General features: G+C 36.4%; 1 protein-coding gene across 1 annotated transcript; it reads right to left on the reverse strand.

Annotated features, from left to right (window-relative positions):
• Positions 1-10,521: 10,521 nt before the first annotated feature.
• Positions 10,522-54,853, reverse strand: LOC121398249 (probable G-protein coupled receptor 139). The gene is made up of 2 exons (XM_041577165.1): positions 54,376-54,853; positions 10,522-12,347 (listed from the first exon to the last, which is right to left on the reverse strand). Exons 1-2 carry the CDS (start codon positions 54,626-54,628, stop codon positions 11,413-11,415), a joined length of 1,188 nt encoding a protein of 395 aa, XP_041433099.1. The 5' UTR covers positions 54,629-54,853; the 3' UTR covers positions 10,522-11,412.
• Positions 54,854-72,089: the final 17,236 nt, after the last annotated feature.

Consider the following 72,089-nt stretch of genomic DNA (forward strand, 5'->3'; position numbering starts at 1 on the left):
CAACTCTGGGACCTTGCATTAAACCTCTGACCTCTAACCTCTGACCCTAGACTTATTCATCTGCCCTTCTATATAATACAAGCACCCGTGTACTACTGCAAACACAAACTAGTAGCTGTTAAAAGTGAAAGATCTTTGAAATGTAGAAAATAAATGTAGTTGGGGGGGGTAAAAAGTTACAAAGAGGCAACATGTTAAAACCCAGAAAAATATAGCAAAAATTTATTTAATTACTTTCATTCTACAACAATGTCCATTAGTCTGTATGTAATTTGTATGCTGCAGAAGAATATTTTTAACCTCCACTTAAATACACAATACATAAAAGCACTGCATCAAATTAAACAGCCACTAGTGGCACTGCCATCCTTCCATTTTCTGGTTTGTAGCCTTTACTTTTGCATAAATATTTTCTTGTTTAGTTCACTCAGTTTTGTGAATAAATATGAAGGTTGGGTAATTCTAGTGCAAAATTATTCTTTATGTATAAAAGCAATAGATAACTAATAAATTAAGTTGTTTATTGTGTAAACAGTATGGTGTCTATTTACTAACGTTTGAATTTCTATTTTTTTCACAAATCAGATTTTTTAAATTCGTTTTTTTTTTAATTTTTAAAAAAATGTGAGATTTATTATGTGCAAAAACATTGCCATGTAAAAGCTGTCAAGGTCCTATACAAGTTATTGGGAGCTGCACTTATCCTATCCGCCCATTTTTAATCAATTTGGACTTTTAGGGGCAGATTTATCAAGGGTCGAAGTGAATTCGAGGGAAAAAATTCAAAATTCGAAGTAATTTTTTGGATACTTCGACCATCGAATAGGATACTACGACTTTGACTTCGTTTCGAAGTGAAATCGTTCCAATATTCGACCATTCGATAATCAAAGTACTGTCTCTTTAAAAAAAACTTAGACTTTAATACTTTGCCAAATTAAAGCTGCCGAAGTGCTATGTTAGCCTATGGGGACCTTCTAGAGCAGTTTTCTATGTTTTTTGAAGTCGAAGAAAAATCGTTCAATCGATGGATGAAATCGTTCGAATCGTTTGATTAGAAGGATTTCATTGTTCGATCGAACGATTTTTCTTTGACCGCAAAACAGTCAAATTCGGTGAAAAAGACTTCGACTTCGATATTCGAAGTTGAAGTAAAGCCATTCTATGGTCGATTTTCGAAGTATTTATCACTTCGAAATTCGACCCTTGATAAATCTGCCCCTTAGAGGTTTTAAGATTTTTTTCTCTAGTGAATTGCCCGAAAAACTTGAATAATTAGAGGTTTTCGAGGTTTTCGTGTCATTGTTTGGATTGTTAAGCATTTTTTGTTCATGCTTTTTATATTCAGAACTTTTCATAAATTACATGGCATTCAGAGGAAATTAGGTTATTCATGGTTTCAAAAAACCTCTAAAAAAGCTAAAAAGTGAGTGCTGAGAAAAATGCCTTCCCATATTTAAATATTAAATGAAATCGATCATTATATATCATTATATCTATCATTATATCTATGGAGCTACAAAAATGATGGGATTGCTTGCAGAAGCAGCACCTAAATAGCTTTATAGAGAGCAAGACAGTTGTATCTGTGCTGGTCAAAAAGTAACTTCTGATAAAATGCTTTCAGTAAATATTCTGCAGTTGGTAAATAACTGGTAATAAGTTGACCATACAGTACATGGTCCTTTTGGACCAAGATGGCAGTTTATTGGCTCGTGTTTTGTGCTTGAATGGCCAATACATGGCTGTTTTTTGCCCAGATGTCGATTGTTTAGGCTCGTCCTCCTCGAATTAAGGACTGAATCTGCAGTCCTTGAACCTACATAGCTGAATCTATGATCGGATCGTTGGCCTGAGGGCTGGCAATATCGGTGAAAGATGCTCTCATTTGGCAACCTAGCCAAACAAGCAGATCTTCAGAAGTATGGCCAGCTTAAGCTTAGTTTCTCACTCAGGTTTAACATGCATGTTGAATAACGGTGAAAAGATTTATTCCCATAAAATGGCGGTACAATGGTGGGTGATTTGTTTTGTTCTGTGTGCTCATATATTAAGCCTCACAAAATCAGGTCACTTTTACTCAAGAGACAGTTGCTAGTCATCCATATGTTTTAGCTTACCTATGGTCTCATCCTTGTAATGAAGATATCCTTTGTTGTACCAAGCAATTCACAAGCCCTAACATGCAACAATTCAAATACACAGTAAAAAAATGTGAAATTTAGACTGTAAGCTCTACAGGACAGGGGCAGGGACCTCATTCCTACTGTCTCTCTTACCACATGGCACTTAAGCTCTGTGTATTTATATACAGTATATATATATATATATATATATATATATATATATATATATATATATATATATTATTGTTACTTGCCCTCCCTATGTGTATTTATACAACTTTACACTTTATAAATAAGGTTACACATACATACATATATTAAGGTGAATAATGATTTTTATCTCCAGTTGCTACTTTTATGTTTCTGGGTTATCCGTTGAGATAAATGGATTGAGAAAGAAGGCTATCAGTGTCTTGATTTTTCTAAATGTTTAAGTTATAATCCCTGTGACGGCTACAGAGTGCCTCTTTCCTCTGTGTATCCTCCGTTTACATTATGCAATTCATAACAGCAACTGGCATATGAAAATGTGTATTTTATAATAAAACAGCATGTAAATGTTAAAACTAGGCTGTGTTTGCTTTCCTGTAGTTTCCACAGGCTTTTAAATAACTTGTTTCCTCAAGCTATTAGTTCTTTCATGTGCTAAAAATCTGTGACCAAGGCTCATTTTCCAGCCCCCAGCATGGACCTATTGATGTTTGTCTTTAGAGACATGGTAAGCTTATCAGATTTGGAAAACATTTGATATTCATTTCCTGGGAGAAGTGTTTTTGTCTTGACAGCCTATTGCATGTTGCATTTTGATCAATGTAGTAAATCTTCAAGATGTACTTACTAAATAAAATACATAAAAAATCTATTTTCTGTTGGATGTCTTATTTGTTTGTAATTTTTTTGGGAAATGATTATAATGCTATTTGTAATTGCAATGCATTTTTTTTTACTGGTTTTGATGCTCTAATAGCCGTTACCTTGCCAGTCAATGTATTCCCTCACAATCCATGCAGTTCACTTGTACAGAAAACCTTCACAGCCAGCGGCTGTCTCTTCTGCCTAACCCGCCCACCCACCAATAAAAAAACAGTAGGCGTTCTCCAGCCTGATCTCCTTGCGCTCATTCGCTGGATTGCTAGGACGCACATACATAGGGCTGTTAGTGAGGCACACGCACACATTGACCTGGCATCTTTAAAAATAACCGCCTACTGTTTTTTTTTATTGGTGAGTGAGTCAGGTAGAAGAGAGCAGAAGCAACTGGCCGTGAAGGTTTTCTGTACAAGTGAACTGAGCAGAATGTGGGAGAATACATTGACAGGCAAGGTAACAGCTATTAGAGCATCAAAACTGGGAAAAAATAAATGCATTGCAATTACAAACATCATTATAATTATTCCCCAAAGCCTAGGAAAGATTATAGATTATGACCATAGATCCCCTTTAAAACTTTAAAAACGGTGAAAGAGATCTTTGTATGATATCCTATATAATAAAGTTGAAGTGTCTCTGCGTCTGGTCCCTGTGTCCGTGGGATTGCGCTACTGCGCATGTGCCCCACGGACCGTCTCTGGCGAATGTTTGACTACATATGTTCTAGCGCCCGTTAATTTAACGGGCTTAATGTCTAGTTCATATATAATTTGCTGAGCAAATTATGATGTTTAGGGGATGCGAGTCTGTGCTCAACATCTACCTAAAACATTTTTGCTTTGTAACAGTAAGCATCAAGTTGACAGCCTTGACACATCCCACAGGACCTGGCAAAGAGGGAGTTTCGGCTGTGAAATACTAAAAGTAGAGCAGCAGCAGTCAGGATATTTTTACAATGACTGATCCCCATCCATTTGTTAAGATTAGGGTCAGAGAGGTCCATATGAATTTAACTTGATTTAACATTGGTGATTATTATGAAACTAAGGTACTTTTACATATTTGGATTGATCCAAATATTTTTATTGTAGACAAATAGCTACTGTCTTGATTGTAGATCAATTGTTGAAAGTGAAGAATACTTGATGCATCTGGTTTGAAATAAAAATGAATTTGAAGTGTATAGAATTTCTTCATAAACCCTCTAATTTTATACACCTTAAAACTGCCATGGTCATTAGGGTCCATGTACCTCTTTGGTTAAGGTTTTCTAAGCTATAGGTATCATATTAGTTCTTAAATGGTCCTTGCAAGCAGTCAATCTATTATTGGTTTGGACTGGTTACTGGCTTCCAGCTCTCCACTTATGTGGGTTAGACCTTCTATACAGAGACATTTCTTATCACTGTGTCATCATGGAGATAATGACCAAAGGGTTACATTTTATTCCACGGTATTATCTGGTTATAAACATGCCAGAATTGGATTTCTATCCCCTGATAACACTGAATTAGTTGCCATCGCTGTCTACATGAGTTTTTCTTAGAAATGCCTATGCCCATCAGTGCTTTAGAGTAAATGCTCAATCCTTGGTATTAGAATTTGTAATTTCCAAATAAATAGAAACACACACATTGTACACAGTTTTTCTTGAAAAAAAAGTATATTCGTCATATCTTTCATAATACAATTGCTTAAGCATTTCATTTTCACAATTACAGATCGGAAAAAATGATAATAAACATCATTGTCCAACAATTTTACATTTGATTTTGTTCTATTGGTCATACAAAGTAAACTAAGATGGAAAAAAAAATCATGGTTTCAGTTGTCACAGGAAATGGCAAATTTCCTTGAATAATATGATGTCACAGAAAAGGTTTAAATAGAAATGAACAGAACATCTCTCTGTATAGCAACCCATTGAGGGATGCTTAACATGATTATGCGGGTACAGTGGTTTTATTAAATAGCAGCTTTCAAAACACACAAATACAGAGAATGACAAGCCTCTAAAACTTCTGGAAAAGAACAAAGGGGAGTCTGACCAAAGCAGACCAGATGGCCAACACTTGACCTTCAAGCATAATTAAGGAAGGATATGCCTATACACCATCTTTTATAATAGATAATAGACACTTTTTGGTATGCACCGAATATTAATTTCATGTAACTTTCTTGTTGCTTGGAAAATTCATTGGGAATTGGCTTGCTTTAGAAGTAGTCTAGTTCTATGTAAACATAGTAGCTAGGTTTCTCTCGTATCAGCTTGCTCCTGCCTAATATGCACGGCCTCAGGTCTATCGATACAATATTCTCCAAGGTATTGTAGATTTCTAAAAGGGAATAATATGATTGCTGTGTGGGCTGGTGTCAGTAATATCTGGAGCCTTTGCAACAATGTCATTTTCCACTGATTCTAATGGAGCAACTTAAATTTTACTACTGGTGACCCTTTATATACAATCAACACACAAGAAATGTATGGCATATGCACATTTGAAGACAACTAGTTTTAAAACACTTTAAAGAATACGATTTTCCCTATTATTTAAATAAATAGATAACAGCAAAATTATATAATTATATATGTAAGCTATGGATAACTGGAAAAAATATTGCAAGTCTTCATATTTTTGCTTAAAAATAGTAACTACAATATACTCCTTTTTAAAATACATCTGAATTTTCAGTTACAATACGGAAAGTGCACTTTTCTCACACATAAGTCTATAAGGTCAAAAAAAGAAAACGCTGCGCAATTGTTAGTTGTTAGTAAACTCTTGAAATAAAATGCAAACCTTTGTATATACTGCATGTCCATACTTTTAAAAATGTTACTGTAAGCCTAATTTCACCGAACCTTTAAAAAGGAAGAGAAAAGAGCATTGAGTAGAATTTATCTCTAACTACTGAAAAACAAATAATTCACTTAATAGGGAATAGAGACTTGGATATGTCCTTTATATGTAAATGTATGCTTCATTTAAATATTTAGTTTGCGTTTTATTTGGATTAGGCTCATATGTGATTTCTCAGATGGGCAACATGGAGGGGAAAACTGATACTGAACTTGGTAGGCTTGATTCATCCACCATTGAACTAGACATGTCCAAAGCTACTATACTTGATTCTGCTGAGAGAAGATATAGTAAGTACCATAAGATCATGATATGGTCAGCTTCCCTGATGGCTTTGGAGATCTAGTCTCTCCATGAAAAGTCAGATTTACTAGCACACAAAAGTAACGACTTGTTCCAAGTTTACAACCAGGTGCTTTTAGAAGCCATCTCATGTCAGTGTAAGCCATTCAGAATGCCATAAGAATGTTTTTTATTTCTCTTTGTTCTATTCAAATGCAGAGCTGTTCCTTTGTTTTCCTATAACATTAAAATACAATCATAAAAGCTTAAATACACTCAATTCATGTTCATGCCTGGCAAAGCCATCTTGTAAATTGTGATCTGTGTGATATTTTTTTGCTAAAATCTAAAAAAAAGGCAACATGTTTTTGTCTCTTAGTGCCTGCTACAGATAATCACTTTATGTAAATCTGTTTATGTTATTAAAGAGATATCATCAGTGCAAAAAAATATGTCTCTTCATGAGAAAGCACCCAAGAAAAAGCAATTATTACATTATTTAATTAAGGAAGTAATACATACACATTACACAACAAATGTACTCAAGGGATGTTGAATCTGTGACCCTTATGCTGTACCCATCATCACTCACAGCAACCCAGTCCAAATAGGTGTGTTGAGTTCTTTTAACAATGTAAACAAAATTATACTTCACCAATATATGGAGCTATTCTTAATAAACCCTACATGTATACAGTATACATAACTTTTATGCTTGAGATGCACTCAATGCGTGATATGTATTCTTTCCCTTGACTGCAATTCACCTTCTAATAATTCATACACGTTAAGGGGAAAGAGCATAAGATCCAAAAATATTGTACGTTCTAAACAGGCTTCTCATGTACCCTAGTGTTCAAAGCATTCGTTCTTGTGAAATGCCATTTCTACATTTTTCAGATATTCCAGATGTTACTTGTAGAAATGGCTACTCACAACAAAGCTAAACTAAGACAAAGTTCAAGCCTTCTTCCTAGGTCCTCTGTAGCACAACCATAAAACAGAAACATGTCTGTATTGTGTTTCATGATGTCTCCACCACATACCTTCAGAAGCCATCAACTGGATAATACACTTAAATACCAATTTTGTCACTGATTTTGGAGTATAAATAAAATGTAAACAGAAGATAAATATTGGAATATATGCATAATTGTTAATTGTGACACAATGTATAATGTTTAGGAACCAAATGATTTTTCACACCATTTTTATATTTTAATGGGCCAATTTATCAAGGGTCGAATTTCAATTTTTTTTTTTTTAACCCCCATCAACTCGAAATTTGAATAAAAAAGCCCAACCAAAATTTATTTAAAAAAAATCAAAGTTTTTACTTTGGGTGAATAGGCTATATTCGAATCGAAGTTTTACCGCATTCAATCGAAATAGAATCGAATGCGCAAATCTGACTCCATCGGCAGGTTTTAGATGGCGAATGTTTTAAAGAGACAGTACATGATAAATCTCGATATTCAAATTTTGGACTATTCGATATTGGATTTATCAAGGGTCGAATTTCGAAGTTGAAAATACTTTGAAATTCGACCATCGAATTCAATTACTTCGGTGATGTATACAATGTCAGTAATGCTAATTCTGTTTTTATGCAATTAAAATGATAATGCCTATAAATACAACCCAGGAATAAAGCCCTGCCAAATTAGTGTTAGCTGAAACATATATATTTGTCTACTGAAGAAGTGAGTTGGCCATAGGGAAATGTCTGTATTGTTTTATGCTGAATTTGTAACTATATTTGTATTTATCTGGTATTTATCTGTTTTCCTGTTTTATGATTGTGCTGTTTAAGACCTTTAAAGAAAGTTTGTACTTTGTGGTTTCATCAACTAATTTGGCTGTTTTGGGTGTACCCATTTCTACCAATGTGAAATAGTGATGGGCTTAGTGAGGCTCCTGTGTACTGAAAATACGTTTGGAACACTTCATGCTTGTTTTTTATCTGTGTATAGTGATAAGCAAATGTTTTCTCCATGCAAATTCGCTGAGAATTAAAAAGCCCATTCACTTCGATGCTTTTGAAGCGAGAAAAATGTCCATTGGCTTTAATGCATTTGGAGCGAGAAGAAACACCCATTGACAATGCATTTGTAGTGAGAAAAATCTTGAGAAAAATATGCCCATTGACTGTAATGCAATTGGAGTGAGACAAATTTTTCACCATTCCACAAATTTCTCAGCAGTTTCACTGATTTTTCAGCGAAGCGAAACAGGGCAGATTCACTCATCACTATCTCTGTATTTTCTATTTAGGGAATTATTCTATAATTATATTTTGGTCTAAAAGTACTTTTTGACCCAGCTCATATGACTGTGTATTAACTAAAATTCTAAAGAAAAAACGAGCAGAGTGGGCTGGTGCGTTTTTCTGCAAAGAACAAAGAATCTGCAGGCAGCAGAGTGTTTCTGGATGCTGGTCCTTAAATATATATTAAAAGCAAACCCATGAATAAATTTACACCATTACCCCAGACATGAAACAAATCCCAATAAATCACTGTTAGGATTTGGTTGGATCAATAAAAATCTTTCTAAAAAAAATTTAGATTTTTTTTTTTGCTTAAAACATCTCTATTTATTAGACTATTGTGGAATTTCAACAGGGGCATTTTGGGGGTAAGCTGTATAACAGACATTACAATATATAGATAGCCTCTTATGACATATTTTAAAGTGTGCACACATTCTATACAATATGCCATTTCTGACTCAAACAAGTCAAGCATTTGATCAAAACACAATCCATTATTTTTTTTTTGCATCAAATGAAGTCTATTATTATTAAAGGGATACTGTCATGGGAAAAAAAATTTTTTTCAAAATGAAACAGTTATTAGTGCTGCTCAAACAGAATTCTGCACTGAAATCCATTTCTCAAAAGAGCAAACAGATTTTTTTATATTCAATTTTGAAATCTGACATGGGGCTAGACATTTTGTCAATTTCCCAGCTGCCCCTGGTCATGTGACTTGTGCTCTGATAAACTTCAATCACTCTTTACTGCTGTACTGCAAGTTGGAGTGATATCACCCCCTCCCTTTTCCCCCCCAGCAGCCAAACAAAAGAACAATGGGAAGGTAACAAGATAACAGCTCCTTAACACAAGATAACAGCTGCCTGGTAGATCTAAGAACAACACTCAATAGTAAAAACCCATGTCTCACTGAGACACATTCAGTTACATTGAGAAGGAAAAACAGCAGCCTGCCAGAAAGCATTTTTCTCCTGAAGTGCAGGCACAAGTCACATGACATGGGGCAGCTGGGAAATTGACAAAATGTCTAGCCCCATGTCAGATTTCAAAATTGAATATAAAAAAATCTGTTTGCTCTTTTGAGAAATGGATTTCAGTGCAGAATTCTGCTGGAGTAGCACTATTAACTGATTCATTTTGAAAAAACATTTTTTTCCCATGACAGTATCCCTTTAATAATAACAAGAACATCACATATTAGACCCTATGGCACTATTGATATTTTGCCCTAAATTTCCCTGAAAACACAAATTTACAAACACTAGAGTTTCTAAAAAAAAAAAAATGTAAGCATTAATAGAAACTCAATTCATAAAATAGGTATAAAGTCTGGTTTTGCTAATCTTAAGAAACACAATTGCTAAATAACAAATTTATTTGCAAAAAAAATGAATTTCCGCTTTAATAAAATTGCTAATTATTTATTTTTCAATTACATTCCAAAGGCTAAATTGAAACAGTGCTATAAAATGTGTAGATAAGTCATTTGTGAATGCTACCTATATTGTAGAAAAGAAACAAAGCTTTAATAGTGCGCGGCTATATTGCACATACTAAAGAAAGTATATACATCAAGGTTTTTTTTTTTTTGCGTCATTCTAATTCTATAAATACATTCCCTATGGAGGAATGTTATCAAAGTGTTAACAAAATGAATATCATTCTCACAGCAAATAATAATAAACCTCTGCTAGATGGAAATACATACCAAGAATGCCGTTAACTGATGAAAAATACATTTTAGTGTTAAACATTGGCCAAGTCCACTAGTAAAATAGTGGACATGGATTTTTGCAAACTGTTTTATTGCAATTATTCCTATATCAGTTAGTACAGTGAGTGCAGCTAATGCAATTAGTGGGAAAATCCACTGCAGTATTTCTACATCATTTAAAGCCCAAATCAGTTTACTATGATTTCAGCAGGATCTAAAACGATATGTTGCCCAAAGTGCGAAAATCAAGTGCATTTCACTGTTTTGGTATACAGCACTTAGTCTAAAGCTATAAAGCAACTGAACCATTAACTATCACAGGAAACTGCTCAGTAAAACGAATAGTAACCTCTAAACCGCCTACTTGGAGCAAAGAGCAAAAATATATTTATTCACTCTGCAAGCGCTCTGTTAGATTGTGTGGCAAGAATAAGAATGGAAGTACTTGTTCTGAAGTTTAAGCTCAATGTGCTTTTTATCCCATTCAGATAAGAAAACCTATGCTGATTTTGTTTATTAAGGCATGTGTTTAGAGTTTAACAATTGGTATATTACAAAAGAAACGGTTCATTCACAATGCAAGCAAACTCATGTACAAATGGCTATATGTGTCTGCTATTAATTCCAGTGGATAATACACACACACAGCTCACTGAAACTATAAGGGAGAAGATGCAAATCACACCATAAACAAAAACATCATCATTCACATACCGTAGATAAAAAGACAGTAGAAATTTAGCAAAATGCTCTGTAGTTATAACTAAATTATTTTGGACAAAGAACACAAACATTAATTAATCAACCATTCAACCATTTACTGTATACTGTATATATGTGACACGTCTTTTCAAACAAGTGCACATCCAATAAAGGATAAAAGATATTAGAAACATTCCCCAGAAAAAAAATCGGCTTATGGTGGAATATATGAAGAGCTAATATAGCTGCTATGGATGGCATTATCTAAGCACCACAAAATGTCTTTAATGAAATGTTTCAAGAACTTCATATTGCACTACTGCTTGTAAATGTCAGTTTTTATCGTAAAAACTCAAAAATCACAAATGATGATTCTGCTGAGAGAGGCTTCGACATGTTCTTTATACCACCTGCACCTCCATAATGGATCCTGCAATCCCTTCAACTGGCCACATGTGCTTTCATTCAACAGCATCTTTAAATCAGATGACCCATAGAAAGCACCAATGCACGTGAGTGCAAAATAAACTGCCACAATAGCATCAAGTAGCTGTATTCCCAAACAATTGCCATACCTTTCCTTCATGGGGATACTTTTAATGGCTTCCCATTCTTATCATATTGGTAAACAAACATTTTAATACAGTGTGAATTAGCTGGGGAAATCCAGGGGCTGCTGGTTATAGAAAAATTGTAGTTTGTATAAAACTGAACAGGTTGTTTCTGGCACTTGAAAAATGCCTTCAGTGTCCCAGCTGCCATTGTGCGAAACCGTTTGCTAATAAAACAGTAGAGGAAGAAATTAATTGCCGTGTTTAACAGAGCTAACATGTTCGCAATGTCCGTTACAATGTGTACCAACCAGCTGTTATGTATTGGGGACACATAAAGATGGTAGAGTATCATAATTATTCTAGGTGCCCAAAGAATGGCAAAGATAGATGTAATTGTAAACAAAATGGCGGTAGTTTTCCCTGTTGAGTATCCCCTCAATCGAAAATTGCTTTTCCGCTGGAGCTTGTATACTATGATTGAATTTAGCACAAAGAAAATGGAACAGGGGACTAAGTAAACTGTAAAGCAATGGATCCAGATGAGGATATGGTGTACTGATGTGCTTGTGTAATCCTCAATCCAAATGTTTGGCCACCAGTAGTATGGGATGCTAGTCAAAAAGCAAGTGATGTATACACTTACAATGACTTTCCTTGTACGGGCCGGGAAAGACACCGTATGGTATTTAAGAGGGTGACACACTGCTATGTATCTGTCGATTGTTAATGGAACCGTGATCCAGATAGAAGTATGGATGGAAGAAAACTCCAAGACTTCAATAATTTTATCCAACATTTGAGGCATCTGTTTGTTAAGAATGAAGTCTTCCAGCAGAAAGTCAACAAAAACGATGAAGAACAGGACCATGATGTCTGCAGCAGCCAAAGCCAGGAGATAGTTGTACGAGGATTTTTGTCTGCGGGCCACCAGCTGTGACAGGATGATCACCGTCAAGATGTTTGCTGTGGAGACACAAATATAAAAAAAATATTTTTATAGGCAGCCCCTTCAAATTGAACATTGTATACGGGCAGATACATTTATTGTAGTATGTATTGGGGATATATTTACTCTTTATAAAGTTCGTTTGTTATTTAAATAGCAGCAGCAGTAAGGGCAATGACATATGGGTAGATTTCAGTTGCTTTGCCCACCATCGTATAAGAAACTCCTGAAACTGCATGCACCAATGTTGCTCTTGTCTGAAGATGCTCACAAATTTGATTTCTTCTAAAGGAAGTACTGAAACAAAAAAGGGACAAGGAGCCAAGTACAAAAAAAGAGTGCTTGCTATATCCAGCACCCCCTTATCTACAGTATAGTATGAGATGCAAAGAGTTGAATTTTACACCTTGCACCCAATATGAAAGAATGTGGTCATGGCAAACTTGTGAAGCATTTACAGGGGGTTCTAACGCACATGTTTACAAGGGAGACACATCCATAGTCGTGCCTTGCATTCAGTATCGGACTGGGACACCAGGGGCCCACCCAAAAACCTTAGACCAGGGGCCCACCAAAAAAACTTAGGCCAGTGGCCCACTCTCAGCTCTATTATTTTTCCTCACGCAACCTCTATTTGCCTATTCTGTTTTCTTTACATACTATAATCTATTATTCCATCTATTTAGCCTCTTTGTTCTCGTAGAAATAGGGAATGGGCATTAAATAGGCCAAATATTTAGCAGCATGAGGGACCACTGACACCTGGGCCCACCGGGAGTTTCCTGGTATCCTGGTGGGCAAGTCCGACACTGCTTGCATTAGATGAACTATATCCTCTGTGTTCCTTACATACTGTATGTAACATCACTGAAGCCAGCCATTTAAAAGAAATAGAGGAGAACAGACTTCTAATTAATTTTTTCAGGATTCTAAACAAGAGACCAACAAAGGGCAGACAGCCGCATGGCTACACAGCAGCTTATTTATTTAAATCAAAGTAATATTTCTGAATCAAAACTTTTTTGAATGCAGGGTAATGGTATATTATGTTTAAATGCAAATAAAACACTTCCATTTTTAGTGTCAGTGGTCCTTTAAGAGATGCCCTGAATTTATAAACCATATAAATAAATAAAATCTGAGCCTATGATGTGATACAAAGAAACAAAACACATAAAACAGAGGTGGTTAATGAAATGATCAGTGCACAGATAATCCCCCACCTACCTACAAAACAAAGGGGGCAGGGAAAGGGTTTTATTCGGTAATCTAATTATCTACTTCACAGGGATCAAACACGGATGAGCTTCAGTTTCCCTGTTTGCTTTATTTAGTTCAAGATTTAAAAAAAAAAACATTGATTTTTTAAAATTAAAACAACAGGCAAAAGTACAAACACTATCCATTTAGCTAGCTGAACAAGGGGGGGGGGGGGTATACTGCACCTTATAAGTGTATTTTTTACTTAATCACTTATACTGGATTTTCTACTTTATATGTGGTAGTCGGGGAGTATCATATACTGTAAATGAGAAAATGGACAACTTAAAACAAGCAGATATGGCCAGAGTGTCTAGGGAGAGGGAGCTGCAAAAATCTATCAGCTATGAAGAACCCATTAAATGCTGATGGGCAGATAGTACAATTATGTGTTTATGGGCAGCTCTATTATCGAGAGCATGGGTCAGTAAGATGTTTATTATGATTAAATTGTGTTATGTTCTAGGAGTTAATTGTAGGGCTTCATTAAATGAATATTGTTCTCTGTGGAGTTTTAACATAGATTTCCATCATTTGCAAAGGGCAGTGGACGTGTCCGAGCAATGACTATGTAGTAAGTAGATCAGGGTGCTAGAGACTAATAGCCAAGGTCTACTAAATCTGCTATATCATTCAAGGACCCTCCAGGTAGATTGCGTGCACAGGGGTATCCCTATTAATGCCTACCTACACCTTGTCTCCTATATCTGTTTCAGAGACAGTATGAAGATGGAAACAGAAGTTGTACAAATAAGAAAGCCATTGAATAAACATTGTTAGTGCCAGCCTATCATTGATTGTGTCATTGTATTGCCTTCAAGATGCTGACCTCTTATATCAACCATTACAACTGAAAATGCCAGAAAGTCACTGCTAGCAGGTTAAGTGCATCAATGCCTACAAGTTACCCTTTTCTCTGCTGCTTTCTTAATTTAATGCTGTTTTGAACAAATTCCAGTTTTATCTTCTGAGATTGTATTTGCATTAATATTCACAGCATATATGGTTCATCTGAGGCTCCAAGTTATGCCTGCAACATTAATTCAATTTGAAATTTCCAAAAGAATATATGAGTGGGGAAACATTGCTCTACAGGCATCCATGCTCAGGCGCCCAATGATGGAGGGTTTGTCAGCTAGTAAATGGGTTTCTAAAGTCAATAAAAGGAATGGATCATAAATAGTGCTTAGCATGCTGCATTCCTTCATAACTACATTTTAATAAAGAAAATGTATTTTATATCTCCAAATGAAGAATTTATACAGTCTCCTTTCTTGGAAACAAAATCATCTCTATAGACGGCGAGAGTGTAGGACAGTAGACTTCAGAAGCATCTGGAAAGGGATTACTTGACGATCCTGGTTCTACTTTCTTACCTTAGGCCAGTGATCCCCAACCAATGGCTAGTGAGCAACACGTTGTTTACCAAACCAAATTGGATATTGCTCCCAATGGCCTCAAAGCAGGTGCTTATTTTTGGATTCCTGGCTTGTGTCAGGTATTGCTGGGATTTGAGCCATGGACCTTTGGGTTTCTGGCTCAATACCTTAACCATTTGGCCAGGTGAGCAGCCTGTAGGGTGCCTCGCTATGTGTTACCTGGCCTCTGCAGTCCCACCCCAGCTGAAGCCTGATTGGCCTCACCAGCCCCAGCCCAGCTGCAGCCTGTTTAGCCTCTACACTCCCAACCCAGCTGCTGCCTAGTTGCAATCAGCCAATCAGGGCTTACTCTTCCCTATTTAAGGGCAGCACTTAGCACACTCCTTGCCAGAGCATTATATTGTTTCTCCCTAGTACTGCGGCAGCGCCCTTAACTAGGTAGTTCTAGCTCTTGCCCCTTTTGCCTTATTATTCCTCTTTGTCTGCCTGTTCTTGTCTTGTCTTGCTTTACCATATCTTGTACCTTCCCAACCTTGACCTGACCCTGCCTTGCTTGTTCCTGATTTCTGCTTCCTGTTCCACCTTGTACCTTGCCTTTACTTTGTACTGACCTTGTCTCGCCTGTTCCTGATTTTTGCTTTCTTACCCTGCCTTGTACCCCTCTCTCGCTATCCGCTCCAGTCCTGTCTTGCTATCCTGCTCCAGTCTCCCTCTCTTGCTATCCAGTTTCCCACTGCTCCAGTCTCCCTCTGCTATCTTGCTATCCTGCTCCAGTCCTCTCCTGCTATCCTGCTCTCCAGACCTCTCCCGCTATCCACTCTAGACATCCCTCTGCACTCTATCCCCAGTTTGATCTGATCTACGCCCGCACCATCCTGTCCCATCCAGTCTGTTCCTGTCCTGAGTCGTAGCCCTCTTCATCCAGCCTAGTCCTGATCTTTGCCCAGCCCTCTCCGTCCTGTTCTGCTCTGCACCTGATCCAGATTGACTCTTTGCCCTCATCAACCTGTTCCTGCCTTCCCTTTAAGTGTTCCCTAGGCACATACAGCCCCTGCCTCAAGGACTCGCCCTTTCCCTATCAGTCTCCACAGCGCCGCCTACCTAATCCTTGACAGCTTGGAGGCAAGATCTGGTTGCATGGAAACCATGTGTACTGCCAAACAGAGCCTCTTGTAGGCTGCAAGTCCACAGAGGTGCTACAAAATGGCCAATCACAGCCCTTATTTTGTCCCAGCAGGAACATTTTTCATGTTTGTTGTTCTCCAGCTCTTTTTATATTCATTAGGCTGATGGCACAAGGGTGCCCAAATCCACAACTATCACTTCCATTCATTTGTGCTGTTTTTTTGCATACTGCACCTTTTGGATCCCCTTGCCTCAGCTGGAAAAAAGACTTTGCATTTTATTTTTAAAGAATTAAAAAAAAAAAATCAGCTTTTTGCTTTTTTATATTAATGAAATGTGTATATACATTTTTATACATGAAAATAAATATATAATAAAAATAAAGCCTAATTTATTTACAGCTGTGGTTTCATTTACTTGGCATTCCTACACGTTATATAGCATATATACTGTGATGTATCACACTGTCAACATCAATGAAAGACAATACAGTCTGATGTAGAGAGGAAAATTAAATTAGAAAGGCAGGGACAAATCATATCATTTTCTGTTTTTTAAAAAAAATCTTACACAAAATAATTATGTGCCCTTCCATCCACAACAAATAGCTACATTACTTTCTCATTGATGCTACTAAGATCTCTTCTACACAGAAGAATGTATGACAATTAATCACCCACTTCATGATTAATAAACATTTTATAGTACAGGCATGGGATCTGGTATCCAGAAACTATTATTGAATTACGGGAAGGCCATCTCCCATATATACCATCTTAATAAATTTCTTTTTCTCTGTAATAACTTTATCTTGCTCTTGATCCTAGCTTAAATATAATTATTCCCTACCAATGGCAAAATAATCCCATTGGGTTTAATTATGTTTAAACTAAAAGTATGGAGAATACTGAATTGGATCTAATTTAACAAAAGTTCCAAATAATTGTATTGTGTTAAAGTCACCTGGCTGTGAGCCCCTATTTTGTACAGGTATGGGATCATTTATCTGGAATGCCTAGGACCTGGGGATTTTGATTCAGTTCAGCTCAATCAAATCCTTCCTTCCTAGGGTCCCTATTTTGTACAGGTATGGGATCATTTAGCCGGAATGTTTGGGACCTGCGGTTTTCTGAATAAGGGATCTTTTGGATCACCATACCATAAATCTGCTAAAAATTATTAAATAAATCCAATAGTATCGATGTGCCTGCGATATGAATTCACACAACTTAGATATTAGTTTAGAATTACAGCGAAAAAGGTGTCTATGGCAGGTGGCCTTCATGTTATTGGGAATTTTCTGGGTTTCCGAATAAGAGACACAAATACTATATAAACTATAATTGGTTGGTTAAGAAATATACAGAATATTGATGACATAATGTCTCCTTAAGCTTCACCTGGGTAAACCATCATTAAGACCAATGTTGTCACTTATATGTTTGTAAAATTTGACTAAATTGCTATAGATTTATTTAAGTCTCTGTGTAATGATCTTAGGAAAGAACACGATCAGACACAATTATCACATGGCACGGACACCCTTGTTGTAATTATCACGGACTAATGAAATTATATCTCGCATAGCCTTCTCGCATTAGCCAAATAGTTCTGAGGATCTTTACCAGGAAACCTTAGGTCTGTCAGATGCACTCATTATATCCTTCTTATGCACATGTCTGCTAGGGATAAGATTGACTTTTCTGCAGAATGTCAGCAATATGACGCTGCTCATTTCATTAGCCATTTTAAAAAAAATATTACACCAAAAAAAAATATATAAAAGGGAAAATCAGTATAGTATCACCTTTTTTAAAAAAGAAAATTATAACTATGTGTTTTTTGTGCACGTGTTAAACATTTGTATGAGGGAATAAAAAATCTTGCTGGCACGACTGGTAACAAGACAAGGGAAATTATAGAATAATATAAAGCTATTAATCTTTCTGAATATAGACAGCTTTTCAGGCCAGGTAGAGTGAATCTTTCTGAATATAGGCAGCTTTTCCTGCCAGGTAGAGTGAGCCAGACGGAGAGGGACGGGGTTCAAGTGTTTCAATGTTCTTTCAAAATTCCCTTCCCCAAATAATAAGAATGGGGTGAATGTGTTGTCATGGAGGCTCTGAGCACCACCTGTTAAACAAAGGGTCTCTCAGGGTGTTTTTATTTTATATTCCTGGAGCTCTTTGCATAAAGAGTGGTTCTTGAAGGAAACTGTTATGTACCTTTTTTGTCAGTTCCAGGCAGAAGCGAATACCTCAATGAAAAGCAGCTTTAGTTTTAATACAACAGGGTTTTCCGTTTTTCTTTTTCATTTTCAGTTGTGAACACAGCATCATTACAACTGCTAGATGGATAAAGGAATGGTAAATATTCAATGCTAGGTCAATTGAAACATTTGGCAAATCTGGATGCAGGTGTTAAAAAATGATACTATGAACTATGAGACAAAAACATTGCTTCAAATATATCAGAAAAGGTTTACAGTACTCTAATAGGTTCAGACACACAAAATAATGAACCTTCTATTATTAAGTAGTCATATTGATTTCGCACCAAATAAATTTTTCATTATAATCCACAAAACACAGAAGCTATGAGGTTGGCATGCTGGTAATTCCATGTTAGTGTTGTGTAGAATCTACAGTCGCTGATAGTTGAAGGGGATTTATACACTGTTGCTCAATATACTTTACTGAGATGTTGCTGCACTACACATCCCAACATATTTTAACAACTTAAACTTAAATGTAAATGCATGCTGGGAACTGTAGTCCAGCAACTTCAAGGTTATATTCTTAAATCAATATTGCTCTTCTCAAAATCTGCAGGGTCAGCAGTACCATCATTATAAAAACAATCCTCCAATTAGAATGCACTTCACCTGGTCTGTGTAATTTGCATGCCTATGTCATATCCAGGACCCAATATAATAGCTATGACATTTTCTTTTGTTTTTCCAAATATCCCTATTTTAAGGCTACAGTATGAGAGGGGTTAAATATGATTGAGTTTGGTAGTTAGCAACTGGGACGTGCTAGAATCCCTTTGAAATGGTTCTATAGTAGGTTCTCATCTGTTGCATTCAAGAGGGGATAAGTTAGAGGGCAGTGAAGTGCTTTCTCTTTATCTAATGTAAATAAGATTGGATGACACTAGCGAGCCTGGGCTCTGCTAAAACAGAGAAGAAACCAAGGCAACCAAATAGTTATATTAGTGAATTTAGTGTAAGGCCAGATCCATGGTGCTCACTGTAGGTGATGAGAAATAGCAACAGGTCTGCTAACTGGCAGCTAAGGTTCCAACAAGTAATATGGATGGGCCAGTGCCCTGGCGGTACCTCGCCAGTCTGGGGCCCAGTGTATAGAGAGCTAGGACTAGATAGGCCTTGTTGTGGCACAGAGGGCACCACTAATGCAAGTTGTATCTTGTGCCAAAAGCCTGGAAGTTGTAGAGCCACTTACTCAGAAGGAAAAGCACAGGGAAGGTTGAACCACTTTAGTGTTAAACGTCATGTCTTCTATTCCCTATAACTGAAGTACATACCCTGAAGTGTTAATACAGCCATTTACTATAAAAATATTTTGCACCATGTTTCAACAACCCCTGTCAATCTATATCCTAATCACTGTGGAGCAAATGTGTTTCATCCTTTTCTCCATGGAAGCATACAGCAACCCAACTTCCTAAAGTGCTCATTAGTAGGTCAGGCTGGGGATTTCAGCCACAAACATTGATGCCTCAAAGATTGCAAATGACTTGTGTAGGTGCATGCATGCTGTCAGTGCAGACTGCTGGATAAATAACCCCCTCAGTGGGTGGTTTTCCTTTCAGTTACCTCTGTTTCACACTTGTCATGTTGTGACACATCGCCTTGGACTCATACATGACAAGTTTATGTTTGGCAAATGTATTTTCTTACAGTTGATGAAGAGTCATTGTTATGACTCACTGGGACCACTAGGAAAAAAGATCCAAATAGCACAGACAAACAAAGCATCTGCATTTTGTTATTACAATACAGATGCCAAATAGTATTGCAGTGACAACAGGCAGTTGAATTGGCAACCAGAAAATTATATTGATTACAGTACAAATAGATTATATAGATTATACAGGTAGTACAAAAGACCTGCTTGTAAAAGGATAAACATTTATATGTAAATGCTGTGATTACACTGTACATATTCTATAATACCATATAAACTATTTGGCGATAGATGCCATAGCAACCAGACTTTTTTAGTTTTGTAACTGGTTAGAACTAATTTAAAGCTAATTGCTTAAATGTTGCTCTGTTTCACTGTCTGGCTGTTTTGCCTGTGTGTTAATAATTTAGCTGTAGGTGACATATCACACCTACTGAAGGAAATCTCCTCTAGTGGTACATATGCACCGTTGTGTTCTTATTGACACCAGTGAGATATGGGTATTCTTCAGTGTATAAAAAAAAAAGGATCCCATAGTTATATATTTTTTTGACTCTGTGGCAGGGGTGGATGACAGCCCGTTGCAAGAGGCTTGTAAAAGCAGTTTGTGATCCACTAAGAAGTAATGTGGGGAAGTTCTCCCACCCACCAAGCTGGAGGGACTCCAGTGGTGAGAAATTATTTTGAAGCAAACTAAGAAAGTTTGCAGGGAGAGATGTATTGTTAAAGAAACCACATTTATGTAATGTGCCAAGTCTATGGTCGGCTGTAACTGTATCCAAGAGAAGAACTCTTCCCCTTTGGAAGATCTTTGTTTTGAAATATATATGTTGTTCCTATTTAAGAACCACTGGTGCCATAATCACTGTGAATAGTGTGTGAGTCTTATCGTTAAACTTGGAGACCATTTACCTCCATTATGTCTATGAGGGCCCTGCTGAAGGATAAAGTTGTAAGTAACAGTACTCTGCCTGGTAAGCAGCATTTATCAGGCCAAATACATATGCTAGACCCTACTGATGACGACTGAACCATACAGACTTAAAATGGGAAATTCACTCAAAAAAAGTGCTGACAATACCTTATCTCCATGATCATGTGTCTGTGCTTTGATGAAAAATGAGTTTAAGCTTTCATATTATCCTCAACTGACATGCGCCACAATGTGTAAGCACATTACATTCTTCTGACCAAAGCTATAGAGCACTTTGTTCCATTTTGTGGACTCGTTAATTAAATGACCCTGAATTATTTGAAGCTGACCAGTACATCAAATGCCTCAAAGAACTGAAGTTACATTAGAGTAAACAGAACATTCAATTTAGACATTACAGTAGTTGATATCAAGGACAGTAAGTACATCCTGTATCACAGAGTAAGGAATCGTAGAAGAAGGTACTCAACATTCTTCATCCTCAATAAAGATTCATTTAAACTTTAAGGGGTTGTTCATCTTTAAATGATTTTAAAGCAAGATTTGTGCCATTGTTTTCTTCATTTCACCCATTCAACATTCATTCTAATTTCTAGGGTCAAGGAGTGATTGCAGTTTTATCATCAAACTGTGGAACTGCCTCATAGATTAAATAACCTAGAATGTAAATCCGGCATGAATAAGATACAAAAGGCTTAATTGGCAGTCAGCAGGTGTCTTCTCATTCAGCACCTTCCCAAGCTGAGCTGTAAACCTTTTGGTATTGTCTTTTGAAATCCGTGAAAATGGAATCTTCAGTGCAAAATGTAACATCTGCAAAACGGCAGAGGGTTTATAATCTGGGAAGCACAAGTTTCAGTTACTGACTGCATATTTGAAACGGTTTACCTGCAGCATCCAATCTAGCATTGACAAAAAGTCCAGTTGTGATTCAGCATTACTCCTCCTAGTGTAGACCATACATTAGAGCAGGGGTCCCCAACCTTTTTTACTCGTGAGCCACATTTAAATGTAAAAAAGAGTTGGGGAGCAACACAAGCATGAAAAAGTCCATGGGGATGTCAAATAAGGGCTGGTATTGGCTGTTTGGCAGCCTCTATATGAACTGTCAGCCTACAGGAGTCTCTGTTTGGCAGTACACCTGGTTTTTAAGCAACCAAAACTTGCCTCCAAGCCTGGAATTTAAAAATAAGCTCCTGCTTTGAGGCCACTGGGAGCAACAGCCAAAGGGTTGGAGAGCAACATGTTGCTCGCGAGCTACTGGTTGGGGACCACTGCATTAGAGGATGTATGTGAAATGTAACCAAATGTAGATAGATCAATAGATAGACAGATGTATAGACAAACAAATACATTAATACAAATAGATAGATCACAAATTACTGCATACCAATAAACAAAGGGGGGTTATTCACTAAACGTTATCTAATTTTTAACCAAACTCCCAAACCCCAAATTTTTCGAGTTCTTGCTCAGACCACAATATATTCAAATTGGGATAGGGACATCTCCCACTGACTTATACATAACCTCGACAGGTTTGAGATGGCGGATTTTCGAATTCGGGCTTTTTGCAGCATCGGGATATAATAAATCTCAAAAAAGCATTGAGCTGGCAAGCCAAGTGAATTCTAATATTAAAATATACAGTGCAAAGGATACAATTAGGATTTGGGGAAGGCATTTTTGTACGTACATAATTATCCTAGTATTTGCAACACTGTGATGTCAGAGGGTGGCATATATAAGGATATATATCAGTAATAACAAAGTCTTTATCCAGATACACTCAGTTCGAGTGAAGGAATAGAATAAAAAAAACTTCGAATTTCGAATGTTTTTTTTGGGTTACTTCGACCATCGAATTGGCTACTTCGACCTTCGACTTCTAATCGAAAGATTCGAACTAAAAATTGTTAGACTATTCGACCATTCGATAGTCGAAGTACTGTCTCTTTAAAAAAAACTTCGACCCCTACTTCGCCACCTAAAACCTACTGAAGTCAATGTTAGCCAATGGGGAAGGTCCCCATAGGCTTAGCAATCTTTTTTTGGTCGAAGAGAAATCGTTAGATCGATGGATTAAAATCCTTCGAATCAAACGAATTCGAAAGATTTCCATTCGGCAGTCGAATATCGAGGGTTAATTAACCCTCGATATTCGACCATAAGTAAATTTGCCCCTCAATGTCGGAGCACAGAGATGTGGGGCTAGCCCCTGGAATGGATTTCTGTCTGTGTTCAGTAGTAGGGATGGGCGGATTTTTTTGACGCCCATAGACTTTAATGCTGGTGGCAAATTTTTGGTGAAAACAGGTCAAATTCACCAATCCCTATTCAGTAGCATAGATGTCCTCTACCTCCCGCCCCGTACGAACAGCAGGATATGTAGGCTGAAACAGTTCCTAACGTTTCCGAGTCATGTGACTTGTGCTCTGATAGACTTCAATCACTCTTTACTGCTGTACTGCAAGTTAGAGTGATATCACCCCCTCCCTTTTTCCCCCCAGCAGCCAAACAAAAGAACAATGGGATGGTAACCAGATAACAGCTCCCTAACACAAGATAACAGCTGCCTGGTAGCTCTAAGAACAACACTCAATAGTAAAAACCAATGTCCCACTGAGACACATTCAGTTACATAGAGAAGGAAAAACAGCAGCCTGCCAGAAAGCATTTCTCTCCTAAACTGCAGGCACAAGTCACATGACTGGGGGCAGCTGGGAAATTGACAAAATGTCTAGCCCCATGTCAGATTTCTAAATTGAATATAAAAAAATCTGTTTGCTCTTTTGAGAAATGGATTTCAGTGCAGAATTCTGCTGGAGTAGCACTATTAACTGGTGCGTTTTGAAAAAAAACATGTTTTCCGATGACAGGATCCCTTTAAAAGAATAGCCTTTGGTATCATATACACAGCTGCATTTTAAGAAACGTTTCCAGTTCACCTTTGTGTTCAGTATTTTTAATCATTTACATTTTTTTTGCAGCTCTGCAGTTTGAAATTGAAATGACTTTTGAGGTTTTTTTTCCCTAGGTGGTGGTTTTTGTATTCAGAATAGCAAATGAATAAAAGAAGGTATCAATGATAAGCAGTGAGAAATAATAATAGGAACAAAAATTAAGCTTTACAAATACAAAAAAAAACATTTTGGGTGCTAGATAGTGTTTTAAATTGCAACTTAGACAGAGAATAGGAAATAATTTAGCATTCTATTGTAAAGTGTGTTAAAGCTCAGGGACAGCATTGAGCTCTAACCCCTCTTGGAAATGTCAATCCCTACTGGGGGGGCCTCTGATGCAGCAGCCGCCGTGGGGCCAGAACCCCCTAGTCCGACACAGAATAGGTAGATTGCATTGCTGGAATGGCTGTTCCCTGATAAAAACATTTCATGAGAATGTGTTAGTGTTCCCTTTTGGTGGGTAGATGCAGCTAGCTTTAGACTACATGTTTGTAACTAAATGGTTATAATGTCATGATGTTACTAGTAACAAGTAACTTTCTGAGGGTTCAACTGATCTGTTGTAATTTTTCCCAAATCCACTGCAGCAAGAGAAACAACAGATGCCCCATCAAGAACATTAGATATAACACCAACAAGAGTCATGATGAAAAGACAAGAACTGAACAATGTTTTTTTATGCCCAGAATGCCTTGTACTGTACATTCTTTACAATAGAAACAAAACATCATTTAAATAAACTGCTACAAGGATAATCCATAATGAAGCAAGGGAAAGTCCTCCCTGAATACAATATAATTGAGAAACCTTTCTCTCTCCCCTGCCCCTGGGCTTTTACAAACCAAATTAATATATTTGTGCATAAATCAGGTTTTCTCTTGTCGTTAAGCATGGCATTCCTTTCCCTCTGTCTATCATTTTCAGGAACTATTGGTAATGCATCCTGTGAGCACATAAATATGTAGGAATAGTGGAATTAGGAGGACAGGGAGAAGGTCATCCAGAGCTGAAGGAATTGATAGAATAGGCTGTCATGCACCATTTCTTGGAGAAAAGCCGCTCCGAAGAATCTTTATAGCACAAATTTAATCACAATTGCTCATCTTTAGATGAAACGCTAAAATTCAGCTCCGATCATTAATATAATGAGTGTTACTGCTAATAGATGCAGTCATTTTGGAAGGAAGTGCAATACTGAAAGATAATCTCTTGTGTGGTTTTTTAGCAAATATTCCACTAAACATTGAAACACATAAAGTGCGTGAGTCTGCTGAAAACTTTTTTAAACAGTTTAATATGTCTTCCCCTGGACTGAGGGGAAGCCACTGTATTATTATCCTTGGGCCCTTGGAGGTTGCTCCTAGTGGCCTCAAAATATGTGCTTATTTCTGAATTCCAGGCTCCGAGACAAGTTTTAGTTGCATAAAAACCATGTTTATTGCCAACGGAGCCTCCTGCAGGCTGCCAGTCCATATAGGGCTACCAAATGACCAATCACAGCCCTTATTTTGCACCAACCATGAATATTTTTCATGCTTGCATTGTTCCCCCACTCTTTTTACATCTGAATTTTGCTCATGGGTAAAAAGGGTTGGGGAGTAATATGGGACCAAGCTCATCTGAAAATCTGATTTGTTTAAATGACTGAACATATATCCTGAAGACTATTTATAAGCTCAGATACAAAAGATTTCACAGATGTATTTGTTCCACCTGTATCGGGTACTATGGCTCCTGCATTATACAGAATCTTGGCTTCTTAAGCTCCAAACTGCTGGTATTTTGGCAACTTGATACAGTTATGGGATTCATTATCCAGAAAGCTCCAAATTACAGAAAGGCTGTCTCCAATAGTCTCCATTTTAATCAAATAATTAACATTTTTAAAAATGATTTCCAAACTAAGATATAATTAATCCTTTTTGGAGGCAACACAATCCTATTGGGTTTATTTAATGTTTAAATGATTTTTAAGTAGACTAAAGGTGTCAAGAACCAAATTATGGAATGATTCCTTACCCCGAAAACCCTAGATCCCAAGCATTCTGGATAACAGGTCCTATATCTGTGTACATATGAAGAACTTGCCTGTTTTTTATATTTGCCACAATTCATTATTTAGAGAGGGTCAGCTGTCCCAAAATTGAGTTAAAAGTTTAAAGCTGATGTAGACAAGCAATTGTGTCTTTCAGCTCTCAAATATCACTGCCTCAGCTATGATATGTTACCATTTTAACACTTTGAAGTTGCTCTGTGATTGGATGGGCGGTTTAAAGGTCATTTTATTGAAGTGTGCCTCACACGGAGATCACACACAGCTACTTTAACTCCCAGTAGAGCCTGAGGCACAATGAGCAAATTATTACCCATGTCTCTAGGGGTTGTACTGATGTGTTAATTCTAGGAAGAGACGTTAAATAATGGATCATGCAATTAATGTACAATTCAGTTAATGACACTAGAAAGCAGGCTTTAAAAAATTGTGTACACGTGTCAATTACCATATAAGGAGATAAAAAGAAAATGTACAAGACAACAATTTGCATTAGAATAATGAGGCAGGAAAGGAATAAAGAGGCAGGAAAGACGGATTTTATCCAGTTTCCTAGATAGAAGTTGTAAAGGCAAATGTTAAACTTTGCATTTATTTTGTGTTTTTCAAAGGGAGAATTACCTATTTCATAACAAGTATATACAATGATTTACAGTAGTTAGAGTATTAAAGGGGTATGGTGTGTGCAAATGGGATGTGCAAAAACAGATGTTATTGCCCAGAGCATCAGCATAATAGTGGGTGGTCACAAGGTAATGTGCCACAAGTTGTGCATGATTTACCAAATAGGATATTTATTTGTGTTTATGTGTTGCTGCATCAGTGGGGGTGAACATTAGTATAATTTCTGGCATGCCACAGCGCACAAGGTCAAAAATGGCATTAGAATAGGATTCATTAGGTCCAAGTCAGCAGCAAACGTAGGTGCAACAAAAAAAATGGAGCCGGTAAAGTAATACCTCCTCAATGCAAGTGTTAATTCCAGGGATCCGTGTACACTCGACTTGACATCTTGCACATAAATATAAGCATAGAGGTCTGTGCAGTGCACCATGCATTTCTATATTATTCTTTCGTGCATTTATGATTTCTAGTATAATGTTTTAGTATTCTATATTGTCTGTTTTCTAAAACTCCCTGACTGGGGGAGGCCACTGAACTTTAAGAACTGTGAATTGAAATGGTTCACACTATACCCATTTAACCACTATAACACTATACACTAGTCAATACAAATCACATGGAAGATGTTTCTCTTCTGCAGTGGCTTGCTATAAGGCACAAAGAGACTTTGAGTTTGGTGAACAGTAAGAGACATTATTATTGTTATTATATTAGTGTAAAAAAAAGGGGAGACCCGCAGCACTTCCATCTCAAGTTAAAGGGAGGTCCTCAAGGGCAGGGCTTGGAGAGAGAGAGAATTATATTAATGAGAAACATTGGTTAGTGGTTTATAAACATGGAGGACTGGTTTCCATTCCAAGTCCTGCACTATGCACTTGTGGCACCAAAGTTATATTCTATATTGATTGTTTTATTGTGAGTACTTGCTCTGCAGTTGTTGCCATCTTGACATAATAAAATGATGTAGGACAGGATGAATGTATTGATCCATCTATACAGAAATGTCTAATGGGGGAATGTAATATGATTCATTAGCACAAAAAACTGTCACAAAGACCATTGCAAATGTTAGCGACCATGTTTGTGTCCTTTTTGACTGATTACGGAATGAAACGCATTCCTTTTAAAGTTTGTGAACAAATGGCTTTTGTGAACATTCACAATGCTTGTAATAAAATTTCGCAAAAAGTATTTTGCAACAAAATATGTAATCAGTTCTCTTAAAGGAGAACTAAACCTTAAAATGAATATGATTAAACATGCCATATTTTAAATATTGAACTTATTGCACCAGCCTAAAGTTTCAGCATCTCAATAGCAGCAATGATCCAGGACTTCAGACCTGTCACGGGGGGTCACCATCTTGGAAAGTGTCTGTGACACTCCCATGCTCAGTGGGTTCTGAGCAGCTGTTGAGAAGTTAAGCTTAGGGGTCGTCGCAAATTTACGAGCAGAAAATGCAGTTTGTCTGTAATATAAGCTGATGTTACAGGGCTGATTATTAAATTCTTATGCTAATTGCACTGGTTTCTGTGCTGCCATGTAGTAATTATCTGTATTAATTACTAATCAGCCTTAAATTGTGACATTTATATTCTATGTGTACTTCATATTGTGAGTGGGTCCCTAAGCTCAGTAAGTGACAGCAGCACAGAGCATGTGCAGTGAATCAGCAGAAAAGAAGATGGGGAGCTACTGGGGCATCTTTGGAGGCACGTATCAGAAGGACACTGGGGCTCATTTATCAACACTGGGCAAATTTTCCCATAGGCAGTTACCTAAAGCAACCAATCAGTGATTAGGTTTATGATGCCAGCTGAGAGTAGAGCAATGACTGCAGCAATTTGATTGGTTGCCATGGGTTACTGCACATGAGAAAATATGGTTTTGGCCTAATTGGGGTCTGACTATGTATTTTTTTATTAGCATCGGCACTCAATGCAGCTAACGGTTATCAGTTATTATAATTTTCAGGAAGAAAGTAATACTGTATACAACACCTAGTCATCAGTCAGCCAGTTCTAGTGCTATGGCTAGCGATGGGCAAATTTATTCGCCCAGGAGTGAATTCTCATAAATTCGCGAAACTGACATGAAAATTCGTTTTTTTGGACGCTGGCGCATTTTCGCTGGCGAATGTGCACCAGCGTCCAAAAATGGACACCAGCATCCAAAAATGGACGCCGGCATCAAAAACGAGACGCCGGCGGTGTTTCACAAATTTTTCTATGATTCGGAAATTTCACAGGAAATTTGCGAACTTTTTCAGTGAAGCGAAGTGGGACAAATTCCCCATCACTAGCTATGGCCTTTGAATATAGATTTATACTAAGGAAAAGATCTGAGTAGGAGTATGTGCTACACTATATTTTCATAGACATTTTACTTTCCATGGAGTTGTTGTATTGTTTTAATCTCACAAGCTACAGCGCACCAGTGTGACCTTTCCTCCAGGAGTCTATACACTGGCTTACTGTGAATGAGTCGTAATACTTCCATGCTGGGCTGAGATGTTCTATTTTCTCTTAAGTTGCAGGGGAAGGAAAATCATCGAAACACAGTGTCTTTCTCTTACAACAAAATATGTTTCTGAGCCAACAAAATCATTAGTGGGTTCAATTGTCTGTAACCACAGAAGTCAACAGACAGGGGTCTCCGGCTTCTCTGAGTTGTTGGCTGTATTCTCTGTCAAATTGCACAAACTCTCCTAGCAAAGAGGATTTCATTTTCAACTCCGATTCATTTAGGGACAAAACATTCTAAAACATCTTTGGAAAACAGCTTGACGTGTAGAACAGCAGTGTTTGTTTCTTTGATGAGATCTTTCTTGTTTGTGTGTTGTTTGTTTGAGGCGATAACCTTATTTTATAGCACAACAGCTTAAAGCAGGGCCAAAATTTAGTGCCGGGGCAAGAAATGTGCATTAACAAACTGGATAGTGTGCAGCCACTTTCTTATAAAGTGCAGCATAGAAAAGAACAAGATGCCCTGCCCCCTGAATGATGAGACGTAAATCTTCAAAGCATATATTCCAAAGGTACCCTGTATGCCCTGGTACAATTTGCCAGGAATATGAATGAAAGAGTGAATAATAATGATAACAATTATGTGCACAACCTTATTTTCTCTTAGACCAGTTAAGAGTAATTATGGCTAATAATGTTGGAGAAACAAAATGCTGTTACCCACTTTTCTTTTGTGCAAATCTTTGTGCCTGATTCTGAGGGTGCAAAGATTTGCCCCAGGTAGTAAATAGAGCACATTTAGGGGCAAGTCATTGTCATCAGGAAAGAAATGACTTATGAGCAGGACTTGGGTGTTCACTTGCATCTGTTTACTAGCTTGCCACAGTTGAAAGAAAGAGGGACTATGGGCACAAGGCATAGCAGGAACACTGTGCTCTGCTCCTGCAGCCTGCACATACAATTAAAAAAAATAAAAAAAAATAAATATATATATATATATATATATATATATATATATATATATATATATATATATTGTTCTGTTTTTTAATATATGAAAATATAGCAAAAGGTAAGTGCATGGCAGTGTGTATCAGAAGTCAAAATCATATGTATTATTATTGTCTCCATGATGCCTCATCAACACTTTTGGCACTTTTATTGTTGTAGATTTTTTCTGCAAGAAGCCAGAATAAGGTGGAGCCATCTAAACATGGCCAAAAATTAACTTTTCCATAGCAGGAACTACGACTTTGGTTTTCTTATACGGTAGTCTATACATTGTGATGCCATAAAAGCATTCAAGCATAGACATTCCTCTCCATTGAGTACAACTCAACAGGAGCACTGATTATATGACTACCTAAATAACCTTATTCTTCTTTTCTCTGTTTGTTTACATTGTCTCTTTGTGAACACAAACATAACTACTAAACATATAAGGGCCATTTCATATTTAAAAATAAATTAAAAAAAATGTGTTCGAAAACGTGTTTATATTGTTTTCCCTACATATCTAGGATTTTCATGTATAAGGAATACAGCAATTTTTTTTATTGCATTTCTGTTATCTGTAAGTACAGGTGAAGCTTCCAGCATGTATCATAGATATCCATGGCAACTTGACACAGCTCTGATAACAGCTTTGCAGCTGATAAGGAATACTGAAATTGTATTATATTCTGAAGCATTATCTCTGAATTTGTTTCTATAACAAAATTCATACACACTGCTTTGCATGAATTGCCTTGGAAAAATAAATGGAATCCTGAAACAAAGCCTGCTTCGAATAAATTGTTTCTGCTGGTTACAGTTATGGGGATTGTATTGATATCTTAACTAAAAAGACACCGATAGGAATCAAACCAGTGAATGAAATGGTCAATGTAAAGTGGTATATTTTTGCCAGCTGGCCTTGGGGCAGAGGAAAGGAAAATCCAACTCTAAGGATTACAGCTAGGGGCACATTCACTTAGCTCGAGTGAAGGAATAGAAGAAAAAATACTTCGAATTTCTAATGTTTTTTTTGGCTACTTCGACCATCAAATTGGCTACTTCGACCTTCGACTACGACTTCGACTTCGAATCGAACGATTCAAACTAAAAATCGTTCGACTATTCGACCATTCGATAGTCGAAAGTACTGTCTCTTTAAAAAAAACTTCGACCCCCTACTTCACCACCTAAAACCTACCGAGCATCAAAGGCTTTCTAACAAATTTCTCATCGAAGGAAAATCGTTCGATCTATTGATTAAAATCCTTTGAATCGTTCGATTAGAAAGATTTAATTGTTCGATCAAACGATTTTTCCTACGATCGTTCGAGCGAATAGCGGTAAATCCTTTGACTTCGATATTCGAAGTCGAAGGATTTTACTTTGACGGTCGAATATCGAGGTTTAATTAACCCTCGATATTCGATCATTAGTAAATGTGCCCCCTAGAGTCCTGCAGTGGGTCGGGTACCTGCGGGTTAACAGCAAAAAAAGCTGGTACCCTGCGGAAGATCTTCAGGTGCGGGTATAGATGCGGGTCTGCAGGTCTACGGGTTGTGGGTATGCGTCTCGGGTTGCAGGTCTCATCTAAATTTCTTATCTTATGCTATATTGTCTATATTTTGGTCCTTTTAAAATGTTACAAAACTTGTTTCTGTCCCCACCTACTTTTGATCATGTCACTTCCAGCTTACAGCAACCTCACTTCCTGTGTGATGGTGGTTGGGTTGCGGATAAGGCTATTGTGGGTCCAGGTTGGGTAGCGGATCAAAGTGGGTAAATATGCGGGTTGCAGTTTGGTTCACAGGCTGCAGGTTTGCAGGTTCAGGACGGGTCCGGGTCTTAGAAATTGGTTTCATGCAGGACTCTAATTACAGGACTCTAATTTAATACACATTAAAAAATGTGTTTTGAATTGATTGGATTGGATTGATGCTTTTATTTGCTAAATCGTGCAGACTGATGACAACTAATTGCTGATTTGTTGCTAATTAGTGTTTTATAAAAGTAGACTGTAAGCTGTATGCAACAGGGACCTACAGACTCTTGTTTCCCTGACAATAAGATCTTAATCTTTATTGTATTTATTTATTTATTTGTACTTTGTACTTATTTGTATGTATTATTGTAAGGGCCCCCTGTTATATTAATGTATGGTTCTACTGTACAGTGCTGTATTTTCAAGTAGTGCTATGTAAATAAAAATATACATACATACAAGAGAACTACAAGAAAATTCAACATTTACTTCCACTATTTTCTATTTATTGAGAGGAAGCGCTAGGTTGATATCTGGGGTTTTGTGTGATTAAAATAAATACTGTAACCATAAACATTTATCTAAGAGATGACAACAATTCGACAGTTTTATTTTTACACTGAACTGTTCCTTTAAAAATTCTTATTTACCTGCACAGTCTTTTAGTTTGCAAGAATATCACCTAAGCACTGCTTTGCATTCAGTGGCAGATCTTGGCATCATTGTACTGGCACTGATGCTGTTCAATTATGAGAATCATAAACTTGGCAGTTGTACTTCACATGTTTTATTGAATTAATCTATTTTAGTCTTTGAATATGAAGGGTAAAGAAAATATTGATCTCTATTCTGCATCTATTCTGCAACATTATTATTTACAATTTAAGCATCATAGTAATGGAATATATAAATGGATTAGTACATTTTACAATATGAATTAAGGGTACAAAGTATCAAGAAGAGTCATATTTTTTAGTGTTTTTATTATATAAGGAAAGAATTTCTTAGGAGGCAAAATAGGTGGATGGAGAGCCCAGCCTGAAGTCTAGTTGGGGTGATATTTGGAGTTAATCATGATTCACTATCCTGTATTTTCTTGGAGCTATAACCAATTACATGTTAAATGTTATCAGAAGTTTGAAATGTTTTAATGAATTAAGGTTGGGGCTGACCAATTCCTGGAGTTGGAATGTATAGCACATTAAAGGGATTCTGTCATGATTTTGATGGTTTAGTTTTTATTTCTAAATTACACTGTACACGCTGCAAATAATTCTCTCTACCATGTAAAATTTCATTCCTAACCCAACAAGTGTGTTTTTGTTTTATTGGTAATATTGGTATGTAGGCAGCCATTTCAGGTCATTTTGCCTGGTTATGTAGTTTCAGAAATTGCCAGAACTTTAGGATGGAACTGCTTTCTGGCAGGCTGCTGTTTCTCCTACTCAATTTAACTGAATGTGTTGTAGTGGGACCTGGATTTTTACTATTGAGTGCTGTTCTTATATCTACCAGGGAGCTGTTATCTTGTGTTAGGGAGCTGCTATCTGGTTACCTTCCCATTGTTCTGTTGTTAGTAAAGAGTTTATCAGCGCACAAGTCACATGACTGGGGGCTCCTGGGAAACTGACAATATGTCTAGCCCCATGTCAGATTTCAAAATTAAATGTAAAAAATCAGTTTGCTCTTTTGAAAAATGGATTTCAGTGCAGAAGTCTGCTGGAGCAGCACTATTAACTGACGCATATTGAAAAAAAACCATATTATCCCATGACAGTATCCCTTTAAGCTTTCAGATGCTAACATTTTTCATTAGAGGGTTTTTTGTGTTTTTTTTTGCTTAGCAAATATCAAAAATTTGAACTTGAATCCTGAAGAAGAAGAACATTTATAGATAACCCCTAAGTATCACATTTATAATTATTACCAAAGTTGAGGTTGTGTCACAAGGGGAGGGATTTGGATAAATAATTATATTAAATGTAATTTGCTCCAAATCTATATGAACCAATACAATGATATAATGGTAAAAGGAATGTGTTTGCACTTTTCTACTGACACCTATTGATATTTATTTCTATTAAGCATTTTAAAACATTCAATTCTCACTTCAAGCACTCCTACATGTGAGCGGGACCAAGGCAATTACATTAGAAACCTTAAGCACAACACATAGCTACTTGCAAAAAGATGTTGGTTAAAGAGTCCACAAGTGTCATATGCATTGTTATAGACTAATGCTAAATGGAATTTGATTATATATGATATATATGAAATGTCTTTTAAAGTAGTTCAGCAATGAAAACATAGCTCTGTGAGTACCTCTCAAGTCATCATTCACAATATGGATTTTTTTATCTAGTATTTTATTCCATATTTTGGATTGCTAATGTATTTACCTCTTGAAATTCAATTGCAAAATTGTAGTTAGTAACTAATGTCAACCGATCAAAAATAGAAAACAAAATCCCTGAAAAAACTGATGCCGCTGGCTGCAATAAGGTTGGTAGTGGAATCTGCTTTTTCTGCTGCCAGGAAAAGGCAATATACTCTGTTTTAATTACTTATGAATGTGTATTGATAGCTGTAGTTCTTAAGCAGACTTAAGGTTAACAAAGCATGATATATTGCATGATCGGGCCAGTCTAACTAAGGATTGTCCTAGAAATGTGGTTGCTAATGAATAAAATTCTGTGTATGTAGATTCCCCCATGAACCCCCATGACTTGGATGGATTCTGTTCTCAAGCTAGCATTGGTTATTACTACCCTGGCCTTGAGGGCAGAGCCACCTGTTTGGCTGTAAGAGCAGTTTTTCTGTGCTATGGAGTTATATCTCTATGCTCTCCCACCTGTAATAACCTTTTTGCTAGTTTATATAATCTGTTTGTTCAGGGTTGTGATTCTTTGTCAGAATCCGTGGAGCTTGTATCAAATAAACTTTGGGGCAGATTACCTAAAGGACAAAGTGACTAATGCTAGCGAAAATTCGCCAGCGTGACGTCTTTTGGTACTTCACCAGTTCCCTAACGGGCGCAGGTGTAACTTCGCTAGCGAAAGAGACACACGCTAGCGATAATTTGCACTCTATTGCCAGGCGAATTTTTGCTCTGGGGAAGGGACATAATGCCGCAAATTCAGTAAGATGTGGATTTTACTGAACGTTACCTCTTGCGCCAGACTTGCCTTTGCCACCTCAGACCAGGCAAAGTGCAATGGAGTGGATAGGACTTCCTCAATTTTTTGTTGAAAAATTTCCTAAGTCCCAAAAAACGCTGGCGTCTTTTACTTTTTTCAGGGTGATAGACTGCAAAAGACCATAAATTTTATTTTGGGTAACCGGGTTCCCCCCTAAATCTCCTAACAAATGGCACATAAACTATACACTGGGCTCATGTGTAGGGCAATATAACAGACTCTATTTTATAAAGGTTCTCTGGGCTTGTGTAGTGTAATGTATTTGCTGCATCATATACGTCCATTCAACTTTCACTTCCCGCCATATGCAAATTAGCCGCAACTTCGCTTTACATGCCAAAGTAACGCTAGCGCAACTTCGCCAGCGTTCGGCGCCCTTGACGCAACTTCGCATTTTAGGGAATTCGCGTTGTCCTGGCAAATTTACACCTGGCGAAGTGTTGCTATGTGGGCCGCTTAAGGAATTTGCCCATTTGTCTTTCACCTCAAGTGGTCTGCAGTTCCTGTAATTCCATGTCCCCAATTAGAGCAATATTAGATACAAGCACTAGGTAATGACTTGTCTACTTCAATGCACAAGCTTTAGCGCTATAAAGGGATGTAATATTCTTTGTTAGCGCAAAAAACGTTTGCAAAGACTCTTGCGAACGTTAGCGACCATGTTTGCGCCATTTTTGACTGATTAAGATCTCAATCATTTCCTTGCACAATTTGCGACCAAATTGCTGTTGCAAACATTCGCAGTATAATAAAATGTTGCAATCGCAAACTGTTTTTTGCAACAAAATTTTTAATGAAACTCCAGAAAAGTTGTTAAAGGTTTGTAATGCGCACTTAAGATTCGCAATGCAATAAAAACCTAATGAAGAATAGTACATTGCAACAGGCAAATTTTTATTTGCAAAGTTTTGCTGATTGCAAATTTTATTATATTTCCCCTATAGCTGCTACAGATAAAACTAGATTTTTTTCTCCAGCAGACATACTCCAACGAATATGAAGAACGGTCTAATAAATATTTAATTATGCAAAGCATGCCATTTAATAGCAGTACAGTTGACAGTTTATTCATTATTGGTGTGTTCCTTATACAGTACAGTATATTAAATAGCATTCTAATTTTCCTATCAGACTGACATGGGGAGGCCTATTAATCAAAATTTGAATTTGTATAGTTTGAGGTTTTTTTTTCAACCTCGACTAAACTCACATTTTAAAAAAGCACTTATTTATTTAAAGATTCGAATATCAAAAGCATGAGCGAGTAAAAACGTGGAACAAATCCAAATAAGAATCAGAAAACCTCAAAATCATAATTTTGTCCGATTAGGAAACAGAAATCTTCCAAAAAACCTCTAAAAGCTCTGAATTGGAGAATGACAGCTCTCAATGACTTCTACATGACCTTGCCAGTTTTTAGATGGAGGTGGTTTTATCAGTCATGCAGAAAAATTTAGAATTATAGAAAGGCTACCTCCCACAGATTCCATTTTAATCAAATAATGTAACATTTTTTAAAATTATTTCCTTTTTCTGTGTAATAATAAAACAGTACCTTGTACTTGATCCCAACTAAGATATACTTAATTGTTATTGAATGCAAACCAATACTACTGGGTTTATTTAACATGTAAATTATTTTTAGTAGAATTAAGATATATAGATCCAAATTACATAAAAATCCTTTGTCTGGAAAGCCCCAGGTCTCGTGCATTCTGGATAATAGATCCCATACCTGTATTAGAGTTTTTGTATCTTTTATACTTAATAAATAGCGATTTCATGGTTTAGAGTAAATACATTATTTTAAGTGGCAGATTTACTAATGTTCGAATGGTAAATTTGAATTTGAATTTTTGAGTTGTTTTTTTGGTCAAAACTCACAATTTTGAGTTTTAAACTACCAACTTGAATTCTAATTCAAAATTCTAATTAGAATCCGAGATTTATCATCCCCCTACCATGGAAGTTACTCGAATTTGATAGGTGCCACCTAAAACTTGCCGAGTGGAAGTCAATGGCAGAGTTCTGCAGACCTATTTCAAGAAGTTAATAGCCTCCCTGACAAGTTATTTTGCCAGTAATTTATAAGCAGAATGGGCAGGACTACAGCACAGCAGATTAACTACTGCACCTTTAAAACACAAACAAAACTGCAACATTTTAACAAAATTGGTGGTTATGTAAAAAAAGGTTGGTGCAGGAAAGTAGGAGAACAACAACAATAAAAGTGCTATAAAGGAAATGCCTTATTTATAAAAGCACAATTTGATGCTGAGCATCTTAATCCTTGAAACTCTCAATTCAAAGGAACTGGTGTATATACAGGTGTATACATTTTTTTATGTTGTCTGACTGCTGTAAACTTGAAAAATGGGGCTATGAATCTTTAGAACATTTTGTATCATTGTGGCAGAGCTATGGGTTTCTAGTTGATGTTGGGAGCTTCAAGTTGGATAAAACAAGACTGATTCAGCAACAATCTCATGTTGAATGCTGGCATGAGCAAAGATGTACTGAGATTTGTTTGCATGCATCAACTGAAGTTGGATGGTAGATTAATGTGTTTATGCTAGGTATCTGTCATTCTGGCGACTCTCAGCCGCTTGCTCTAGGGTTTGGAAAAAAACATGGCAAAAGTCTGTACACAGCAACACTGCTTTCAAAATACTGCAGTTTGTATTCTGTCTGAATAGAATGCACAGCCAAAATAAGTGTTTAAAATAATTATAAAACCCTGTGGCTAGTCCATAGAGGTGAGAAACATATACACAAGCAACAGGATCAGATTGTTGAGGGTCCATTAGGTTTTTCTGAAAAGTCCCACCCTAACGATCCCACCCAAAACTGAGCATAATCAATCTGGCACTATGTGCTCCTTGTTTACTGAGGATATTTGCATTGGCTTTACAGGCATGAGATCTTTTATCCGGAAGCCTGTTATCCAGGAAGCTTTGAAATACGGCAAGGCCATCAAATCTACAAGTTGGCTCTATATTTAGAGGAATATTTCTATATTTTGCTTCTATATATATAGAAAGGTGTGCATCAGTAAGGAAGTGTGCAGAATACAGAGCAAAGTACAAACTAGTCCATACACTTGATTGTTAGTAAATGAGCCCCTTAATGTCAGCCAAACTGATGTTGACCAAACAGGGCTAATTTATGCAAGGGTACAAAACATGCATATTTGAAACTTAATTTTGCTGCTTTTGGTCAATAATTGGGTCACTGAGTCAGTGGATCAAATGGATTTATGCCTACCTGCTAGTCATTTTATAATCTGCAATGGGTACTGCAAACAATTATCTCTGTATGTTTATTGTTATATTTATGTGCAAAGCTTTTAACTTTAAAATAGAAGCAAAATTTAGTATCACTTGCAAGACATTAATTAGATCTAAGGTCTACTGAAAGTGCTGTGAATCTCATAAGCTTAAATCCCCTTGGGAACCAGTAATCATCACGCATTCATTCATTAGATGTACACTATTTACACCTCATATAATTATATGCTTGGTATTTGTGTTGGAGAGTTTTAATTACGTGTTTGTGGGAAAGAAGCATACAATCTAATTTTGTTAAAGGGGTGGTTTACCTTTATGTTAACTTTTTGTTTGTTATAGAATGGCTAATTTTAAGAAACTTTTGATCTGCATTTTTTCTTTTATTTAATTTTCTAATTATTTGCCTCCTTTTTCTGACTCTTTCAAGCTTCTAAATGGCGGTCACTGACCCTACCTAAAAAAACAAATGCTCTGTAAGGCTACATATTTTTCGTTATTATCTAGTTTTTATTGTACTGTATATATATCCACCATTTAAGTCTGCACACGTTATATTGTACACTTAAAGGAGAAGGAAACCCCCTGGGTGCAAAAATCCCTCCCCTGTGTTGTTCCCCTTCCTTCTCCCCCCTGGCCTACCTGTCCCCCTGGGCAAATGCCCCTTGTTACTCACCCCTCTGCGCAGGTCCTGTCCATGGAGTTCACAGGTGCCATCTTCTCCTGAGCGGTCTTCTTCATGGATTAATCGGGATCTTCTGGCGCATGTGCAGTAGGAGCATTTACCGGTTCGGATCTACTGTGCATGCGCCGAAAGTCATGAAAATCAGAAAACTTCATGATGCGCAGTAGAACTGTACCGGTAAATGCTCCTACTGAGCATGCGCCAAAAACGCTGGTCAAAGCAGGAAGAAGACTGCTCGGGAGAAGATGGCGCCTGTGAACTCTGTGGACAGGACCTGCGGAGAAGGGTAAGTAACAAGTTAGGGGCATTTGCCTGGGGGGACAGGTAGGCCAGGGGTGAGGAGGGAGGCGGGCAACACAGGGGAGGGGGGAGGGATTTTTGTGCCCAGGGGTTTCCTTCTCCTTTAATGGGGACCTAATGAGTATTGGTTCATGTAATTGTTTCCTTGACAAGCGCTAAGTTCCGTGAGGTGGTTATACTTATGTCTTCCTAACAGGTTTTCTCTTTTTGTATATAATGGTGTTTGATGTACTTCATTATAATTGTGCTATATACATTTATCTAATTAAGAGTTGTGATGTCACCATAACTTGCCAACATAACTTGCCCTAGTAATTAAAAGAGGCTAAATAAACCTAAAAAGCCACAAACCCACGGCCCCTTAGAATGGAAGGAAGATTAAGAAGTAGTAAAGAAGTACTTTTCTTTACTACTTCTTAATCTTCATTTTGTTCTAAGGGGCCGTGGGTTTGTGGCTTTTTAGGTTTATTTAGCCTCTTTTAATTACTAGGGCAAGTTAAATACCAAGGCTACAGCTCCGGTTACCCTGTCCTGCCTTTACTTTGTGGTGTCCCAGGCCTTAGAAACAAAAATAGGTTTAGATTAGATTTTGGGACAACTCCGTCCTCTATTTTTTCAATTTTCTATGAATTTTATCTATGGATTGTGACCGGATGACCTTTTAACCCACTCTAAATTTTTGGTCAATTTTTAATTCCTCCTTTTTAACTAGTTAATTAATTACCAAGTTAATTTTTTACCCTATTTATTGCACTGCACTTTACTGGTAGAATTTAATTGCAACATTAACTTGCTAACTTAGTTGATTTATTTTGAGCCTGGCTAATTAATTAATTAATGAATTTGCCTATCAAGGGGTGTAATTTGAATGAATTGGTAGGGTAATATACCCTTTTTGTTTAAGAAATAACCAACTATTTTTTTCACCAGCCTTTGCGGCTGATTGATTTCACAGTATTTACTGTTTTTTTTAAGGTGGTAAAGCATCTTAAACCATTAACCGATGCATAACTACTATGTTTCTAAATAAATATATATATATATATATATTTATATATATATATATATATTTATATATATATATATATATACACACATTAAGGGGGTTGTTTATCAAAGTCAAAAATTCATATTTCTACGTCTACACCTGTAGACTTATGCCACATATAGTTGTTGAAAATACTGTACAAAACATAGCAATTTGAACAGTTTTTTTTACCTTGGTTCAAATTGTGACAAATCAACCCCCCCCCCATTAATATTATCCATTAATGTGTTTTCTACAGAGAGATAACAGCAATTACCAACTCAGAGTAAGTACCTGCCTATAACACTAATAGAAGCACAAATATGTTAAGTGATGCCCTTTAGGATATTGGTTTCATCTAGGTTCTATTAAATAAATTATACGATTTCTTTACATTGGCTCCTACATCCTATAATAATATGGTCACATAGAGTTACTTTGCAGCCAGATAAACCAAAAACCAGCAACTCTCTATATACAGTACACGGAGACTTGATGTTACATTCTGAACAGCTCATTACACTGCCCTTCACTGTCACTGGGCTGCTGTCTGTTCCATTTCTCAACAGCACATCTTCCCTGACATTAACCATCACTTCCTAATCTCTCTCGTCCTGCACCTTTCCTTGCTCTTCTGTAACTATATCAGTGCAGTTATTCTGTAACCTTAGAAACTGTGTATTATAAATTTCTCTAATCGTGATCTCATTTGATCCTTTACCTCCTTAATGAACTGACTTATTACTGAAGCAGAAACATACCGGTATACCTTTTTTTTTCAGAATGCATTCAACTCTGTTCAGTGGTCGAACACATTCTGTTCTATGTGGTGTTAAAGGCCAGTGGCAGAGCTTTAACACCCATCCAAACAGTTGGAGGCACATTTATCAAGGGTCGAATTTCGAGGGTTAATAAACCCTCAAATTCGACCCTCGAAGGTAAATCCTTTGAATTCGAATATCGAATTCAAAGGATTTAGCGCAAATGCTTTGATTGAACGATCAAAGTAAAAATCGTTCGATCGAACGATAAAATCCTTCGAATCGAACGATTCAAGAGATTTTAAGCGATCTATCAAAGGATTTTTATTCAATCAAAAAAATGTTAGAAAAGTGCTGGGGAAGGTCCCCATAGGCTAACATTGAACCTCGGTAGGTTTAAAGTGGTGAAGTATGTAGTCGAAGTAATTTATAATGAGACAGTAATTCGACTATCGATTGGTTGAATAGTCAAATGATTTTTACTTCGAATCGTTCGAATCATTCAAAGTGATCGAATTCGATCGAATTTGACACATTCGTTTGTCGAAGTACCCAAAAAAATACTTCAAATTTGAAAATTTTTTTCATTCTAATCCTTCACTCGAGTTTAGTAAATCTGCCCCCTAACCTTTTAAAATGAATAAGCTAAAAGATATAGATATAAGATATAAAATAGAACAATGCAAATAAATGGGGGATTAAACAAATGGAAAAAAGTTTTTGTTTGAGCTAGAACAAAATTTTCGAGAGTGGTAAAAGAGTTTGGTAAATCTAATGTTAAAGGTTTGGGACCTGTTATCAAGAATGCTCTTCCAGATAAGAGGTATTTCTGTAATTTGGATCACCATACTTTGTCTGCTACAAAATAATTGAAACATAAAATACAGCCAATACGGTTGTTTTCCTCCAGTAAGGATTGTTTCTTAGTTACCATCAAGTACAAGGTTCTGTTTTGTTATAACAGAGAAAAAAGAAAATAATTTAAAAAATGTGAATTATTTGATTAAAATGGAGTCTATGGGAGATGGCCTTCCTGTTATTTGGAGTTTTCTGGATAATGGATTTCTGGTCCTATACCTGTATCAGATTTTTTTTTCTAAGCATTAAATTTTTTAAAGCTCTAAAATATCATTACTTGACATCTTTGACACACTAAATGGAACTTATACATCTAAATCTATTTGGCCTTGATTTTTCTATAAAAGGGTCGCATATAGTAATGCCCATTTAATTAATATGCAAACTGGTTAAACCAGATATCCAAACAGTTTCTTGCCCTGCAATATTCCCTCTTTCAATCTCATGAAACACCCTCATTACTAAGTAGTGTTACATAAAAGGCACAGTAGCCCAATGCAACAGTTAGATGTTTGCTTTTAATGAGTTGACGAGTAAATGATGAGTAAATGCTACCTGATGATTGGTTGCTATAGGCTACTGCACAAAAGCATAAGTAAATGTGTCTTTTATTACATAACCCCTAAGTATTTGAATGTACTGAAGCAATGGTCAAATCACAGATAAAACCCCAAAAGTAACCCGAAAGTATTCCAGATACATCCCACTCCTGCTCCCTTATTAATATATGTGTAGGGGGTTGATAAATGTATTCTCATTTACTTTGCATTCCCCAAAGATTGTACCCAAAGGGAAGCCTTAGTCTAGGGAATGAGTAATGCTTCATTTGCTGGGTCATGGTATGACCCCTAGCTATCCCAGGCTTGGCTGATAGGTGGTGCTGGGCTATAATATAAATGCCTGAGGCATGTGGCCTCAGGAGGGAGTCTGCAGAGGGATGATGCCAGAGGTTTTTGCTTGCCTCTCTCTAAAATGGATTTGAGCCTCCATAATTTGTCATGGCAAGTAAGAAATAGCTACACCCTGTAATAGTCTCTCTAGGAGAGCCAGATAGATTAGGGCTACATATATTGAGCAGCTTTGGCTCCATCAAGGAGTGATAGAAGGGATTAGATTCCAAAGGCATTGTGGCCTGGTTAGGATACCAGAGACAGGGCAACAGATCCCCTGGGTTTCCCATAAGAAGTGTCCTCAAAGGAAACCGGAGAAACTCACAATAGACTGATTGTATGCATTGTGAGTATGTGTTAACTATTACACCATGGTTGCCTTCTGTATTATTGTACTCTTCTCCCATCAGTTCAGTTATTGTTCAAGAACCACTAGCGCCCAATTATTGTGCTTTGCATAGAGTTACAATTGCACAGCACCCTGCCTCCACACAGTTGCAGGGGCTCATCCCCTGGAAGTTAAGGTCTCATCCGGAGCACATTATTGGGGTAAGGCTTATAGAAGAGCAACGGTGCCACTCAGTTTACAATAAGCTTACATACAATATGTAAGTCCACAAGCCATCATGATTAATCGTGAGGTCAATTACCTGCAATTAAGAGTTGAGGTTCCCAGTCTGTGTTGATTTTCACCCCCCTGGGTTTCCATAACAGGCCAATCAGAAGGTGGTTTAGGAGGATTTGTGTGTCTTCTACATATACAGTAACTAAAAGCCTAGTCTGAAGATCAGTCAGAATAAAATTTGAGATGATCACATATTTCCAGTCCTACATATTCCTGACATAGCAAGATGACTGAAAATGAAACTTTTTTGTTACTCTTTTTATGCGGTAGAGAGGCTTGAGCTATATATCGATAGTAAAAGATGATTCTAGCGCAGGTTCATCAAATTCAACCCATTATTCATAGAACTCGTATATTTTAGTTGATGCTGAATGTAAGAAGAATAACCTACACTAAGTAAGAAAATAACCTCGAAAGGGCAATCAGATGAGTCACTGGATCAAACCTGGCATTTAATTTTCAGCTGTCATAGAAAAAAAAGTAGAATTTTCTGGGTTAGGTGCAATAAATGTTCACATTGCTTTGCTCAGGTTTTTTGCTTCCGTTTTGACACAGAGGTCTAAATTTGAACCATTGGCTGATTGGTACATCTATATTAGTTCAGAATAGCACTTAGCAAATGAAACTGGGGCCACCTTTGCTTAGACAAAACTTGCTGGCCATTTTTCTTAAACAGATTAAAAAGCAATTGCATTATTCTAATTCATATGAAAAAAGACTTACTTATATAATATCCTTTACACAATGTAATCTGTTATTTTTGCTAGGCTTTGCAAAAGATCAGCTCAGGCAACTTTTGATTTAATGTGATAACAAGAACCGCAGTCTGCAGTCTGCCTGGTAACCTATCACTTAAGTATATTACATCTGCCACAAATATATGATATGCTGAGAGGAATTCTGTACAGGGCTATTCTATTATAATATTCTGAACCACCCCCTCCAGGGAAATCTGTCATATTTACCATGTATAACTACAGAAAAGGGAAATGAATAGTGGGATATATTTCCAAGCCTCGAATAGGCTATGTAAGTTTGAAGAATTTCCCAGGAAACATCACATTTTTGCTGGATAACAGGCTAATAGCTTGGCAAAGGAAGTCACCTAAACTAATTACTTTTGAAAGGCTCCTAAAATATGCTGGATTATCAGATAAAACAAAAACAGGTGAAATTAATTGAACTAATAAGGGGTATTACCCACTTCATTGAATACAAAGGAATCTATTGTAGAAAACATTCTTTATAAGGTAAATGGATTTACTTTACTCCAAAGGGAGATATTGGCCACTCTATTAAATTTTTGTACACCATAATAAACTGGATTAATTAGGTAAAATCTATTATTTAGTCTGATTGACCTTGTTGTGTATTGCTATCACCATTTTTGTACATTTCAGGGGTGGACTGTAGCAGCACCTTTTGGTGAAAGGCAATATTATTGATCTGCTAAAAATATTGTTGGTGCCCCAGAAGCCATTTAAAGAAGTCCAAAAATGCCTACTGTGATTGCAAGTACCAAAAAATAAGATAAACAGCCAAAATGAAAATTTGTCACATGGTTGTATATTGCAGTAAATGCTCACTTCCCTTGATACTATTTTTTTGTAGATAGAGAAATGCATGTGGGACAAAATGTTTTTTAAAGTGAAACAAAAGGGACAAAGTGATGATGAGAAAAAGGTTCATCCCTACTCCTGAGTAATATTCATGATCGGAGACCTCACTGCTAGCACTAATGTGCTCTATATTAGTATTTATTTTTTTGCTGTGTTGTGTACATAGTTCATAAGGAGGAAAGCCTATTTCATACTGAGCACTTGAATCCACAAGTGGCACATTCTGGTCCTCAGACTAGATGTTGAGTGGATCTCAGGTGTAGTGCATTCCCAGGCAATACCATAATAGCAGATTACAAGCATATCAGATATGGCGATCATTTAGCCATAATGGATAAATTACTGTAACATATTGTTTTTTATTGGATTATTCTCATTTAGGATTAGAGAAAATTCATAAATAGCAGATATCTGAAGCAAGATGTCGAAATCCCCATGAAATATTGAACCATTTTGTTATTGTTTGATGAAGAGGAAAATTGTATTTCTTCAAGGTACATTGAACCTTTACTTATAATTATATTGCACAGACAAGAGCGATTTAAGTGGCATTGTTCATCATTTGTCTTTGTATGCTCTGACTGACAAGGTTAAGTAACTGCCAGCACTGCAGATGTTGTCATATCTCAACAAAATCTAGAAGGCAACAGATTGACCAATGTGGTCTTAAAATGTTTTTATGTGTGCTGCACATTTGCTGGGTCATGCTCAAGAGAAACTTACCTCTGACATCTTGATGAATATTTTTTATTAAATTTATTATCCGAGGACCTGCTTTGAGTACAAGATATAACTAGTAAGCATGCATTTAATATTTGGCTACACTATTATTAATATGTAGTTATCAGCTATAAACTAAATCATGTCGTGCAAAAATGTAAAAAGATCTTCTGGGTTGTGCATTGGTTGCCTCTAATGATGGGCGAATAGATTTGCCTGGCACGAATTCGCTGCGAATTTCTGCTGGCAAATAAATTTGCGAAGTCCCCACGAACATTTATCCGGCGTCAACACTATTCGGTTGATGTTGAAGTGAAGTGCCACAGCTAAGCACGAAACGCGTCAGGTGACTAGACACGTCATGGTTTAGTTAAAGGCCTCAAGGAAGATACCTGTTCATGTTTTTAAAGGAGAAGGAAAGCTACGGAAGCATTTTATTGCCAATAGATTAGCTGCAATAGTGCAAGCTAGAATGCTATATTTATTCTGTAGAATGTTTTACCATACCTAAGTAAATAGCTCTAGAAACTCTCTGTTTGTTTAGGATAGGAGCTACAGTATTAACATGGTGTGACATCACTTCCTGCCTGAGTCTCACAAAATTCACAAATCACTAGTTTACCAATCAACCTCTGATTAACTAACCTTCATTGAAAGCTGATTAACCAATGATCTGATATGGTCCTTGCATCTTATTTATTGACCTGCTTCTAACTGCATGGACCACAGATTTCCCCTAAGATATTCCTGCAAGATTTGCAACACATGTGCCATCAATTATAGAAAATCTGGTCACACATGGGGCCAAATTGCATGAATATTAGTCCTTGAGGTGCCTGGGGTAGTGGCAGGGGGGCTGCCCATACTGAAAGTTTTGCGGGATATTGGGGGAGAATATTTGCTCTCCTAGATTCTGTACACCTGAAAACCCATCTTTAAGGTCAGCAAATACTTATTTATTGTGCTAGATATTCTTGGACCTAAGGCTGAATGGTTGATACCAATGTTTTCCTATACAGGCATGGCACCTGAAACTTTAAATATATCTATATATCTAATAAGATTGTTTTGCCTCCAATAAGGATTCATTATATCTTAGTTTGGGTCAAGTTTAAGGCACTGCTTTATAATTACAGAGAAAAAGTGAATATTTTTAAAAATGTTTTATTATTTGAACAAAATGGAGTCTATGGGAGAAGGCCTTTCCATAATGCAGGGCTTTCTGTTTAAATGGTTTCTGGATAATGGATCCCATACCTGTAACTGTATTTTTAAAAGCTAAGCCCTGAACAAAGACTGGGCCTCCAGTGTGGACTAAAAAATTAGCTGGCATAGAGGATAATTATAATGTTTTGTGTTTATTTTTTTTTTCATTATTTTTTTTATATTTGACTATTTTTTAAGTCATTCTGAATCAAAATCATTATACTGTATTAGTATATGTTATAGCGTACATACAACATAGTTTAAGTTGAACCCATGAGAATCAACTGAGATATATGTACCTTCACAAAAGCTGCAATTTTTGTTGTACCTTGACAATAAATGATGGTAAATAATGCAGAGCACATGATTAGACTTTCAAAGCTGCATTTTCATTACACAAGAACATGGTACTCCTGCTGCAAAGAGAGTTATAGATTCTGTTACTTGGCTGCAGCACCCATGCCTGTTATGGATTAATGCAAAGCAATATTGTCTGCATTTTTCCTCGTTAAAATCTGTGTCTGCCTGCATTTAATGAGAATCCATACTCTGAATATCATCATTACACTAAACAACATAGCCATATTAACAGTGAACATTGACAGTCTATATTGCCTTGGAAACCCTTCCAACGGTTTCACTGCAATATTCCAAACCGCTGTCAATGTTTCTTTTTTGATCAAGCCTGCTTCATTAGCTTTATGTTAATAAGTATTTCAAATTGGAAAACTTAATTAGGAAAAAAAGATATTGAGATTCTGTTTCATCCTTGGTCTATTTGACCCTACAGTAAAGTCTTATTAACATTACGGGAAGCAAAAAGCCGGTATGAGCCCAATATACCATATTCAAGATTTAGCCTTATATTAGCACTCTTTACAGAAATTGGGTTTGGCTAAAGCCTTAGTGAAAATATGTGTTAAATATAAATTAAATAGTCATTTAACTTTAATGCTATGGACAACTGAAGGCGCTTTTTTTCTTCTTCGATTTTGTTCAAATGTATACAGACAGTTTGGGCTTCCGATTTTGTATTTCTATTTACCAATGCTCTGTAGAGGATTCTGTATACAGCAGAATATCATTACAACTTTAGTCCATCCCTAAAACTATGGCAATGCATCATTAAATAATTAGTTACCATTAGGGATGTAGCGAACTGTTCGCCGGCGAACTAGTTCGCGCGAACTTCGACTGTTCGCGTCCGCCGAATGTTCGCGAACGTCGCGCGATGTTCGCCAATAGGCGTTCGCATCAAAAATCGTTCGACCATTCGACCATTCGATTCCTTCGATCGCTAAAATCGAAGGATTTTCGTTCGAATCGAACGATCGAAGCCATTGGATTGAATGAAATCATTCGATCGAATGGCTTCGATCGTTCGATTCGAACGAAAATCCTTCGATCAAACCATTAAAATCCTTCGATCGTTCGAATCGAACGATTTTCGGATGTTCGAAGTTCGCATTTTTTGCCGGTGTTCGCGAACGGCGTTCGCGAACACATAAACGGCAGTTCGCTACATCCCTAGTTACCATCAATGTCTTTGTGTAGCTACTGTAGAATGTTTCTTTGACAATAAAATGTTTACTTTTTCTATTTTTATCTACTGTACTAACAATTGTATTTCTGTAATAGAAGATTTGACAATAGCAATATTATGTCATTAATGAACCTCCCCTATTCATTAAATGTTTATCAAAATACTGACCAGTGTAAAATCTTCAGCTGTTACCAAATTACACTTAAACTTTTAGTATTCATCTAACAACTGAAGGCTGTCATGGTGTCTTTGGAGGCATCATACAGCTCTAGCTACTTCTGGCCTCAACAACCTTATGAGCTAGAACAGACATGTAGGTGTATCCTCAAAATGATTAAGGTCATTAAAGAAATATATCTGAGGACATGACTGCCAACTGCAGGACTCAAGGACCTTCATAGAGCAGGATTTAAATACATCCCTGTTATGACCTTATTGTAGTCAAGCACAGAATGCCAGTACCAAATATTTTACATTTCCAGGTTAGAGATTTTTAGATTGCATGTTTCCTGGCAACGTGATTCCAATTTAAGATAATAGGCCACTAGTAAAAAGGTTACATCAATGTCTGTGAAAGCTCTTGAGATATGAAGTTGGCAGCCATACAGTATACTCAGTACATACTTATTATTATTGTAAACTGTAGTTTTGTGAACCATATAAGGACCATTTTTATAATCAAAAAACTTGCCGGCTCAGAGCCATGATCCAAAATTAATTTCAAACTCAATTTAAACCCAACTTGAAACCCAACCTGATCCAAAACCAACTGATGCAAACCTAAGGTATCCACTGGAACACTCAACCACTAACATGGGAATGGAATCAAATGCCAGACCAGAGGGTAAATACTATTTTTGTAACAAATTGAGGGCCAATTTCATATGAATACTCCTGGTTTTGGAATGAGATGTTGGGCAGGAAGGTGTCTACTTATATTTGGTAAGATAGTTTATTTACTGATAAAGAAAGCTTTATTAGAGGGGTTGTTCATCTTCGAGTTAACTTTTAGTATGATGTGGAGAGTGATATTCTGCAATTGGTTTTCATTTTTTCTTAGTTGTAGTTTTTGAGTTATTTAACTTTTTATTCAGCAGCTCTCCAGTTTGCAATTTCAGCACATCTGGTAGCTAGGGTCCAAATAACCCTAGCAACCATGCAATGATTTGATTAATAGACTGGAATATGAATAGGAGAGTGTCTGTATAGCAAGATGAGTAATAAATGTGTAGCCTTAACAACAAACCCATTTGAAAACTGGAAAGAGTCAGAAGAAGGCAGCAAATAATTCAAAAACTATTTAAAAAATCAAGGTCAGCTAAAAAGTTACTTATCCGTTCATTTTAAATGTGAACTTAAAGGTGAACCACCTTTTTATGCGCACAACAAAAACGATTCATGTAAACAGGTAAGTGATCATTTGTGCTAGAAATGGTACAAAATGGTACAATCCATCTCATAAAAATGTAGTATTGTTATTCAATGGAAAAAGCTTATCAACACAATATCATGAATTTCAAGGGTTCATATAGGAATATGTTGCAGTAGTCTTTTTATTATAAGAGGGCCTTGCTCTAATTTAGCTTCACCAAATCATTTGATGCAGTGAGATTACATTCTTTTGCAAAATTCACAGATAGTTATTTTTTCTGGCTGTACTTGCAAAGGGGATATTGCTATTTTCTCCTATTAAGGCATATCGCTAATGATGACTAATATGAAACAGCTGCACTGTTTGGTCTTCTCTTTACAAATCATTTGGCCTCCGATAATGAGATTTAGAACTTCTGATATCCACCCATGATTAAGTCAGTACGAAAATGCCTCTTGAATGATTTCATACCTTCAATACCTGTTGCACTATTTTCTTTTGTCTGCCCTGCTGCTTCTGACTTTTAAAACAATGCAGCAGAGGCCAGCTGTAAAGACATTTGCAAGGCATCGTGGGAGTTGGATAGCTGGTGTTTAAACAAAACTAGAAGTGCAAAAAGGGATAAATGCTGCTTTTAGTTGTAGTTATCTAACAATGGATCTGAAGACATAGACTTTATTTATTGGAAAGTTGCTTAGAATTATTATCTAGACAAAAATTGGATTAAATTAATAAACTTTAAAGGATAAGTTAAAACTGGTTAAAAATGTTTTATGCAAAATTGGCCAGGGTGCTTTTCTTTGCACTTTTGCAGTTTACTCTAATTATTTATTTTTTTCTGTTTCAGATCTATTTAAGTTTTTATTAAATGCCAATATAATGAACTTTATAACAACAGCGCCATCTGGTTGGTTCCTGTAACTGTACAATCAAAGGGATATAACTGCAGAAGGAAAACAGAGAAGTGTTCTGGTGTTGCTTTACTCAGGAAGGAGATTGGAAAGGGCATCTAAGGCTTCTGATCTCTTTCCTGAGCAGAGCAACATTGGAACATTTCTCTTTTTACCTTCTTGCGTTGTCAAGCAGAAAATCATCTTTAAATATCTCTACATAGTTGGTCTACTGTAGACACTTGCCAGTTAGGATAATAATGCCCCCTTCAGGAAGAATAAAGGAGGATCTAAAGCACGACTACACCATACCAAAAATTAAATAAACATTTGCATTTAGTGTGGGAATTAAGGATGAGTATATTTGTCTAATGTCCCAAAACATAGATTTATTGTGCTGTAAATATGAAGCATATCTTTCCCAAATCCACAAGGCATATAAGGGCTAATTTCCAAGCGCAAGTGCAAAGTGCAATATCAGGCACAAGTCTACATGCGTATTACCCACAATACAGAGTTTTCCCCCACATAATTTCAGTGTAATTGCAGTCACTAGGTGGTGATGCCCCTGACTCCGCCAAGTAAGAATACATGCAATTTTGTTTGTGCTGCAATGACCGTAAATGAGCGTCAAAGACCTCTTCAACCTTTGAAGATGTTACTGCATCAGTAACCTTGCATAAGGATAACCAAAACAAAGTGGGTTATAAATGTTACTTCTGTACCAGCCCAAGGCAACCACAAACATGCTCTGTGCTGCTGTCAGTTACCTGTGCCTTAGGAAGGACTCATTAGTAAATGATTCAGATTCACATTACATAGCATCTCAACATTTTTAAAAATGACTTCCTTTATCTCTGTAATAATAACAGCACCTTGTATATAGATATAATTAATCCTTATTGGAGTTAAAACAATCCTATTGGGTATAATTAACGGTTAAATGGTTTTTTTATTAGACTTAAGGAATGGGCATCCATATTACGGAAAGATTCCTTATCCAGAAAACCCCACGTTCCTAGCATAACAGGTCCCATACCTGTACATTTTTAGAATGAATCATCAGCCCTATAGCACCCTAGTGACTCTAGGCAAATAGTTGTATTAATAAGCTTCTTTCTGCTGATCATTGTCTGCCATTCAAACCACTGCCTGATTGATAGGGTCAGTGTGACCCTAGCAACGAGTTTAAAGCTCAAACCGAAAAGGTGCACAGCACAAATTAAAGTTAAAAATAAAAAACTAAAGACCAAATGCCAATTGTCTTCGAATAAAATTGTATAAATCTCTACATTACACTGAAGTTTACCTCTTAGCAGAGCACAAGCCCCTGAAGTCTTAAGTGAGCTGCAACATAACTGTTTACCATTAATGCATTTACTAAAGTTTCAATATGTTCTACTTTGCTGTAGATCAATTGAGCATGAAAGCATAAAACCTTTACACGTACCATAACCAAAGGAACACCAAAATTAATGGTACAGCAAACTCTCTTTTTTATGAGACAAACTGCTAACTAACAGGGGGAAATATACTATGTACAGTATGTATTTATATTTACTGGATGTATATAGGGAAAAATGTACCCCTATTGTAAAATATTAGGATAGTAACAACTACTAAGGAGCTTTATGACCATATAAAAGCAATGAAGCCACAGGCCGAGTGCTTTTATACAGGTCATGGAACTCTGGTGACTTCATATTCTACAATAAGGAGTACATTATTTATTATAATACACAAGATCACAAAAACATCACTAAGTGCTGATTATAACTGATTGTGTCACTAAACACTATTTATAAGGATATAATTTATAGAATTTTCATGGCTTTTGAGATAAATAGATATACAGTCCCAGATAGATAGATAGATAGATAGATAGATAGATAGATAGATAGATAGATAGATAGATAGATAGATAGATGATAGATAGATAGATAGATAGATAGATAGATAGATAGATAGATAGATGGTAGATAGATAAATAGATAAATAGATAGATAGATAGATAGATAGATAGATAGATAGATAGATATTCCCATAAGTTAGCAGTGCTTTCAGAAATCATGCAGAAGTCACGTCACTGTAGTAAACTAATTAAATTGTCATTTGTGAAGTTTCAACTTGGATGCATCGGAGGAAAGATAAAGGCAATCAAGCTGTTCTAAACGGCTCAGTGATTAGCCTACTGGGTTATGTCTGGATACCATTTGTAGCTACTGTGTCAGCTGTTTCCACCTCTGCCTCAGTCACCTGATACAGATTGTAAGCTCTGTGGTGCACAGAATCGCTGTGCCTGAAATATTTAGTTAAATGTGTATATAAATTGTTCTAACTTTGTAAAAGCAAAAGTGTTCCCGACAGGTGTCACCTTCAAACTGTTTTAAAGGGGAGCTCCATGTAATTCTCTAAAGTGATCCAGTTTATAGTTTTCTTGAGGTTTATGATGTTTTTGGCAGAATTGCATGCCACACTAAAAACAAGATCATTTGAACATGCAATATTTTACATATATTGTATATATTATATATTTTATGTTGCTTAGGGCCACAGAAGCCCTATATTACTTTTAGGGGTGGCACATTGCATCAGTGCATGTTAACCAGTCTTTACACATATGATGACTTATATTAGATTTAATATCTTATGGATATTCTATTTTGCTTTACATATTTTTTTCTAATGGTATCTTCAAACTATTTTAAAGGGGAACTCCAAGCAATTCCCCTAAAGTGATCCAGTTTTCTTTTTTTTAGTTTTCTTAAGGATGTGGTTGGCAGAATCATGTGCCACGTTAAAAACCAGATCATTTGAAAATGAACCTGTGCATGTGACACACACTACACTGTCAGTTTCCACATCACCGTGGCAAGTGTGTGGACGTGCCAACTATAGCGTTTGTATGTAGTCTTATAAATGAGCACATCTTTATTCTGGATTGATACCAGTGCTTCCAACTTCAGCAACACAATCAAATCTTAACCTCATGAATATTAAAATGGCTAAAGATCTAAACAACCTTAGCATCACAGAGTGCCTGAATGTAGCCATGACATGTATAACACATTGTACATTGTGCAGCCTCTAATAGGTTAAAAAGGAATTTCCCGGCACCCATCCCATCTCTTTCACTGCGGCTAAGAAATCACATACAAAACTTTTCTGTATGCCTTTTTTAAAACAGTGCTGTTTACCCGGCAGAACATATTTTTGTCTTTACACTGCCATGAAAAAGAGATTTAAGGAGTTCAGATACCAAATGCCAAAAAACGAACATATGTGTGCAACGTAATATGGAATTGTGTTGCTCAGTGTACTACAAGTCATGGAATTCACTCATTGCATGCGGATAGACCAAGCACATCATCCTCATTTATTTCTATAGATCTGGCAAGTTCCATTTGTAATCATATATATATAACAAACAAGGGTTGTGTCATGATTATTAACAAACAAGGGTTACAGAATAAAATGGCATAGAGTGTATTTTTCTCACTAGATGATTTGCTGCAAGATATGAGAGGCATGCCTTTGTGCCAAGGTGAAAGGCAAAGTCCTTGCCGAAAACCTGCACTCACCTGGCAGTCCTAGGCATAGCAGGATGCTGTAGTATATAACAGGTACATATCCCAAGCCACAGCCGTACTTGTGAGAAAGAAGAGAAGTGTTGTAGATGTGATTGTGCTCCATTGAGTTGTTGGTTTCTCCTGTGCCGCTGGAATGGGGTTCTTCAAAGCACAAATGAAAGAAAAAGTCATATGCCAGCCGCCTTCTAAAGAGAGATGTGCATCCAGCAAGCCAGCTTTGTCCTTCAGTGCATCCCTGCTGCATCCCAGAACTCCCTCCACCTGCTGCTCACTGCTATAATAATGATGAGAGAGAGCAGCGCTGCTGCCACCGTTTGCTGCATGCTTTACTCTGGGGAGAACTGAGCAGTCCTCAGCAGGACCAATTTATAGCTTGAAATGTGGATGAGCGAGCAGTTTTTTTTTTCCTGCAATAGATCTACGCAGAGTGGCCAAAGGAGCCTGTCTATGTTCTGTATGGAGCAGGAAGATGCTGTTCTCTTCATTACCTTTTAAATAGAGGTTACATTTGTGACAAGGAATGATACACTGAGTCCCCTCCTCTCTATTTCAGTTCATGCAACAAAGGCAAATCAGTTGTATTCATGGGCTCCATATTATATATCTATACGTTTGTCTGCCTGTACACATATGTCACAAGAAACTGGAATTAATAAATATAAAACAAGAAAAGATGCACCTTTTATTTCATAACTGCAATTCTTAGATTTGCCTTGTTTTTACCCCTATAATTCTGCAATAGCCGCAGAAGACATATAGGGACTATATTTCATTATTATACCATGTGGTGCCTATAAAGTGAGGCTGTCTGGAGATGTTTTTGGAAGGCGCCTGTAACTAGGAAACAGAGTGAGTTTATAGGGAAGGAATAAAGAAAACGGTAGTTACTATGTAATGACTCCCGGTATCACTGTGCATTATGGATGGACCTTAGAATTTGTTTTTTTTCCTGAGATTTTGTAAAAATGATTCTAAGTTAACAGTATTCCTAAACCTCAGCTTTTGTTGAACAACACTGTACTCATAACATCCTCCAGCTGTGATGATAAGATCTGAAGAACAGGGAAACCTGTACGTTCTAAAGGTTCTAAAGACACCAAGCTAATCTATTGCAGTTTCACTATTAGAATAGAAGGTACAGAGGCGTTGTACTGTCCCCAATATAACAAGGGCCCTGAAAACCAATGTTATCCAGAAACTCCAAATTATGGGAAGGCCATCTCACAGACTCAATTATAAGGGTGAGGGCACACAGTACCTTGTACTTGGTCCTAACTAAGATATAATTAATCCTTATTGGAGGAAAAACAATCATTTTGGGTTTATTTAATGTTTCAATTAATTTTAAGTAGAATTGATGTATGTAGATCCAAATTACGGAAAGATCCCTTTATCTGGAAAACTTCAGGTCCTGAGCATTCTGGATAACAGGTCCCATACCTGTATTTTACATACATTGTTCATTATATCTATAAGGGCCACAGAAGCCCCTTAGTACTTTATGGATGGCACATTGCATAAGTACATGAATGTTAATCAGTCTTTACATATATGATGGTGTTATATTAGATTTCATATCTTATGAGCATTCTGTCTTGCTTTACACATTTTTTTTCTAAAGGCATCTTCAAACTATTTAAAGGGGAACACTACACATTTTTTTTTTCAAAATAAAAAAAACACAAGTTGAAACTTTGTAATAGTGTGCCCATTAATAACATTTCTAAATATATATATTGTAAAGTTTCTTGGAATTACATTTTTTTGATGGTTCAAAACATTTTTGGTTGTAGTTCCTTTGGCTTCATAAAATATCCAAAAATCAAAAAAAAATCTTTGCTGTTTATGTCAATTCTTGGGTATAGGCAGTAAAATATTTTTTATCTAATACTGCACAATGATGTGATTAATTGAGTTACAAACTATGCTGAAATTAGAGTAATATATCAGAGTTTCAGTATATAAAGCATTGGTTTAGCACAGCGCTGGTACAAGAATTTTTTTTAATACTAATATCGTTTCATTTTGTAAAATTAAAACCTATTCTAATATAAGCCACATTTTTCAATCAAAATACATTTTAATAATGATAATGGATTCAAATTACAGCTATGGGATTCGCTGTCCAGAAAGCTCCAAATTACGCAAAAGCCATCTCCCATAGTCTCCATTTTATCCAAATAATCCAAATGTTTTAAAATAATTTCCATTTTCTCTCTAATAATAAAACAGTACCTGGTACTTGATCCCAACTAAGATATAATTAATTCTTATTGGAAGCAAAACCAGCCTATTGGATTAATGTAATATTTAAATGATTTTCTAGTAGACTTAAGGTATGGATATCCAAATTACAGAAAGATACCTTATCTGGAAAACTCCAGGTGCAGAGCATTCAGGATAACAGGTCCCTTACCTGTATTACATTTTCTAAAGACCATAGGGCAACCATTATTGTCTTCTTTTTTTCTATTCCAAATTGAGCACTGCTCTGAGTATGACGCAGGGGGACTCTGAAGCTACTGCCACCTTCAGACCAGGAAGTAGCTCCAGGGTTTCAATTTACCACGATTCAGTTACACTGAAATATTTAGCACAATTGTGGACAATTTACAAGCGTATGCACAGAAGTAGGCACATTACAATTCTGCCAAGTGTATTGTCCCATTGAGACCACACTTTATATTGGGATAAATGCTGCATTGTGGTAAAAAAAAAAAAACATGGTGATTGCTCTCAAAATTGCACTTTCCTCAATGCATTTGCGGGCTTGCATATCCCCTTGTGTTCCCATATCGTGGGTCAAAATCCTAGATTTGGGTTCCAACTGTTCTCCTTTGTTTGGTCATGATTTCATTGTTTTACAATGCAAAATCGTAGCAGCTGTTGACCTGGTTATGGCAGTGTATTAGCAGGGTTAACCTTGAATTGGGAATCCAGGTAGTCCTGTTGTTAGGGTTTGAGACACTGGTGCTGGATCCCAAAGGCTGAGCCTGTAATGCCAGTACAGGATAGGGGACTCCAGAGATTCAATGTGCCTATTAAAACTATATTACCACAACTGTGCTTGTGGTAATTACAGTATATAAACCATCCCATTCTACTTGCGAGTATATCTGAATGCTGAACTATAACTCACAACAGTGCCAGAGAGGAAAGGAATGCGCGGATTGACTGAGAACATAGAGAGCAAAGGAATGGTCAGACAGGGCAGTTTATACACAAGGGAGGAGGGGGTGAGACAGGAGCACAGTCAAGAAGCTTGCCAGATCATCTGAAGAGGGGGGGGTGATAGTGCAGTACCTGAGATTAAAAAGAGGCAGGACAGGGCCATAACCAATAAACTAGGCAACACGGTACCCAAGGATCAACACAGAATCAAAGTCGGCCACGGTCAAATACTAACTAATAGCTGAAATCAGAGTTGGACTGGCCCACCGAGATACCAGGAAAACTCCCGGTGGGCCCAGGTTTCAGTGGGCCCTCTTGCTTGGACTGGGATGCCCCTGGCATCCCAGTCCAACACTGGGCCTGAAATTCACTGCCTAACTGAAATAAGCTTTCCACACCACCCCATTTAAATGCAAAAAATCCTGTTTGCTCAGTTAATGAGGGCAAGATCTCTAAAAAGCTTCCTCTAGCAGTTGATCGGTGGAAGGCTTCAAGTAGGTTTAACCCCTCTCTTTGCCAGAACACCCCTGACACCTGTGGAGTATTTTTCTAATGTGCATTACTTATGAACTCTCTTCTGGTTAGATTTAAGTGTTATGATCTTTTTTTTTTTTTATTGACTGTTGCCTGTAAAGACCTGTTCTGCACTCTTCCATTCAGTAAGCTGTCCATGCCTGCTATGACTTCTGACTTGTCCTGGGTTCTTATTCCTCTTGCATGATCATATTGTCCTTGCCAGGGATAATACTGATACTGTTCATTTTCATAAAGTGCAATGTGAACTGTATGATATGCATGATATGCATTGCTAGAATTAGGAAAAACACAGATGACAGCCCTTATTTATTATTATCCTTTGATAGAAAATACAGGTATGTGACATTTTATCCAGAATGTTTGGGACCTGGGGTTTTCTGGATAAGGGATATTGCCTTAATTTCGATCTTCATACCTTAAGTCTACTAAAATACAATTTTAAATTATTAATTAATTTATTCATTAAACCCAATAGGATTGGTTTGCCTCCAATAAGGACTAATTATGTCTTAATTGGGATCCAGTACAAGGTACTGTTTTATTATTACAGAGAAAAAGGAAATCATTTTTAAATGTTAGAATTTTTTATTAAATGTAGTATATGGCATATGGCCTAATTATGAGGTTTCTGGATAACGGGTTTATGGATAACAGATCTCATACCTGTATTTATGAATGGGAACGGGATTAGTTTTGTCAGAAAATGTATGCAAAGGCAACCAATTTACACTAAATATGAAGCATTTGTTACATACTAATAATAAAACATTTCTATTTAATGATTCAATGTACTTTCTGATTGAAAAAAAAAATCACCGTTCACAAGGGCTATGCATGATTAAATATATGTGGAAGTCCATCAAGTCTGACCTGTCCCTCTACATGTTGATTTTTAGACAACAAAATTCTACCTTGCTCCTAAATGGCCATTAGAAGGCTCCCTACGGATTTGTTTAGTGAACATCATCAGTGAATCACTCAATGCCATCTCTCTATAATCTGTCTGTCCTTATAGTAACAACACTCTTGCTATGCTGACAAAGTTAACTTGACCTTGCATTATATACTGTGACACACTGTTCATATTTCCAATCCAATTATACAGCCCTGTTCTTGTAATTTAGATGATCCATTCCTTTAATTTGTCAGTCTGCTTTTGTCTGAGCCAACTAATAGCTCATGTTATGGCGGTGCAAGGCAATAGAAGAAGACCGTGCTGGTATATTACTTATTCCCCATCCCAGCACTCTAATGGCAAATCTAAGAAAATATAGATCAATACACCAACATATATTTGCTATTCAGGGATACAGAATTTGAATTCTCCAAGCAATACATTGTTTAATTGCTCAACAGCGTGTCATAGGGGAGCATGTTTCCAATTCAGCAGAAAGGGAAGATGCTGCCAGCAAGAAAGAATATTTTGATCACATCTGTTCTCTCTTTGAGGACTGTTGCAATCAAAACATTCCATGCGTCATGTACCTTAGGCGATGTCTTCATTTACAGGATAGCATTCTCTGAGACTTATTCGTTAAAGTACTTTTTATCTCCTGTTTTGAATACTTCATTAGAAAACCTGGTCCTGAATCTTTGGTGTAAGATTTTATCTGCAGTTGTTGCACAATACAACTAACCGGACTCATATAGTAACCTTGAGGTAGGTGTGATTGGATTTGGGGTTTTTTCTGTTTTCATTGGTTGTGGCTAAGATGGCTGGGAAAAGACTACAATCCCCACAGTCCACTCTACGGTGCTTATGTTTAATGTTCTTTACCTTGGCCATACCATTCTCACAAAGAAAAAAACAGACAAAAATAAAGGTATACAGGTATAGGATCCGTTATCCGTAAACCCGTTATGCAGAAAGCCCTAAATTACGGGAAGGTCATCTCCCAAAGACTCAATTATAATGAAATAATTGATATTTTTAAAAATGATTTCCCTTTTCTCTGTAATATGAAAACAATAACCAACTAAGATATAATTTATCCTTATTGGAGGCAAAACATTACTTTTGGGTTTGATTAATATTCAAATGATTTTTTAGTAGATGTTTCTGGAAAAACCCAAGCTATTAATGGATGGGTTTGATTTATAAAGATAGGAGCTAAATTATAGTTGTTTATTACAATTACAACCAATGAGCAATTAGATTTGAGCAGTCACTACAAGTTAGATAATGGAAGCAAAGACCTGAGTGGTTGAAAGTGGTAATTGCACTAGGGTAACTAGCTAGTAAATAAGTCCTTATATGTATGCTTTTCTTTATATTTTTATGTAGTATTCAATGTAAAACAGACAATGAATGTTAAATCTAAGTAGTTCATAAGCCTGGGGTTTTGGCCTGCCAGAGCAACATAACAGTATCCAAAGAATATAATATAAAATATAATATATATAATATAATATTCGCATCAAATATAATACATGGCTTGGACAGATCAAGGATCAGTATTCTGAAACAAAAATGTCTTCTTAGAAACAACTAACGGCATTTTTTACCAATTTGTAGCATAGGGCACAAGGTCTCTTGGGGGTTATTTACTGAAATACGAATTTATCTCTTAATATTGAATAAAAAAAAAGCTTGACCAAACTCCCATGCCAGATTAACTTCAATCGGATCATGAAAAAACTTGATAAAATCGAGTGAAACCCCAGATCGCACGATTTTTTTTGGTCGAAAACCCTGAAATGTTTGGATTTATGGGCTAAACCCAGCGCAGACCACAATAACTTCAAATTGGGATAGGTGCCTTTCCCAATGACTTATAAAAGACCTCGACAGGTATGAGATGACGGATTTTCAGATTCAGACCTTTTACAGCAATAACAAGGTTTATTTACTGGTAGCAAATGGAATACTAATGAGTGGCATTATGGGTGATACTATGGTTGACAAAACATTAATGGCAAACATTGATTTGCATTTAATTCTGCATCAAGCCTGTTTGGAAATGCATAAACTCTTGGCCCTCAGATCCTGTTCTCATTCTGTAACATTTGTTTGTTAAAATATTGTAAGACCGCAGGTTGTTATAAACATATTGTAAAACACTGTGTAACTGACTGGCACTGGTCTGAGATCATAGCAACCGATGCAATTAAATACAAACACACTTCCAGCGTATGTGAAGTCTATTACTCTGAGTTTTATTTTGAGAGTGACATTTATGTTTGATTTGCCTTAACGCAGAGACTTGGTACTGTGGGAAATTGGTCTATTAGCATGAGAAAAATAGATCATGCTTAGAGACATCGTTCCCATTAAATGACATGATGAGCTGCCCACAGAACAAAACCCCACACTATGAAATAATACTGCTGAGTGTATATACTACTGTGAATAATCATCATACCTGTATCTTTACCACTGCTTACATGGCTTTTGATATAAACGGACTGCATGTGATTGTTGTTCATACTTTTTTTTAAAATAACAGACTGGGTCTGCCAACAGGCTCATTCACTGAGGGGCCTATTTGTTAAACTTCAATTTTTTCTGGTCCAGTTTTAAAAGGGGAAAAACATTTTTCAGAGATTTATTATACCCCAAATCCGAATCCGAAAATGCTCCAGCATAAACCTGTCAAGGTCATGCAAAAGTCAATGGCAGATGTCCCTGAAGTCATGAAAAATACAGTAAATGAGGAGGATTTACAGAGATAGGTGGTATATTGCAGCAGTTATCAGTACCAGTCAATCTGCAAATATTGTTTAATTAGGGTCTCAAAACATATCTTTCTCCCAGTATTTACCCAATGAGGCACATTGACTGAATTCTTTATTTGAAGGCAAATTTGCTCTTTTTACGGGACAGATTTATTAAAGTTTGAGTTGTGTTTTCCACAAAATGTTTTTGGGGTTATTTTAGAGTCAAAATTGATTTTTCTGGTTAAAAAAAAAAGTATGAATGAACGGGACCTGGGGCTTTCCGGATAATGGATCTTTCTGTAATAGTCTAAAAGTCTAATAGAAAATCATTTCAAATTTAAATAAAGCCAATAGGCTGGATTCTCTTCCAATAAGGATTAATTATATCTTAGTTTGGATCAAGTATCAGGTGCTGTCGTATTATTACAGAGAAAAACGAAATCATTTTTCTGTAATTTGGATAATGGCTTTCCGGATAACGGATCCCATACCTGTACTCGGATTTTTCAAGATTTATTATACCCCAACCCTGGAAATAACCTGAATCTGAAAATACACCATCTAAAACCTGTCAAGGTCATGTAGAATTGGCAGAGGTCCCTTGAACCATTTGAAGCTGTTAATAGCCTTCATGATGTTCGAGTTTTTTTCGGAGGGTTTTTCCCAAAAACTCGATCAATTCAATCGATTCTAGTTTTTCTCAGTCAATTCAAGTTTTTGGTTTGTTAACCCTGAACTCGCTGAATCAAGTTTTTCCCATTCAAGTTTTTTCTGAAATTAGAAGCCATTCCAGTTGTGAGTTAATTTGAGGTCTAAAATACTCTAATATTTGACCATTGATAAATAACCCCCTTAATACAAGTTTTATCCATAAAGTATTTTGGGAAGGCTTTTCCTAGGCGAAATCGTTTTATCTGTTTACTTCCTTGCTTAAACCGTGCTTAATGCTTGTTCTAAAGCATTGGGTTCTTATTGTTAAATCAGTTCCTGTGATCTTAGTACCAGTTCCTCCTCCTGCAACATGCATTCAACGATATTGATCTTCAAAAAGCAAAGTAGAGTAGAACTTACTATTCTAATGCCACCAGTGAATGCTAGCAGCCAAACCTCAGCTGACCCTGGTATATTTCCTACTTTTATGGCTTTTTTGGACATATATCATCTTGTAAAATACCTTGCAGTTACAGTAAATCGAGTATACCTTGCTTAATACATTTTTATGAGGAAGAATAATAGTGTGAGCTATGCCTGAATTGCTATCACAAGTAGTTCAAATAGTTTTATGAAATATGTCTAAGACAGTAGCAACCTCATCCAGGAATCCTTAGAACTTTTTGTTCTACAGTTCAATGTATTATAGTTCCATATTAAAGTACAGTTTATGTATGTGATGAATTGCTGAACCTTACAGAGGATAATTCAGTAAACTGCATAAATACATAGTAATAGAGTTACGTTGGGTTGAAAAAAGACCATCAAATGTCAAGCCCTCCAAACCCCAGAGCACAGATTAGCGCAGTGCAGCTCATTGGTGCCATATTCCAGGTCTATGGTCTTCTTCGGATCCTCCTCCCTTTAGCAATTTTTGGAACTTTTTGGCACATACGCAGTTGGTGCGATTATTGGACTGCTCCAACTGTGCATGCTCCAAATACAGTGTCCCCTTACCGAATAAAACTGAAGACCCGGAAGATGAGGTAGCTATCAATTCAATTGGTGAAATGGATATATATATATGTGTGTGGTCCCAGCCATTACTGATTTTCTATAGTTAAGTATGTAAAATAAGTTGTTGAAATATCACAAGATGTCTATGGTCTACTGGTAAGGGTGACTGCACAGGATACGTGTCCATACCTTCATAGCGCCACTGATTTATATGGAAAATATTTGTTGTGACAAGCACAGTTCTCTTTTTTCTGTTAATCTATAAATGTCATTGACCAGCTCCTTCTTCTTGTTAATCTTCTTCTCAACTCCTGTCAGGTGATCCCTGTGGTGTTCAATAAATAATGCAATAGCTTAGGGAGAGTTTAACAGGGAAAGTGTATACAGAGGGTAAAAAATGAGAAAGACATCTTATAATGATGGACCTAATACTAGCTTGTATATGACCATTTCTCCTGTGGCCTGATCTGTCAGATAAATGCTAGGTCAGACAGTGAATAAACCCCTAAACTTGCCTTTATTTTCATTTGCCTACCTGTACCTGGTCCTAAAGTATAATCAAACCAGCAAGATTCAATCAACAGATTAAAAGAGAACGAAAGCTTAACTAAAGAAGTAGGGCAAAAATGTTGTACATTATGTTTTGGGCTTCTGTACCAGCCCAAGGTGGAGTCCTGTGCAGAACCAAATTTGGAAACACAGACCCAATCCAGACCTGTACCTGCAACCTGTATTTTTACCCACTTGGACCCAACTCGCAACTGCCTTATACACAACCAGAGCTGCAACCCGCTGACCACCATTTAACAGGAAGTGCGATTGCTGTAAACGCACATCTGATGTGGGAGGGGGCATAAAAAAATATAATTTCTTAAAGGTGCAAAATATAGATAATATAGATTTTGTGGAAAACACAACTCGAACCTTAATAAATCTGCCCCCAAATGTCACAATATTAGGCTGATTACTAAATATAATTCAGATTATTGGTACATAGCAGCACAGAAACCAGCACAATTAGCATCAGAATTTAATAATCAGCCCTGATATGACAAACCTTGCAAACCTTGATGATTTGCGACAACCCGTAAGCTTAGCTTCTCACGCTGCTCAAAGCACACTGTGAGTGTAGCAGACACTCCTAACAAAATCTAAGATGGGAAGCTCCTGTGACAACTTGGCCTGGCTCATTACTACTAAATAGATGCTGAACCTCTAAGCTGGTTCAATAAGTTCAGTTTATAAAATCTGGCATTTCTAGCCATATTCATTTTTTGGATTTAGTTCTCCTGTTTACTATGCTAATGCACAACATATTAATGTAAAAATGGCCAACCTAGGACTTATTGGGCTCTCCAGAGAACCTGACATTTAGTGCCCACCTGTCAGATGCTGAATGTATACAGCAAAACCGAAGCCTTTGTTTGTAAGTGAGGCATAGAACCACTTTTTATTTGTAATATTTTTGTCTACTGTATACTAGGGAAGATTGCACAAAATGGAATTAGCACATAAAAAAAGAAAATGTCCCCAGAAGAGCAAAGGAAGAAGTTGTTTATGAAAGCAGCAGCTACATGTATTTACAATAATAAGTTAGGCTTTAAAGGTACAGTTACACCAAAATGTAGGTGTTTAAAAGAATGACAGTATAACATACTGGTAAAACTGTTTGCTACAGAAACAAAACTATAGTTTTTATCAACTAGCAGCTGTGTAACCATGGGGGCAGCTATTTAAACACAGGATACATAGTACAGATACGTTCTAAAGAATCCCAATATATACAGGTATGGGACCTGTTATCCAGAATTCTCGGGACCTGGGGCTTTCCAGATAACGGATCTTTTTATAATTTGGATGCCTTAAGTCTACTAGAAAATCATGTAAACTTTAAATAAACCAAATAGGCTGGTTCTGCTGCCAATAAGGATTAATTATATCTTAATTGGGATCAAATACAAGCTACTGTTTTATTATTACAGAGAAAAATTAATTAATTAAAAGATTATTTGGATAAAATTGAATCTATGGGAGATAATCTTTCTGTAATTTGGAGTTTTGTGGATAACGGGTTTCTGGATAACAGATCCCATACTTGTACTTCAGAGCTTATCTGTTACCTGCTGTGTATCCTGAGCCTTTTCTCCTTTTTCATCTTTGAATGGCTGCCCCCATGGCTACACAGCAGTTTGATTGTATAAACTTAGCATTTCTAAAGCAAACACACCAGTTTTACCAGTGCAGGGCAATACTACATTATATTGTCATTACTTTAAAACACTTTCATTTTGATGTTACTGTTCCTGCACATGAATTATGTTTAGCAATGCTTTGGCAACGTTAAATCTTTTATGGGTGATTTTTATTTCTATAGGAATTTTTTGTTTACAATTCTCAATGCATGCAGACATTTCTTTAAGGCCTAGAAAGCTGATCTGTGGATTTGTAAGCTTTTATGTTTTAACTGCACGGAAGGATTAATCAAGAGGTTGAGGATTACTAACAATCTTGAGCATTTAATATTTTTAGAAATCTGCCTGCCATACATGCACCTTTCATTTGAATGTATTACTGATATAAACTGCTGGTGCATGAACAAGCTTAATGCTGAGTTTTTCGGTTTATGATTATTCCAGTCATGTTTACTGCGCTTCTTCTCCCCTTCATTTCTGCAACTTCTGCGGTAGAGTTACTAAAAGCTTTTAGCTAAACTCAATATCCTGTGTGTGCCGCATAGCTTCAGAAAACACAAAACACAATATATCTCCCCGCAGATCCTTTCTAGATTTCAGTGATGATATCAGACTCCTACAATGTAAAATGCAACTTTTGCTCAGCACAGTTTTAAACTTAAATAAATATGTAAAGGTAAAAGTGTCAGTTTTAGCTTTACACCTTAAACTATGACAACAGGAAAACCTGCCCAAAGCAATCAATATCATTTCAGAAACAAAGAAATTCACTTAATATAGAGCCAGCTGTTACATATGGAATTTATAGGGATCCCATAACATGAGGCAGGGTTGAAATGACAACTCCACCATCTCTCAAGGGATTATTCCAGGTAAGAAATTTAGGATACCCTGAGACTTACTGAGCAGTGTTAATTATAACTTTTAAGACCAAGGTACAGGTATGGGACCTATTATCTAGAATGCTCTGGATCTGGGGCTTTCCAGAGAAGGGGTCTTTCCGTAGTTTGGATCACCATAGTTTAAGCCTAGTAAAAAATCTTTTAAACATTAAATACACACAATAAAATTAGTTAGGATCAAATAGAAGGTACTGTCTTATTATCACAGAGAAAAAGGAAATACGTTTTTAAAAATTGGATTTATTTGATTAAAATGGCGTCTGTGGGAGGTAATGGTATCCATACCTGTAGGCGAAAGCGAAGAACAGTTGTACCTCCTATACCCCCTACTAAAGACTGTGCTGCCTGCTAGTAAATGCTGCTTGCTGAATTTTGTTCATAATCCAAAAAAAAGCAATATGAATTGAAGCCTCTGGTTTAAAAGCAATATTGTCACATTGAACAACTTGCTTTAATTAAAGAGCAATCAAATGCAGATATGGTAGTAGAGATGCCCATAATGCTTGCCTGCTGACAGATATATGAAAGATAGATAGATAGATAGATAGATAGATAGATAGATAGATAGATAGATACTTATAGCTGATGGCTAGAGATTGTAAATATACTTAAATAATATATAGCCCCCATGTCAATTCTCTTGTTTCCCCTTTGCTTGTCAAGCTATAATCTTACATAGGAAGCAGTAAATATGTTTATTATGAAGTTGTTATACGATTTAAGACGGAACTTGTTGTGCTGCTGTTTATTCTGACTTTATGCTCCATGCCAAGCCACTCAGATTTATTACAAGCAGACACTTTTATTGGAAGAACAGAAAGCACAAATCTTCCAAGGCCTAAAAGTGTTACTAAAATCGTCCAAGCTGGAATGTAAAGGGATATGTACAGTGAGTTCTACAGTAACTAATATACCCGCTACACAAACTGGGAATTTAGGTAAGGACAACAAAACCTTCAATGGTCAATAGCAATTTTTAAATATACTTTAATGTCAATTTATATATCTATTACATGTCTAAATCTATGGGAAAGATTAGATATGAGCAACATGCTTGCAATTCCTTGACAAAACATACATTTTTTCCCCAAAACAATTTGGTAAAAACTAGGACATTTTAATTCTGCTCTGTAAACCACAAATCACTTTGAATTCCTACATCAGGAGAGAACATCCCCTCCATTAATAATTCAGATGACAAAAGATACATTGTCTAGTTTCATTGCTATAGCAAAGGACAGATAATAAATGTGTGTCACTATGTCTACTCTGGACTTGGAGATGCCCATCATTTCCTCCATTTGACAGTGTAGCTAAAGTAAGTACTTTGTGGGCCCTGGCACAAGCAAATTCAGAATCAGAATTCTGCTTGGTTAAGTCCCTCAGTTTCCTTTCAAGTCTATTGCTTGCCTACATTTGTAGGCATTTGACTTGTCCTCCTAAACTTGTGGGTGTAGCAGTTACATAGATACATAGTTACACTAGTTAAGTTCAACCCCTCGAAATGAACCTTAGGGCACATATATACATATCCGCTCATACGGATCCTATATGTACATGTATATATATAAAGACTATATATACCAATATCTATAGCACTTGCAGATATTAGTATCACAATAGCATATAATATTATGCTTATCCAAGAAATCATCCAAGCTCCTCTTAAAGGCATTAATAAAATCAGCCATCACTGCCCTCACCATGAATAACCACCTATGCTGCTTCAAATGAAAGTTCTTTCCCTCTAGTCTAAAGGGATTGCCTCTGGTGCGGTGATCTTCGAAATGAAAAAAAAGATCTCCTGTTATCTGTCTATAATAACCTTTAGGGTCACATTTACTATTGGTCAATATCGACGGTTAATTAATATCGAATAATCGAATATCGAAGGATTTACTGCATTTAGTTCGATCGAATGATCGAAGGAAAAATCGTTTGATAGAGCGATTAAATCCTTTGAATCGAACGATTCAAAGGAATTTAATCCATCGATCGCACGATTTTCATTCGATCAGAAATTGCTAAGAAAGCTTATGGGGAAGGTCCCCATAGGCTAACATTGGTGCTCGGTAGGTTTAAGTTGGCGAAGTAGGTAGTCAAAGTTTTTTTTAAAGAGACAGTACTTCGACTATCGAATAGTCGAAAATTTTTTAGTTTGAATCGTTCGATTCGAAGTCGAAGTCGAAGGTCGAAGTAGCCAATTCGATGGTCGAAGTAGCCAATTCGATGGTCGAAGTAGCCAATTCGATGGTCGAAGTAGCCAAAAAAAAACTTAGAAATTCAACGTTTTTTTCATTTGAATCCTTCACTCGAGCTTAGTAAATGTGCCCCTTAATGTAAAGAGCAATCATGACCCCCTAGCAAGCTTCTTTTTTTCAGAAAGAACAGTCCCAACAGTGACAGTCTAACCTCATAATTTAAATCTTCCATTCCTCTAACGAGTTTAGTTGCACTTAGTCTCCAGCTCATTTATATCCTTCTCATGGACTGGAGCACAAAACTGCACTGTATACTAAAGGTGAGGCCGTACTAGGGACCTATGACGAGGCAAAATTATGTTTTCATCCCTTGATTTAATGCCCTTTTTCTATATGTGTTCACTGAAGCTTAAGGGTCAAGGGGGCATATGTTATGTGCAACGGAATTGTTTTTTATGGTAGAAAAAAACCCTTGTGTGAACCACAAGCAAATATCTGCTTGAAGTTAACCAGGTTGTGGCTGTCTTTTTACTAATTAACCACTTATGCCATTTGAGACAATTCCCACATTACTTTATATTAAAAAGAAAGAAAACACCAAAAAATTATTTGAATATCATTATGAGATATTCAAACATTTCCTAGTATTTTTCAATCCCTTCGACGATTTCTATTTCATATAAAAGAAACATAAAGCTTTCCTAGAACAGTGTGCTTTTCCTTTAAGAAACAAGCACACAAAGTCGATTCTTGGAAACCTGGATGGATTTGTCTGAATATAATTGCATAAAAATGATAGGGGGGTTAAGGGATTGTATATAGAACTAGTAATACCTTCATTAAAGACCAACCCAATTTTTTTCCTTGATATTTCTTTATTTTTTTTTTACCAGAATATGTACATCATTTATTTATGAGAAAATATGAACTCATTTAGCCACTTCCTTAATATTTCAAACCTCCGGCGGCAGTATAATGTAAATCTAAAGATGTATTTACATTTCAAGCAAGTATGATTATTATGAACGACAATAGGTTCCCGTTACACCTTGAGCAAAAGTGTTAGATATGAAAATGTGATGCAAATGGAGGGGAATGCATTTAAATTCTAAACAGGCAGCAACATTCAACCAATTACTTTGTTTCATTATAGGTGGAAAGAACTGCTCTCAAAGAGATGTGACCTGTGGTGTAATGGCTGTGTATCATATATATATATATATATATATATATAACCTGAATCAGACGCTTGCACTCTAAACCAGTCTTCCATGAACGTGGGTGCTGGGTCAAAGTATTTATGTAAAGTTCAAGAGGACCCGCACACCTTGGTTAGTGAACCAAAAATTTCTTTATTTTTCAAACTTGTGCATCCAACGTTTCGACCCCCATTAGGGCCTTTATCAAGGACCCTAATATATATATTGAGTTTTCTGTAATATTTAAAGGGATTATACCAAACCTACTACCGATATGGGACCTGTTATCCAGAAAGCTCTGGATCTGTGGTTTTCCAAATAAGGGGTCTTTCTGAAATTAATAACTTTATACCTTTAATCTGCTAAAAATAATTGAAACATTAAAAAACCCCAATAGGATTGTTTCCCCATCAATAAGGATTAATTATATCTTAGTTGGGATCAAGTACGAGGTACTCTTTTATCAGAAAAGGCAAATATGATTTATGTATGTGAATTATTTGATATGGTAGAATTCTTGTGTTTACAGTAGCTGGAGAACACTGTCAAAGATAAAAAAAAAACATTATACCTACATATATGTATCATTTTCAAAAGGATTCTGCATTTACTGTAAATTAAGATTTCCAAAAGTGATCTTGCCGCATAAAGGGGCTAATTATTAAACACATATCAAACATTTCCCATTTATGGATATGGATTTGGAAATTCTTCATCTCAAATACTCAAATAAAGATTTAAAAAATGTAAACTGATATCACATTAGCTGTGAATATATATATATATATATATATATATATATATATATATATATATATATATATATATATATATATATATATATATATTATATAATATAAATTTTAGCTGAGGTGGTACAACAAATCATGCAGCCTAGGCATATATAAAATTGTTTAAATTTGCCTATCAAATGAACAGCCAGTTGAGTTTATTCCACCGGAAACCTGCATTATCCATAAATTACAGTGTGATAAATCAGCCCTATAGTGTCCCATGTGTCTTCTATGGCTTCTTACCTTAAGCCTGACACATTAGCTCCAGTGAATTTATGAAATTATAATTTAGAATTTCATGTTTCCATTTGCCTGTCTTTAATTAAAAAGAGTCAAGGAGGGGTTTGAAGGCTCAGGGCCTCGGGCCAGCAAATTAGCCCTCTCAATGCCTACTTCTGGTTTATTATCTTCCCTGGCCAATGGCTATTTTCTCAGAAATCACCATATATTGTCCAAATTGGATTCCTCAGCAAGTATACTGTGCTGTATATTGAGGTGCATACAATGAAATCAAATTCTTTCTTGCTATAAGAAGTAAATACTTTAAGGCCATAGATATTTTTTTATAACAGAATCATCTGGTTTACTAAGTTTAGTTTATGTTGTAAATAATACTTACTGAAGAGATAAGGGCTAATTTATGAAGATCAGGGATTACAGTATATCTAAAGAAGAATATTATTGGAAGCAAATCATCAGGAGCAAAAACAGTTAAATTTACAAAGCTATAAAAATATGAATTATATACATGAAGGCCCTTAATAGTTTTATTTTATTAAAAAAACATCTGACCAAACTAGAATCCACGATTTGACCTTATTTATTATTAAAAAAGCACGATTTAATGGGATCAGGGAAAAACTTTATAAAATCGATCAAAAATCTGAATTGTACGATTTATTCTGATATTTATCTCAAATTGCTCAATTTTTTTGGGCTTTACCTCGAAAAGTCGGAATTTTTCGGATTTTTGTCCAAAATAGTCGTATTTTCAGGCTAATTCCAGCGCAGACCACAGAAACTTCCAAATAGAATAGGGATCTCTCCCATTGACTTAGCTACAACTTTGGACTTTTTGCAGCATTGGGCTTTAATAAATTCCCAAAAATGAAAGATTTTTTCCCACTAAAAATTCAGATTTTATAGTAAAAAAACTCAATTTTTTTGAGTTGGAATTCGGACTTTAATAAATAACCCCTGAAAAGTATATACAGGTAAGGGATCTGTTATCCGGAAACTAGTTATCCAGAAAGCTCCAAATTGCAGAAAGGTTATCTCCCATAGGCTCCATTATAATCAAATAATCTAATTTTTTGAAAATTATTTCTCTGTAATAATAAAACAGTACTTTGTACTTGATCAAAACGTAGATATAATTAATCCT

This window comes from Xenopus laevis, chromosome 9_10L, assembly GCF_017654675.1.
Source record: "Xenopus laevis strain J_2021 chromosome 9_10L, Xenopus_laevis_v10.1, whole genome shotgun sequence".
NCBI lineage: Eukaryota > Metazoa > Chordata > Amphibia > Anura > Pipidae > Xenopus > Xenopus laevis.

Excerpts from the sequence above, each read along its gene's own strand:
- LOC121398249 (XM_041577165.1), bottom strand. The coding sequence starts at position 54,628 with ATGCAGCAGGGATGCACTGAAGGACAAAGCTGGCTTGCTGGATGCACA. Across the intron at positions 12,348-54,375 it reads GCTATGCCTAGGACTGCCAG|CAAACATCTTGACGGTGATC; the intron begins GTGAGTGCAGGT and ends GTGTCTCCACAG.